General features: G+C 49.7%; 4 protein-coding genes, 1 long non-coding RNA gene and 1 pseudogene across 6 annotated transcripts in view; 2 read left to right on the top strand and 4 right to left on the bottom strand.

Moving 5' to 3' along the window:
• Nucleotides 1-781, top strand: part of LOC102983231 (uncharacterized) — an 18,737-nt gene extending 17,956 nt beyond the window's left edge. The window contains exon 6 of the long non-coding RNA XR_008615820.1: nt 657-781. This is a non-coding gene — a long non-coding RNA (uncharacterized lncRNA). The remainder of the gene's footprint in view (nt 1-656) is intronic.
• A 695-nt stretch (nt 782-1,476) lies between these two features.
• PSORS1C2 (psoriasis susceptibility 1 candidate 2) lies at nt 1,477-2,391 on the bottom strand. Its single transcript, XM_028479601.1, has one exon. The coding sequence runs from the start codon at nt 2,309-2,311 to the stop codon at nt 1,880-1,882; it is 432 nt and encodes a 143-aa protein (XP_028335402.1). The 5' UTR covers nt 2,312-2,391; the 3' UTR covers nt 1,477-1,879.
• A 2,666-nt stretch (nt 2,392-5,057) lies between these two features.
• On the bottom strand, nt 5,058-18,822 carry CCHCR1 (coiled-coil alpha-helical rod protein 1). Of its 2 annotated transcripts, none has more exons than XM_007106356.4 (18): nt 18,742-18,822; nt 17,636-17,702; nt 17,344-17,557; nt 15,279-15,582; nt 12,618-12,781; nt 12,366-12,501; nt 12,061-12,171; nt 11,698-11,847; nt 11,137-11,247; nt 10,796-10,902; nt 8,028-8,140; nt 7,815-7,860; nt 7,522-7,658; nt 7,205-7,393; nt 7,005-7,106; nt 5,801-5,952; nt 5,532-5,703; nt 5,058-5,315 (listed from the first exon to the last, which is right to left on the bottom strand). In XM_007106356.4, the coding sequence occupies exons 2-18, from the start codon at nt 17,649-17,651 to the stop codon at nt 5,206-5,208; spliced, it is 2,334 nt and encodes a 777-aa protein (XP_007106418.2). In that variant the 5' UTR covers nt 17,652-17,702; nt 18,742-18,822; the 3' UTR covers nt 5,058-5,205. The 2 variants fall into 2 exon arrangements, with proteins under 2 accessions (XP_007106418.2, XP_028335401.1); XM_028479600.2 differs by having other exon boundaries at nt 17,636-17,768; nt 18,742-18,807.
• A 345-nt stretch (nt 18,823-19,167) lies between these two features.
• TCF19 (transcription factor 19) lies at nt 19,168-22,974 on the top strand. The gene is made up of 4 exons (XM_007106353.3): nt 19,168-19,290; nt 19,713-20,276; nt 21,331-21,886; nt 22,148-22,974. The coding sequence occupies exons 2-4, from the start codon at nt 20,039-20,041 to the stop codon at nt 22,386-22,388; spliced, it is 1,035 nt and encodes a 344-aa protein (XP_007106415.1). The 5' UTR covers nt 19,168-19,290; nt 19,713-20,038; the 3' UTR covers nt 22,389-22,974.
• Nucleotides 22,975-24,304: 1,330 nt separating this feature from the next.
• POU5F1 (POU class 5 homeobox 1) lies at nt 24,305-29,692 on the bottom strand. The gene is made up of 5 exons (XM_007106357.3): nt 29,012-29,692; nt 25,823-25,943; nt 25,401-25,531; nt 24,922-25,080; nt 24,305-24,818 (listed from the first exon to the last, which is right to left on the bottom strand). The coding sequence occupies exons 1-5, from the start codon at nt 29,414-29,416 to the stop codon at nt 24,552-24,554; spliced, it is 1,083 nt and encodes a 360-aa protein (XP_007106419.1). The 5' UTR covers nt 29,417-29,692; the 3' UTR covers nt 24,305-24,551.
• A 12,079-nt stretch (nt 29,693-41,771) lies between these two features.
• Nucleotides 41,772-43,683, bottom strand: LOC102985802 (vacuolar ATPase assembly integral membrane protein VMA21-like; annotated as a pseudogene).
• Between the last annotated feature and the right edge of the window lie 22,016 nt (nt 43,684-65,699).

Raw genomic sequence — 65,699 nt, 5'->3', positions numbered from 1 at the left:
CACTGTTGTGGCCTCTCCCGTTGCAGAGCACAGGCTCCGGACGTGCAGGCCCAGCGGCCATGGCTCACGGGCCCAGCCGCTCCGCGGCATGTGGGAATCTTCCCGGACCGGGGCACGAACCCGCGTCCCCTGAATCGGCAGGTGGACTCTCAACCACTGTGCCACCAGGGAAGCCCCACATATAGGTTTTGATGGGAGTTACCATGTAAGCAAACTGGGTCCTAAAGTGGTGGATTTTAAGGTCAGGGAACCGTCATTTCTTTTAGGCCCTCTTCAACCCCACCCTGGCCAGCCACTTGATTGACATCAGGCCACTGGGATCTCTGGGCTCCTGCCCTTCCAACTTTCCTGCTCAAATACACCCTTAAAGAATTTGGGGAAACTATGTACCCCTTACACATTTTAAAGTCAACAACTAACATTTTTAATCTTCAGTTTAAATACTGCAAAGGATACACTTTCTGGGAAATTGTAAATACTTATATATTTAGAAAGTCACATCACTCTTTTAAATGTAGTGGATGGAATATAACACCATAGCCATTTCATGTTCATTAACACCCTTTTAATAAGTGAACAAGTCCATTAGCCAGTCAGCAAATTTACCTCATTTATTTTTCTTTTTAATTCCTTTTTCCATTTCATTTTCCCTATAGAGTTTGGTCCTAATGAAATATTGTTTTCACTGTATCACCTTTTTTGTATTTTAGTGTCTTTTTGGAAAGGCTTTTATTGTATATCTCTATAACAAAAATATGTACATATCAATAAATTGGAATTTATTTCCTGTGATCATAAGACTATATCAAAAACCATTATTCTGCCCTGGGTTTATAATTACAATTATTAAAAGATGCAATTGATCAAAACTACAAATATTGACAATGATTAAACAGAAAAGTAAACTACTAAAAATTAATCTCTTCATGAGATGGTAAGGGCTGATTTTTATCTTCCATTGACTTCATTTGGTAGCTCCAGGAAGAGCACCCAGGTTCAGTTCAGGGTGGGCGAGAGAGCTCGGCCTTCCTCTGTCTAGTGAGAGAAGGGTCACTTGTTAATGGAGGCATGTGGAAAAGGAGAACACAGTTCTCAGGCAGATTCATTTTAGGAAGGGACACATATGCTTCTGGAAATTGATCCCCTTAAAACGTAGTCCTGCCCACATCCCCCTGGGAGAGTTTTCATGTTCAGCCAGAGGTATGCAAACCATAAGCTATTAAAGAGAGACTTAACTTGGTTTCTCATTCTCCAAAATAGGGATCCCAGAATGGGAGAAATGTGGGTCTGAATGTCCTTGTAACTCTGATAGTTGCATTTCCAACCCTCCACTGGCTGAGTTCCACATCCCTATGCATATGCGCAAGACAGGAACTCAGATGACTTCTAGATCTCTGTAGGTCCATGGCTGTTATGAGGGCATCTGAATGTTCAAAGTCCTGCTCATTGGCAAAGACGCAGCCTAGAGTCCAAATTAGAAAACATGGTTTTTTGTTTTTCCATTTCATGGAAGCACCATGGTCTCCTGGTAGTTCCCAGCTGGCGGCCACCAGGTGGCAGCAGAGAACACAGTGCTGCCAGCCCTGCCCGGAGAGTCCCAGGGATGGGGAAGAGGCGGTGGGAGGGGAGAGGACTGGAGATGAGGTAGGGGTGTTCACTTTGGCTGTCAGAGGAAAAAGAAGGGGGTTGGCGGGGGCTAAATACCGATCTCAAGAGGGGACAGAAAATATTGAGAACAACACCTTCCGGGTTCAGAATAAAACTGAAGGAATGAGGAAAGGAATTAAGGAGTTAGGTTAAATTGGGGAGAATTCAAGGAAAATCAGAAGGGTAAAGATGGGCTTGAAGGCAGAGGCCCAGGATGCCTCTGGGGGATCCATTATCTGTACTCTTCCTGGGGTGGGTCAAGATCTGGCTCCTCCTGAGATCCGTGGCCCAGCTTAGAGGCAGGTGGCCAGGGGTTTTCTGGAGCCTGGGGTCCTGCTGGCCAGGTGTCATCAGGCCGAGGAGGTTGAGGGGGATCAGTTCTAGGGGGTACAGGAGGCCAGACTCCAGATTCAGGCAGGTCTCTGCAAGGACGACTGGGGCCTGGAGGTGGAAGGTCCTCAAAGAGAGGGGGTACCCCTGGCCAGGGGTCACCAGGGATTGGGGGGCCCTGAGGCAATGTTGGGGGGCCCTCCTCCTCTGAGGGCTCTGTGGATGAGGGAGATGGATGGTCTCCGCTGCCTGAGATGCCTGTAGAGGAGGAAGGAGAAAGATAAGAGGTTGTGAGGATCCCCCCTCTCCCCGTAGCTACGGACCCAGGGAGCATCACCTCTCTGCGATGGACCACAGCCTGAGCTGATCCCACAAACAAAACTCAAAAGTAACTCTCACACATTCACAAAATACCAAAGTGATCTTAAAATGACATGAAACTCTTTCTTGAACTATTGACTGGACCAAATTTAAACGGACAGGATCCCCTGCTCCCCCCACATAAGCTTCATCCAACCCTGGTTGGGACACCCCACTGGCAGGGCCGCTATATGTGTCTGCAGTCCCCAAACTGTCTACACCCTGGCCCCGCATGGCACCCAGACCCCATCTCTACGATGACCTCCACCCCCTTAACACGGACCTCAGCTCTGATGAATACTCGCCCCACACCTGAATGCTGATCTAAATCGCCACATGGAGCTACACCCAAACCAGCAAAACATTTATTCTGTGCTAAAATGCACCTTCCCGCATCACCTCCATCCCCTTAACTCTTCCCCTCAAGTGAATTCCCAGGATCTCCCTATCCCTATGCATCCTTCTCACCCTTGCCTCATCTTTACCGTCCCCCATCACCCCAAATCACACTCCGGGCCTCTATTCCCAGCTCACCTCCAGCAAAACAGGCAAAGGACCAGGATCCCCAGGAGCTTCCAGTTGAGCATCTTGCCTGTCTCCTGGCCCCCAAAGTCAGGGGTCTGGGTGCTTGGGAACCCCAAGAGGCTTTATAGGGGAGGAGGGGGAAGAGGAGGCCAATCTCTGGGGAGGGACCAGCCCAGTCACACAAGGAATCACATCCGAACCTAACTGGTCAAACCCACTTGGAAGGCCATGGCTGTGTAAACTCTGATGGTGGCGTCCCTCATTTTTAGTCCCCCAGCTCAGGACCCAGCCACCCAGGCTTCATCGATGACCCAGACCTTGGTCACCCCACCATTGTTTTCATGTCCTCCTTCATACACACCCTGCAGCAACCCCTAATAACAGGGACTTCTACCTCTAATCCCTCAAGGTCATTGGAAGACAAGGAATGGGAGCAAACCACGCGTGGGGAAGCAGTGTAATTACAGGGGCTGGGAGGCAGGATGCCGGGCAGGGGGTGGGCAATTGGGGGGAGGACAGGGGGTGTTCCCTTGAATAGCTGGGATACAACTAGAACGGTCTCAGCTAGTATGCCAAGCCTCCCCCACCCATCCCAGTGTGAACACTCTCCATGGGGCTCAGCCCTTCCTGGAACTTCCACTTCCCAGCATACGCCTTCTCCAGGCGTGAAGGGGGCCTCCCAAGCAGTGACATCTGAGAATTTCATCCAGGAGCCACCTGGGGTGACTGCAGGTGAAGGAGAAAGTACGAGGACATCCTGATTCCTTCTCCCCACCCCAGGGCTGGTTCCATCAGTCACACCCAGAGGCTCGGGAAGAAGTTGCCTCAGGTCCCCCTGGCATCTCAGCCTCTCTCTCCTCCCTCTGGAATCCTCCTCACTGCCCCTTGAGCCCCTCTCCCCTTGTCCTTGGTGTGAACTCTGTGCCCACCCCTTCTCTCCCCTCCTCCTTCAGTTGTCAGTCTGTCTGCTCTGAGTCCTTCAGAGATCCCCCTAGAACTTTTCCTCAGCAAGGACTCCTCTGCCTGGACAACTCATGAGCCTCTCAGAAGTAACGTGTCCAAAACAGAACTCACTTCCTCCCTGGGTTGTCCCCCACCGGGTCTGCTCCCCCGCAGTAAGGGACACCACTGTCCCTCATGGCTCACTTTTGAGGACTTCATTCCTCTCTCTCCTCATCCCGCGGCCACACTCCAAACCCATCCTCCACAGCCAGCCAACAGATCTCTTAAAAATGTAAGTCAGGGCTTCCCTGGTGGCGCAGTGGTTGAGAGTCCGCCTGCCGATGCAGGGGACACGGGTTCATGCCCTGGTCCGGGAGGATCCCGCGTGCTGCGGAGCGGCTGGGCCCGTGAGCCATGGCCCGCTGAGCCTGCGCGTCCGGAGCCTGTGCTCCGCAATGGGAGAGGCCACAACAGTGAGAGGCCCGCGTACCGCAAAAAAAAAAAAAGTCAAATCGCGGCTGTCCCCAGTTTTAAAATTACTCTGAGCACTTTCTACTGATTTAGAGTAAAATCTAAGCTCCAACAGGCCTGGTCTCTCCCTGCAGCATCCTCCCTCGGGCTCCCTCCAGCCTCCGCACCTGCCCACCCTGTGGCCGCCCTTGTGCTCCTCCCAGGGGGCTGCGCAGCCTGCGCCTCACCTCACTCAGGCCTCAGCACCACCTCCCTCCTGAGAGAGGCCTTGCCTGTCCCCCCATCTAATGCCGCCCCTCCCCACACAGCCAGTTTCTACCACATCACTGTCATTTATTTTTTCTCTTCATATTCATAGCACTTATTATTGTTTGAAATGCTCATTTGTTCATGTAAGTACTTGCCCATCGTCTGTCTCTCCCACCGGACTGTAAGTGCCATGGGAGCAGGGACCCGCCCGTCAAGCCCACCACAGTGGCCCCCGGGGCACGATGCTGCCTGGATCTGCGATTCCTGTCGGACATGTGAAATGTTTTATCTGCTTCATTCCTGGCACTGATCACCTTCCAGAGGTAGTTTTAAAACAAAAGTTGAGAATAAAAAGAAACCTGGAGCTTCTCCAAAAACTTCCTGGGCAGCCTAGGAAAGGGGTTTCGAAAAAGGAATAATCTAGAGAAAGAGCTGTGTGGGGGACCACTTCTCACATTTCCCGGACAAGAGAGGCTGCAGGGAGAAAATTTCCTTATATTCCCAGAGACAACTGTCCAAACAATGGCTCCTACTGTAGTCATCTTTATTGAGCCATGGGAGAATTAACAACATCTTGGTGGCTGGTGTCCCCGAGGGCAGCTGAATGGGAAGGAAGCTGGGCTGGACGCCCTCCCCAACCCACTCCTCCTCCATCCTCATCCTTCCGGTCCTCGCAGCTGCTCAGAGGCAGACAGAAGAAGAGGTCTGGCTGTCTCCTTCACAAATAGCTTCCTCTTTGGAAATGGCCTCACTCAGGCCCTGCAAGTCATCGAGCAGGACAGAAAGGGATCCTGGGAAAGAAGACCCCAAGGTACAGGAGGTGGACAAAAGAAGGCTGTCACAGTCACGCCACAGGATGTGAGGGTTATGAGGGAGAAGGCTCCTGGTCCAAGGTGGGCGTGAATAAGAGAGGCTGTGGGCCTCCAGGGGTCACAGAGAACAAGGCTCATGCATTGCAGAGTGCCTGGAGGAGAGATGCCTGAAGTCCCCAGCCATCTGTCCCTTACCTTTGATGGACTCCTTGGTGCATAGGGCCGCGGCCGGAGGTGCAGGCGCTGAAGACTCTGAGGGCCTGGGGCTGGACTCCACAGGGAACCCCTTACCCGATGGGGAAGGAAGAACTGCCAACAGTCGCTGCTGCTTGTAACGGGAGAGGAGACCCTCTTGCTGCAAGGTGGCCTGGGAAGGAGAGGGTTAAACGCCACCAAGCCCAGGCAGAGTCCCCTCCCCTTTCCACAGCTCTGCTCCCTGAGAAGAGCCCCTCTCGGCCTCCTACCAGCATGAGGTTCTTGTCTCTCTCCAGCTCCTTTAGGCGCTGGGTCAGCCGCTGTACCTCCTCCTTTCGGGCCTCATCCTGCAGGCGCCGCAGCTCCTGGTTCCGCTCCTTTTCCCGGGTGGCTTTGCGCTGGATCTGGCGCAGCGAGACAACTACGGGAAAGCCAGGCCACAGAGGGGACGGGTGTTGGGCAGCCTAGAGGCCATGAGGCACCGTGAAAACAAGCCTGGAAGGATGGGCAGGAACACTGGGTCCCTGGCTCTGTGACTCAGGTGAGCCACTGACACTTTGTGGCTTTCAGTCTCCCGTACAGAGGGGAGTCTGATGCTCTAGGATCCTATGAATCTGCAAACCCAAAGTACCTCCCCCATCGCTGAAGCTACCCAGAGTCCTGCAGGGGAAATCTGAATGGGGACTGGATATCAGATTTTGTGCAATTCATGTTCATTTTCTTAAAGTGTGACAATGGTATTGAGGTTACAGAGGAAAATATCCTATTTGTGGGAGATGCAGCTGAAGAGTCAGGATGTTTGCAACTTACTTTCAATAATTCCCCCCAAAATGTTTATATATCAATATGTGTATATATACGGATAGATAGGAAATGTGACCAAAGGTTATTAACTGCTGCCTCTAACCAGAGAAGGTATATGAGTATCCCTTACATGATTCTTTTAACTTGGCTAAGTGTTTGAAATTTTTCCCAATAAAAAGTTGGGGGTAGGGCTTCCCTGGTGGCGCCGTGGTTGAGAGTCTGCCTGCCGATGCAGGGGACATGAGTTCGTGCCCCAGTCCGGGAAGATCCCACATGCCACGGAGCGGCTGGGCCCGTGAGCCATGGCCGCTGAGGCTGCGCGTCCGGAGCCTGTGCTCCGCAACGGGAGAGGCCACAACAGTGAGGGGCCCGCGTACCGCAAAAAAAAAAAAAAAAACTTGGGGGTAATCGTTGGTATGAGATGTTAGACTGCCTTTGCAGAGGGGGATGACTGGGAGGGGCTGCAGGGGATCCAGGGCTGGTCAAGTGCTGTTGCTTGATCTGCGTGCTGGCTATATAGGGGTGTTTACCACCTGAGAATTCATCTTCCTTGTTAACTTCATGACTCGCACACTTCAAAAAAGCTTTAAAAATGAAGTTTTTAAAATAACCTCATGCCTCAACACTTCCTTCTTCCTGAAAACCCACGTCCACCCCAGCCAATCTCACCGGCCTTGGTGTGTTCCCTGCGAGCCTCGTTCAGTCTCCTTTCTGACTCTGAGAGCTGCTCCCGCAGTCGAGTCTCCACTTCGGCCACCTTCTCCTGCAGAGCTGGGGTGGAGGCGCACGTCGGGTGTCAGGGGAGCCTTGGTTCATGGTTCCCACCCCCGCCCCCCACCACGGGTCTGCCCATGCCCCCTCCTGCACACCTTGCCCGTAGATCTCCTGCTGCTGGGTCAGCTCCTGCCGGAGACTAGCAGCCTCCGCCGTGCTCTCCTGCTGGCCCTGGCGAGCCGCCTCCAGCTGCAGCCCCAAGCTGGCCAGGGACTCCTGGGTGCGCTGCAGCTCGTGCTCCAGCTGCTGGGCCACTCCGCTCAGCTTCTGCCGCTCCGCCTCCCCTGGGAAGATGTGGTGCCCACTCGGGCTTCTCCATCCCCTAGACCCCAGCTCTTCCCTCTTCCTCTTCATCCCCCAGACTCAGACTCTGGCCCCGGCTCAAGCTCGGTGACTTGAGGACCAGGTGTACCTTGCTCTCGGGCCCGGCCCACCTCCTGCTGGATGATGTGGGCGCTCAGCTGCAGTTCTGCATCCAGACGGTTCCGTTCCTCCCGCAGCTGCTCCAACTCCAGGCTCATATCCATGGCCGGTGGGGGTCGGGGGCAGCTGAGACAGGGAAGGGAAACAGAGATGGGGGGAATCACCCAGCTGCCTGACCCCTAAGCCCCCATCCTTCCTCCATCCTCGCTTTTTTGGGTCCCAGCAACCAACACCTTAAAGCCCCACTCCTGCCCCTGATCCTCAAAGTGGCCCAAACTTCACCTCTCCTGGCGCAGCTGAGCAAGGGCCAGTTTTCGAGCCATCAGGCCTGGGGAAGAAAAGGCAGAGAGCCAACAGAGAGGTGAGCTTTGTGGAGGAGAAGAGGGAAAACGGGAGATGCCCGGAATGGTAAGGAGGCAGGAGGGTGGGTGTAGGATGAGAGAGCTGGTGGGGCAGTGGGAAGGGCAGGATGCATCTGGCAGTTGCCCTACCCACCCTGAATGGTGTGGACCTTGCGGACGGCATAGCTGACTCGGCTGCTGAGGCCGGGCAGCCGGGCTGCGGCCCGCTTCACCTCCGCCACGGTGCTCTGGAGCCAGGTCTGAAAGCTGGAGAAGACACAAAGTCATGACCCTTCAACCCCATCTTATTTCCAAAAGGACTTGATCCCCTCTATCCTGTATTGCTATGTATGTGGGGAAAGCAGGGAAGGGGAAATCAGAGCAAGGGCAAGAGAAGCTGAAGCCAAGAGTAGGGGCCCCAACTCTGTGCCCTGCCAGTCGTGAAAGAAAACTGAGAGCTTAAGCCCCTTAGTGATTGTCAAATAAAAATGATGCAGTTGCTCAGAAGAAAAGCATAGCTAGGGACTTCCCTGGTGGTCCAGTGGTTAAGTCTCTGTACTTCCACTGCAGGGGGTGTGGGTTTGATCCCTGGTCGGGGAACTAAGATCCCGCATGCTGCGTGGCCCAGACAAAAAAAAAAAAAAGGCGCTGCTATTTCTGGTCCCAAAATCTACATAAGCTTCTCATTTGCGTCCTTGCAATCAGTGTCTTTAAAAACAACCCGAGGGTAAAAACAATAATCAGGTTCATGGGGTCGAACCTTATCTGGACTCAGATACCATCACAAAGTAAAGGGTTCAGTAATATTGATTCTATGGGGGCTAAAACAAGTGCCCTAAAGCAGGCTTATCTCTAGCTTTTAGACTTTTGCACCTCAGGCCTCCAGGTGCGTCTCCAGGTTTGGGGAGTCTCCTGCCGCCATATGCCACGTTTGGGGTGTATGAACTTATGTGCATTCTTCTATGGAACAAAGCCCATAGCTTCCATCAGTTTGCCCCAAGAAGGCATTAAATGATTGTACATCTTTTCAAGCAATGTGCTAATAAGCTTATTTCTCACGATCTGCTTTTTGATCACTATTATGTATCAGAGATCAAAGTTATCCTATCTAACAAGTCCCTGATACCAACAAAGGCCGGGTCCACATGCTTTATCAGCTGGCTGTGCCCAAAGCAGGATCAACGTGGCTCATGGAAGTTGAGAAGTCTAAACGGGTCCCCTGGGAGGAGGGCCTAGGCAGCACCCAGGGGGAAAACAAGCAGACGACAAAGGCTGAAGGCTGTATCCCTAGCAGCACAGCAGAGATCACTTTTATCTGACAATTGTTTGAGCGGGTGCTTCCAACACCTACTGTGGCTCTTATGAAATCCTTTTCCTGACAGGATCTCCAAGCCACCAAGAGACTAACAAACCTGGCAACAATCCGAGCTTGGGTTGTTTTTGGCCACGTGGACTTTTTGGCAATAAATCATTAGCAAGGACCATTTCAGTAATGTCCTGGTATCAAAGTAAAACCCCGTCCACAGTGTATCTTTCTGTCTTCCTGGAGGTAGGAGGCACATGCAATGGATTAAATCTGGGCAGTAGTTCATCATAACTTGTATCTCTAATGCCATGCACGCTTGAAATTTTTCATGAAATTTTTTTTTTGGTTAAATTAGTCCTCAAGGTACAAATCCAACAGAAAGGGACGGTAGGCAAGGACCCACCCTGCATCACAATTTTTCTAAGCCAAAACTGTTACGTGATCCATCTAGAAGAGCCTCATGGTAAAAGTGAACATTTACAGAATGCAGACAATAAGCCAGGCACTGTGCTGAGAGCTCTCCTCAGACCACCTCCGTGTCCCCATGTCCAAAGCCGAGGAGGGATTGTTACCTGTGCAAAGAAACCTGTGCTTCTCCTTAGAGGTCTTTCTAAAGGTTATCTAACAATAGCTGTGAAGGAAACACCTAGGAAGTTGGTATGAGAGACAGGCTTGCAATTGATTAAAAAGGAAACTGGCAGGGACGGGGAAGGGTAAGCTGGGGCGAAGTGAGAGAGTGGCATGGACTTATATATACTATCAAATGTAAAATAGATAGCTAGTGGGAAGCAGCCGCATAGCACAGGGAGATAAGCTTGGTGCTTTGTGACCACATAGAGGGGTGGGATAGGAAGGGTGGGAAGGAGACGCAAGAGGGAAGAGATATGGGGAGATATATGTATATGTATAGCTGATTCACTGTGTTATATAGCAGAAACTAACACACCATTGTAAAGCAATTATACTCCAAAAAAGATGTTAAAAAAATAATCAAATAAATAAATAAATGGGGGGGGAACTGCAATAAAGCGAGTCACACGAATTTTCTGGGTTCCCAGTGCATATAAAAGTTATGTATATGCTATACTGTAGTCCACTAAGTGTGCAATACCATTACGTCTGAAAAAACAACTAAACATTTTAAAACAGCATTAATTTTAAAACAATGCTGTTGGAAAAAAAATGGCACCAATAGACTTGCTCGACACAGAGTTGCCACAAAAAAAAAAAAGAAAGAAAGAAAGAAAGAGAGAAAGGAGGGAAGGAAGAAAGATCAAGTGTCCACATTCCTCATCCTCGAACAGTTGAATGGAGACCCTCCTAGGTGCGCTATTTAGCTCAAGCCGTTACTAACTGCAAAAGGAAGTTAGTAATACCTCATCTCCAGCCAAACACGCAGTGGGTGGGAGTCATAACAAGTGACCCTGCTGTCAATGTGGAGGGGGGTTGCCCCAGGAAAAAACAAACAAAGATTTTACAGGGCTACATACCTCCAGCCCTGCATCCTCCACACGGCCAGCTTTCTAGCCCTTCTTGCCTGAGGCTCTTAAACTCCAAGATGCCCAGGAAGCTGTCAAAGCAGAAATGCTACTCCACCCACCCTCCATCCCAGATACCTGCTGACAGCATTGGCCACAAGCTTCAGCTGCTCTTCCGCTGTGGCTGTCTGCTGCTGCTCCCGGCGCCGGGCCTCCTGAGTGCGGCTCAGCTCCGTCTGCAGGGCCTAGGAAGGATATGGTAAAGAAAATGGTCCCCTCAGGACTTCCCTGGCGGTCCAGTGGTTGGCAGTCCAGTGGTTAAGACTGCTCGCTTCCACTGCAGGGGACACGGGTTTGATCCCTGGTTCGGGGAACTAAGATCCTGCATGCCACATGGTACAGCCAAAACAAACCAAAAGTGTCCCCCTCCCTGGGGTTTCCCTGCCCTCCCTCAGCCTCTGCCCATCTCAGACACTGACCTTGGCACCCATCTGCTCTACCTCCACCTCTGCAGCTTTGTCCTGCAGGGAGCGCTGCAGGATGGCCTGCTCCTGGCACTGGGTTTCGACTCTTTCCTGGAGCTCTGCCACCTGGGGGAGGAGAGGAGGCAGGTCTAGAGCCAGAGCTGTAGGGGAGGCGCTGGGAAGGAAGGGGCAGATGCAGGAGTCTCTGAAAGAAGGCCACACATGGAGACAGTAAGCCCGGGTTCCTAAGAATGGAGTCTGGGTCCAGGTTTCCTTCCAGAAGCACGTTCCCCGTGCCCACACCTTAAGGAACTACCCTGTGACCGACCCACCAGGACCCGTGGCCAGCCTCTGCCCATGCCACCCACCCATCCTTGGACACTGTCACTTTCTGGGAGAGGCCAGCCCACCTCACAGAATGTAAGCCTCATGAGAGCAGGTCCTTGTCAGCCTTTGCTCAGGGCTGTGCTGCCAGCATGTGGGAACCACCCAAGTATTTGGTGAATAAATGCCACCCCTCCTGTAAGGAGCAGAGAGCTGGGGGAGAGCATGGGGAGAAAGAGGGTGCCAGGCGACCTGTCCCTTCAGCTGCTCCATGCATTCTCTGTGCTCCAGCTCCTGGGCCTTCAGCTGCACCATAAGGGCAAACACCTTCTCCCGCCAGCGCTTCAGTAGCGACTGGCACTTCTTGGTGAACTCGGGCTCCAGGCAGTCTGAAGGCTGAACCTGAGGGTGGAGGAAGTGGGGAGAGTGTGGGCTCCTGGGGGAGCAGAGGAAGGAGGTGGGTTTTATTTCTTCTGTCCTGCCCAGGCATCAGGAGCCACAGCAAGAAGTGGTGTTCAGGGGAAGAAAGACGCGGGCAGGTTCTAGGAGCGGCACACCAACCCCTCCCACGCACAGGGGGCACCCGGGGGCGAGGGGCCTGGGCCAGGGGCCTACCCTCCGGGCCAGCTCCTCCTCCTGCATGCAGAGGATGTGCGTGAGGCTCTGCACGCGCACCTGCAGCAGCTCCGCGGTGGTGTGCAGGCCGGCCTGGTCCTCCCGCAGGTGCTTCGGGCGGGGTCGGGGGAGAGAGAGAAAGGACAGCTACCTCTTGCGGGTCTCCCAGTGGCCCTCAGGAGGCAGCCAGTCTGTGTGCTCCTTGACAGCACTGCCTTCTCTCCCGGGGACTGTGCTCTTCTCCAGGGCCCCCTCGCCCAGGACCTGAGCCCTCATGTCCCACCCCATGCCCAGCACTCTCTCACCTGCACTGTTTCTAGAAGCTCCTGTCGCTCTGATTCCCACATCTGACTGTGGACCTCGGGAGGGACCTGCTCCCCCACGTACCTCCTTAGGTTCTCAACCAAGGTCACCTGAGCCTCCAAATCCTCTTGGGTCTTCCTAGGGTTGGGGTGGGAGCAGGGTAGCCATCGGGGGGCACCCTGGAGACCCAGCCCACCCACCAACCCACCGAATGCCAGACCGACTGCCCTTCGGTCGCCCACCCGCCCACTCACCTCAGCTGCTTCCGCAGCAGCTCAGCCTCCCTCTGGGCCGCAGCCAGCTCCTCGGCTTCTCCTGACCTCCTGGCTTCCAGACTACTCAGAGACTTCTGCAGGCCCCCAGCTTCGCTAGTCAAACTGGAAAGAGCCTCCCGGTGAGCCTGTGTCAGGGAGGAGAGCTATGGAGAGAAGGGAGGGCTCAGCAGGGGCCAGCTCGCCCACACCTGGGCTTTCCAAATCCGCCCTCTGCTTTGGCCCTGCCCTTCACTCCCACTTTCTGTGACCTTGGACAAGCACCCAAGAAATCACCCAACTGTGCACAGCAAAACAGAGACCATCCTTGGTGACTCACTCCCCATCACCCTCCAATCCACCAGCAGTTCCTGTCAGGTCTCCCACCAAAACATTGTCACTTCTCTCCATATCCAGTGCCACCAATCTGAGGTAACCCACCCTCATCTCTGGCCTGGACAATGGCAACCATCTCCTGACCGGTCTTAGAAGCCTCCAGTGGCTTACCACAGCGTTCAGAGCGGCTTCTTCCCTGGGCCTGTGAAACCTGTCGCGCCTTGGCCTCTGCCTGCTTCTCTGAGCTCTGTCCTGTTTCTCCCCCTGCCCGCTCTGCGCCAGCCACAGTGCTCTCCCACCGTCCCCCCAACAAGTCTGCTCTTTCCCACCTCAGAGTCTACCTGGAGGCTTGGCTTCCCCCAGCTCATCAGATCCCGGTGATGCCGCCTCGTGGGGAAGGCCTCCCCGGACCGCTACTCCCTACCCAGCACCTGCGCTGTCCTATCACCTGTTCGTGCCCTTCCCGCACTTCTCATCATTATGAAATGATCCTGCTTCTGCACGTGCTTACTGTCTGCTTCCCCGCATCCAGAAGGAAGCCCTAGGAAGGCAGGGAGCTTGTCCTTTTCTCACAGCACCACCGACAGTGGTTAAGGGTGTCAGATACACTGAAGGAGTCATGGTTCGGCCAGTGAAGGAGGGGAAGTAGCTGCCCTCACTTCCAGTCTGCCCGCCTCTAGCCCTATCTCTACACCATAGTTACTGTGAGCTTTTTGGACACGAATCACAAAACTGGTCCTTTTACACATAAAATATAAATCTGATCTTGTCATTTCCCTGTTAAAACCTTTCAGCGGTTACCCATTGCTCTTAAGGTAAAGTATAAATTTGAACAGGCCCAAGGCCTCACACTCCACCCCAACACCCAGAGCCCCTCTCATCGCCTGCACTCAGGCCCCTCTGGCCCCCTCCCGTTCACATCTACTTGCAGCCAAGTGTCACACCAGCCCCCATCACCTCCCCACATGCCTGCCCACTAGCCAACTCCTATTTTTTTATTTTAATTAATTAATGTATTTATTTATTTATAGCTGCATTGGGTCTTCGTTGCCGTGTGCGGGCCCCCTCCAGCTGTGGTCAGTGGGGGCCACTCCTCGCCACCGTGCACGGGCCTCTCATTGTGGTGGCCCCTCCCACTGCAGAGCATGGGCTCTAGGCGCGTGGTCCTCAGCAGTTGTGGCACGCGGGCTCCAGAGAGCAGGCTCAGTAGCTGTGGCGCACGGGCCCAGCTGCTCCGCAGCATGTGGGATCCTCTCAGACCAGGGCTCGAACCCTTGTCCCCTGCACTGGCAGACGGACTCCCAACCACTGTGGCACCAGGGAAGCCTGCCCACTCCTATTTAACACAAATGTCAACTTCTTATCATTAAGCATCTTTCATGAATCTAAAGGCTCTTTATATTTTTCTTTGAACCATCTCCTCTGTCCATTTTCTGCCTGGACTGCTGTCTTTCTCTTCTTGATTTCTAGGCACACTTTATATAGTAGGGATATTAGCTTTTTCTTGTGATATGACCTGGAAATATTCTTCTATAGTTTATCACTTACCCTTTAATTTTATTTTTATTTTGTCATTCCTAAGTTTGGTATTATAAAGTCAATATATCAATCTTTTCTTTAATGGCTCTGGATTTTGATTCACAGGTAGAAAGGCTTCCCCATTCCCAGGTTATAAAAGAATTCATCCATATTTTCTTCCAATATCTTTATGGTTTCATTTCCTAACATGTCGACTGGTTAGGGTGGCCTTCCCTAACCCCCAGACCAGTCAGGGCTCCTTCGTCCTTCTCCTTCATGGCTCTTTTCCCAATTGCAGTTAATTAATTAGAATTAAATTAAGCATTGAATGTGTGTATCCCCTACTAGGCTGTCAGCTCCACCCACAAGGGCAGAGAGGTGGCTGATTTGCTCACCCCAGTGTCCCGGCTCTTGTCTCAGGGATGGCAAAGAGTAAGCACATATAAATGCTTGCTGACTGAATAATCGCCCCTTCCCAGTCCACCTTAGGACCCCACTCCCACCTCCCTCACTCTCCCTCCCACAGTGTTCCCAGATGAAGTGGGTACCTAGAGTAAAGTAGAAAGACAAACTACTTCCTACTGGAAGAGGAAGGAGGGCTTCAAGTGGCGGGAGGTCTCCTGAGTCCAGGCGGAAAAGGGCAATCTGAATAAGACCAACACATCCAAGTTCTCCCTCTTTCCAGGTCACCTGTTTCTTTCACCTTCAGCAAACATCTCATCACCCTTTTCTGCAATGCCTGCTCTTTGCTGGGGAGCTCCTGCCCAGCTCACCACTGTGCAGCTGAACACTTACTAGGCCCACATTCACCTGCTCTTGGTGCAGCCTCTGAACCTCCTCCAGCTCCCGTTGGCTCCCTTCTTCCAGGTTCTTCCGGACAACCTCAGCCCCGGCCAGGGCAGCACGCAGGCCCTCGGCCTCAGCGCGGCCAGCCTTCTCTGCCCGTGCCAGTGCCTCCAGCTCCATGGCCTGGGCCTCCAGCCTCATCTTCTGCTGCAGCGAGGTCTCCCGCAGCACCCGGACCTCCTCCTCGAGCCGCCGCAGCTCTCGCAGCTGCCTAGAGATCAGCTCAGCCTGCTGGCTCAGGGCCTGCGACCCCGCCAGCTCCAAGGACCTTCAAAGACAGGTTAACATAAGTGAGACCTGTCTCTGGTGCTGGGAGGGTGGCCAAGGCATAAATGGAGACAGGAGAAGGAGGAGAGGATCCCTATGCTCCCATATGGGGAGATGGCAGGGGATGAAGCTGGGCCATGGGGATCTCTGCATTTCCGTCACCATCATCACTGACAACAGCCCTACTAAGCATATCTGGGCCCACAGGACCTAAAGGCTAGCTGAGTTCATGGAACATGACCTCTCTCGAGGACAGTATACAGGCAGATGTGTTAAACATCAGATGTGCACATCATTAGGCCGCACATTCTAAACTGGAGAAGCTGGAAGGACACTCAGAGATTTCTGAATTCTGATTTAAGGGCAAGGAAAAGTTTGATGGAGGTGAAAAGAGAGGTCATGGCAACGAGTATCAATATGGTAAGGCCAGGCACTAGTTCAAATCATTTATTGAGTGTTAGCTACACCACATGAGAAGACTGAGAGTGCAGTACCTCAATAAATTACATAGTCCCAACCATTGGAAAGCAGTCTACTGGCATCACATAAAGTTGAAACCAGCTTATAACATGGCTCTTGACACAGCTCCCTCACTGAGGCCCAGAACCACAGCATTTTTTTTTTTAATTTAATTTTTTTTGGCCGCACCATGCAGCATGCAGGATCTTAGCTCCCTGACCAGGAACTGAACCTGTGCCCTTGGCAGTGAAAGCAGAGTCCTAACCACTGGACCGCCAGGGAATTCCCCAGCACCTTTTTTAAGTGGCAGAGATCTGTAGCCTAGAGAAATGAGGTGACTGGCCAAAGGACCCCTAGCTGGTGGCCAAATTAGTCACAAAGAGTCTCTGTCTCCTGACACTCACTCCAATGCTGCCCTTTCATCATTATGCTCCTTTCCCTTTGATGGGGTCCAAGGTAGACTCACCTGCAATCCACTCAAGAACAAAATGGCAGGATGATGTTCCAGTACATTTGGGAAAAGACACACATGAAACAACAAGAATAAGAATTTTCACAGACAACAAACTGACAGATGGCATGGTCAGCTCTATCAGAATGAATCTACACTACCACAGCACACGGTCTGTACTCCCAGCCCGTACTTCTTCAGCCTGCCTTATACTACGCTTAATACAATCAGCTGCGAGTCAACCTATCTCTTCCTTTAGGATTTAAAATTCTTTGATAGGGGCTTCCCTAGTGGCGCAGTGGTTAAGAATCCGCCTGCTAAGGCAGGGGACACGGGTTCGAGCCCTGCTCCAGGAAGATCCCACATGCCGCGGAGCAACTAAGCCCGTGTGCCACAACTACTGAGCCTGTGGTCTAGAGCCCATGAGCCACAACTACTGAGCCCACGCACCTACAGCCTGTGCTCCGCAACAAGAGAAGCCACTGCAATGAGAAGCCCACACACCACAATGAAGAGTAGCCCCCGCTCACCGCAACTAGAGAAAGCCTGTGCGCAGCAACAAAGGCCAACGCAGCCAAAAATAAAATAAATAAATAGATAAATTCATTTAAAAAAATTATCAAAAATAAAATAAAATTCCTTGATATCAGGATCTCTCTTATTCATTTTTGTTATCCTTGTCCCTAGCATCTAGCACACTGCTATTATTTATACATTGTAGGCAACAACAACTGCTTATATAAAAATGAATAAATCATGGAACTAAGGGCTGAAATAGGGTAAGGAATCTATTTCAGGGAAGAAGGGCCACTGGCAAGCAAGCCCAAGAAAACAGCAACATTAGATCTGTACCTGCCTCTCCACCCTGGCTCCTGCCCTTTGCCAGAAACTTCCTGTTCCCACATGGTCACTTGAGGTCTCTGGTTATCTGGCCGCCTCTCTAAGACATCTTGATGGGCTGGGAGCTGAACCAGGGGAATGTCTGAGACCCACGTGGGAGCCATTCTTGGCAGAGTTGGAAGGGGCCGAACTTGGAAGTGGGATGGGGGTATCAGCCCAGTGGAACCTGAAGAATCATAAGGACAAAGATGGTCAGTTTCCCAGGGAGACATAATCACCAGCCCCCTTGCCAGGTCCCACTGACCTGAAGGTCGAAACATTTCCACATTATTTGAAGTCTCTAGGGTCTGTGTCCAGCCATCTATGCTCCCCTGGACAACAGGAGAAACAAGGACACTCCAATTCAATTTTCAGGCCACCTTCCAAAGAGACAGCCCCTACAATAACAAAGTCATAATCCTTAAATAACAGCCAGGTCCATCTGACTCTTAGCTCCTCTTATCCAACTTCCCAAAAGAAGTAGGAAATACCCGAAGATCACTTGCTTGTCTCAATCTGGTTCCTGATAGGACTGTGGTAACAGCCATGAGATGGAGAGAATTTACTGAGACAGGCTGAGAGAGGCTCTGGTTTTACTCATACTTTTAGAATTCTGGGCAGTGCCTTTACCCTCCTCCTTAAGTTTCTACAGTCTCTGCCTTTCCTGGATGGAGGTGAGAAAGGAGGTATGCAGTGCAGAGGCTGTGAGCCCAATCTCGAGTTCTCTCCATGGCTCACCAAGGCCTTGCGGAAGCCCATCCAGACACCACCAAGCCATGACTCCTGGGTCCTTCCCTATCAAAGCGCTGGCCCAATGCCTGGCCCCAGATGAATGTGGCCACATGTAGGGCAGGACGCCTACCCAGGACCCCCGGGGAATCCAGGCAGCCTAGACCCCCTTGGCAGAAAAGCCAGCTTCCTGACGTCGCATCCAAACCCTTCCAGCAACCTTCCTCTCAGTTTCTCTCTATTGTCTCCTCAGCGTCCATTCCTGTTGCCCACCCACCTCTCCAGAGTCCTAGAGCAGAGAGAGGGGTCTTTAAGATCTCCCCACCCTCTAACCCAAATTCATCTATTTTTCCCCCAATCTGGGATTCCTATCCCTCCCTACATCCTAATTTGCTTTTATCCTGAAGAAATTATTCTGGCCCCTCACTCTCTCATCTCCCAATAGCCTGCTCTCCCTCCCTCCTCTCCCCCAGATATGAGTCTTCGCCCTGCTGGACGCTGAGCTCTAAGGCTGTTTGACCACCTCACTTGTTCCTTTACCCTGCCCTTGCACCCCTCCACCCTATGGATCCCTGAACCCACCCCCGTACCCCCTCTCTGCCCCTTCCCGCCCCCAACCGACTCTTCCCGAACGCCCCTTACCCGGCGCGAGAGACCCCCTCAGCCCTTTGGCCACACCCCCTACACCTAGCTCCCGGGCGCGGCCTCGGCCCCTGACCGCGCCTGCGCAAAGCGGGCAGGTTGGCGGGACGCTCTAAAGCCTACAGGGCTACCACCCCGGAAGGAGGAGAAGAGGTGCACGCAGGCGCAGTAGTGTCTAAAGCCTGGCCCAATTAAGGCGTTGGTGGCACCTCCGCGCCCTGGCAGCTCCGCCCAACTCCGGGAACCCGGGAAAACTTGTGAACTAATCAGAAAAAGCGGAAGGCGGGAGATCGGGGACCCTCCCAGCTCGTCGCCCAATGGAAAGAAGGAGGGCAAACGAGATGGCCAATCAGAAACGGCACGGGGGCGGGCTCGCTCGGCGGGAGGTTCGGACCCGGGAATTCCGAAGGCGGGGTCGGCGCTGCCCGCGCGCGGAGGCCGCGCCCCTCCTGGCCCTGGTTTCCTCGCTGTCAAACAGCCGCAGGAGCACCAACCCCGGCCGAGCTGGCACTGCCTGGAGAGGGGACCATTCCGAGACTACACCGCGCGGTAGATACGAGCCTGGGCTGGGGCGGGGAGGGAAAAGGCTGGGTTTGGCTTGCATCATCCCGGGAGCCCTTTCTTCTGTCTTTATCCCACCCGGAGAAGTCGGTAAGCAAGGGTTTAGATCCACTTTGCTGGAGAACCTTAGAGACCCGTTTGCACTGCCTTTTGAGGGGTGACAGTGGATACACTTCCCACTGGGGTTCAAGCCAACTAGTTATGAGTGAGGGATTGGCCAGAAGAGTGAGGCGTGGGCTAGCAGGAGGGTTACTCTATTCGGATCAGCAGGTTTTACAGGAAGAAGCTTCTCTTCTCCAAATTACAGAGGTGACAAGTTAATATCACACAGAAGCAGCCCCTACCCTCACCGCCACACCTACAGTTCGAATTTCCCTAGAAGCTGCCTAATGTATTGTTGCCTTGCACAGATTGAAGGCTCCTGGAATATTTAGCAGCCTGAGGATTCGATTCAGCTTCGTGCCACAAGACGCCTTCATTTTTGCACTACACTGGGACCTTCACCAAATTGTTCAGTTGCAAAGCTGCTGACAGCCAATTTTGCATCGCGTCCTAGGCTCCTTGCACTCTGAATTTGCCCTACTCAGGGAGTGTGCTCAAAGTTGAAATTGCACAAAGGACACCTCAAGTTTGCATCAGACAGAAACTGAACTTAGGCCAGATGTGCATGGCCCAGGGAGTGGGAAAGGTGATGGATTCCTAAAGTGGAAGAGGTGGTGTGGAGGGGGCACCACCCATGCTGCCTTGCTTCCAGCTGCTGCGCATAGGGGGCGGCAAGGGTGGCGATCTCTACACCTTCCACCCCCCAAGTGGGGCTGGCTGCACCTACCGCTTGGGCTGCAGGGCCGACCTCTGTGATGTGGCCCTGCGGCCCCAGCAGGAGCCCGGCTTCATCTCTGGAGTCCATGCGGAGCTGCACGCTGAACGCCGGGGTGACGACTGGAGGGTCAGCCTGGAGAACCATAGCAGCCAAGGTGAGGAGTGAGCAGAGCAGCCTTATGCCTGGGCAGTTGCAGTTCTGGGCTGGAATGACCAAGAGTCTCCACAGGGAGTCTGCCTGCCTCCCAAACTCCCCATCAGGTTGGATGGAGGGTTGTCATCCAGACCTGTCTTCCCACCAGAAATGTGCAGTGTCAGATCTTTGTGGGGCTGACCCTGTTTAGCTCTTAGAGGGGCTGGGAGATAGATCCAGGGCCTGGAGTATCACAGTGGGGTTGTTCTGGGGCCACTGGGGGACAAGCTCAGACTTGACTAAGTTTCCAGATTTGTTTAAGCACCTTGTCCTTGGTTTAGGGCAGTTATATGTTGAATTATGTCTTAATGATCTGGACATGTGTCTTACTCCCTGACTTGGAGGCAGTTAAGTCAGCCTCTGAAGGCCTGGGTTCCCATCTCAGTTCTGCTACTGGCACCTGGCAGTATCACTCAGGCCTGTCACTTCACCTTTTTAGATCTTAGTTTCCTCTTAGGTAGAATGTAAATCTTTGTAAGGTCTGTTGTGGGGAGTGCTGTGGAGATTGGATATAGTGGCCAACATTCATTTAGTGCTTACCATTATGAGACAAGAACATTTTAAGGGCATTAAATGTAGGCGAGCACAAATACCCCAATTTACAGACAAGGAAAATGAGGAATAAAGAAGCTAACTTGTCCAGGGTCACATGGCTGGTAAGTGGTGGAGCTTGGATTTGAACCCAGACAATCTGAGCTATGCTGATTAGTACTGAGTTGGAACTGAGTGAAAGTGGGCATCTCTGAGAAGTGGACCTCAGTGAATTGAGGGAAGGAGTTCATTCCCTCCATGTGCCCTGGGGGAGGGCATAAGAAAAACAAACTCATTCCCAACTCACAAGGAGTTTCATATCTGATGTCACCTGCTGAGAGATTTAGAATGTGAGAATTTGATGACAGGTGTCTTGTTCTTCCTCATGTTCCCCAGAAAACCAGACAGGACCAGATTTCTCCACTTCTGACCTGTCATTTGTTTTTGTCGTTCTCTGTATTTGTCTGGTGCCCCACAATCAACAGGGACTTTGGTCAATAATGTCCGACTCCCAAGGGGTCACAGGCTGGAGTTGAGTGATGGTGACCTTCTGACCTTTGGCCCTGAAGGGCCCCCAGAAACCAGCCCCTCAGAGTTCTACTTGTTTCAGCAAGTCCGAGTCAAACCTCAAGATTTTGCTGCCATTACTACCCCACGGTCTAGGGGAGAAGAGGGAACCGGGGTTGGTTTCCGGCCCATGCTGCCCTCCCAGGGGGCTCCACAGCGCCCCCTCAGCACCCTCTCCCCTGCCCCCAAAGCCACGCTGATCCTCAACTCCATTGGCAGCCTCAGCAAGCTCCACTCCCAGCCCCTCACCTTCTCACGGAGTGGGGGTAGGCCACAGAGCCTGCCTGTTCCCACTCCAGCTGGGGAAGTGGGGACCACCCCTTCTGTCCCACCCCCAAGAAACCGGAGGAAATCAGCTCACCGCGTGTTGGCAGAACTGGATGATGAGAGAGAGGCTCCCAAGAGCCCCCCACCAGTCCTTATGGAGCCCAGGAAGAAACTCCGTGTAGAGAAAACCCCACTGACACCCAGTGGGTAAGTGGAGAGAACTTTGTCTCGTTATTTCACTACCTTTTGATTCTTTTAGAGCCCTAGGCTGGGAGGTAGCTCTCTGCTTGGGGGATGGGGATGGGAGATGGAACAGAGGTTGAAATGACAAGACCTGCGTTAGTTCTTCTAACCAGATTCACCTTTAGTCTAGTGAATCTATATAGGTTCACTCTGCAGTTATCCAGGGTAAAGTTCTAGGCTTCTGCAGGTTTCCAGTGACCCTGGTTTTTGTGTCACTTTCTTCAGAAATCGACGTGGGCGTCCTCGGAAACACCCAGTGAGCAACCCCAGGGCTCCCCCTGCAGTTGGGGGCGGGGAGCACTGTGCAGCCCCTTGTTGCTGCCTACCCCAAGAAGAGACAGTAGCCTGGGTTCAGTGTGATGGTTGTGACATCTGGTTCCATGTGGCCTGTGTTGGTTGCAGCATCCAGGCTGCCAGGGAGGCCGACTTCCAGTGCCCAGGCTGTCGTGTAGGCATCCAGACCTAAGGCCCACCACCAAAGCACCAGAAGACAGAGCTGGCACCTTCAGGACATGGGTGGACACTGGGGTGCCAATGGGTCCTAAGAGATGCCCTCTTCTTCCCTTGCCTCTCTAGGAGGGAATGACTACAGGGGAAGGGTCCATTCCTATGGATTATCAATTCAAGGCCTGAAGCAGGCCCTCATGGCCAAGGTAACAGAAGAGATGGCTTCCTGCCAAAGATATTGCTGCCTCCAGGAAGTTGCCAGTGAGCTGGAAATTCCCACTTGTCACAAGCTGTAGGTCCTTGTTGTCATGGACACTAGAATGTCTGGTCAAGAGAACCCATCAATTGCAGGGGTCATACCTGGGAAGTTATAAGCCCCAGGCATGAACAAGCAAGTTCTAAATGTTCTTGATGGCATCACCTAAGGCATCTCTGGGAAAACCTAGGGCACAGCCCCCAAACTTCCTTATACTGTGGACAGTCCTGCCACTGATCACCATGACTGTGACCTGACTTTTCAGAGCTTTGCTTCCATTTCCAAATAAAGAATGAGCAGCTTCATATACTCCAAGGTACTTACTCTTTTTGTGGGTCTGATACTCCTTGCTTTCCAATTCTTGAGAGAATGGAGTGGTAAAGTCTGGAAAACTAATTCAGATTCTTAGGGGAGGAGATGAGCAGACAAGGTAGAGAAATACAAACCTGCTCGCTGAAAAGGTGCAAATATATGAGGTAAGCTGGAGGTGGGAAGACAGGAAAAAAGTAATCCAAGTAATTACAGTTTCTAGTTTAAAAGAAAACAGATCCGGGATTTCCCTGGTTATCCAGTGGGTAAGACTCCGAGCTCCCAATGCAGGGCGGCCCAGGTTCGATCCCTGGTTGGGGAACTAGATCCCACATACATGCCACAACTAAAGATCCCGCATGCCGCAACTAAGAGTCCGCATGCCGCAACTAAGAGCCCACATGCGCCACAACTAATAGATCCCACGTGCCGCAACTAAGACCTGGCGCAGCCAAAATAAATATTTATAAAACAACAACAAACAACAGATCCACTGCCATTAAAATAAGGTACTTGGGATTTGGTAAAGTTCATGAGGGTGGCAGAACTTTTACAAGGTTCACCAGTACTACCAAGAAGAGAAAACCTGAGACACCAGCTACAACAGAGGGCGACCTGGTCCAGTGTATCAATCTAACCCACGTATGCTACACTGATTCTCTTCTGAGAGTCGTATGCCAAGCCAAGATACCGTCAAAGTAGCATTTCTGTAGTTCTTATTAGGAAAGCCCTATCTTGACCTATCCTATTGTACCTGCATATCCATCCCCTTCCTCCTCTACTTAGACTTACCAACCCAAGTTTCTTACACATTGAGGAAAGGCTCCAGAGCAAGGGCCCTAATTAGGAAGTGGCAGAGGCAGGACTAAAATGTGGGAGTTTTGGTGAGTCACAGACAGGGTAGGCAAAAACCTTAAGTGGAAACCAAATGGACCCAGGTATCAAGAAAGCACAAAGTAGAGTTTCTGGTTGGGGTGATATGCAGAAGAAACGAGTACCTAAAAGACTTGATTTCTTAGCACAAAGCCTCTGAGGACTTCCAGAGGAGAGTGGGGAAAAGCAAAAAGCCAGCTCCTAACAGGGAATGGGCTATGTAATAACTGCATCTTTGGGCAAAAATAAGGTGTTCACCTCCAATTTCCCCAGGTCACAGGCTCCTAAGAACTAGCTCACACCTAAAAGAGCCCTCTACATATAAACTTGGGATCCAATCCCACATCTCTCTCTGACATTGTGACTCTGGGCAGTTTAAACGGCATCCTTGGTCTCAGGGTCATTTGGGTGGGAGAGCTATTAATATCCACTATTAACTATCCCCATCCACTCTTCAGTAACTAGAGAATAAACCAAAGACAAAAGTATCCACCTACTAGGTCCCAGGCTTCTTTATTTAAGAACAAAGTGTTGAGTGATGTGGGGATTAAAATCAAGAGCATCATTGAACTTCACCTTCCCTCCAACCAGTTCCCCCAAACTCCCTGCCCCCACACCCTTTGTGTTCCCAATTCCTTTCTTAGTGAATGAAGAACTTAATCCCAAAGCCCTGGTACGAACCCCAGTGTTCTCTCCCTAGCTGTCCCCCTTCCTCTGCCCCCATTCCTGGGAAGGGCAGACACCTCAGTTTGAATGCATGGGGGAGCCCAGAGTGGTGACAGACACCGAGGGAAAGGCCTCACCCTCAGGAAATGGGACTGAGGAGTACAGCGTAGTGAAATGAGGACCCCCATAGCCTGGGGTACCAAAATGGGGCCCTGGCGCCAGAGGAAAGGATACTGGTCCCCCTGAGAAAGGAGACCCAGCAGCCTCAAAATCCTCTCGTTGCGAATAGTCACTGCTTGATCGTTTGCCCTTCTGGCGACGGTTGCAGAACCACACTCGGACCACCTGGGAGTGGAAGACGGGAGAGGGACATTCGATCATAAGCTCTGGGAGGTGTGACTGGGGAGGAGGAGATGGAGCACACAGGGACGCGGACAGGGGCACTCACATCCTTCTCAAGCCCGAGCTGCTGAGCGATGTGGCTGATCTGCTGCAGCGTGGGCTTTGGGCACTGCAGGAACATGCTCTCCAGGTTGCCTCTCACTCGGTTCTCAATACTTGTCCGCTTTCTCTTCCGGGCCTGCATGAGGGTCTCTGCCTTGCATATCTGGGCAGGTGGGGAGGAGATGACAAGGAAGGAAGTGGGAGGGCAAGCCTCGAACCTGCTGAGCAACAGCATCATGAGGTCAATGACTCGAGAGCCAGCTGCTCAGGAGCAGTGACTGGCACCAGGGCCACAAGAAAGATCCTGGAAGGTTGGGTTTAGACCAGTGGCCCTGGACCTTCTCCCAGCAGAACTGAGGAATTGCACTCCATCCCATTGAGGACCACTGCCTCCAAGAGGGAGAGCTGCCAGCCACGGATGGAAGCAGTGGAAATCCGGCTGAGACCAGGCGGGTCCCTATGCATCCCCCCTCCCACCCTCACCTCCTGCAGATTCTCGTTGTTGTCAGCTTCCTCCACCCACTTCTGCAGCAGGGGCCGCAGCTTACACATGTTCTTGAAACTGAGCTGCAAAGCCTCAAAACGGCAGATGGTCGTTTGGCTGAACACCTTCCCTGGGGAGGTGGGTTGAAAGAAGCAAGGTGAGGCAGCAGGCAGGGCCCTTTCGACCCCAAGACGCAGGGCCCTTTCGACCCCAAGACCCAGGGCTTGCCACCTCTTCCTGCCCTCCCAAGATCCCACACAAGTACGGTATCTCTTTCCCCTCTACCCTCACCCCTAAAGGGTAGAAACACCCTTCTCTCACTCCCTTGGTGGGGAGGAAAGGCCCAAATTCAGCGATGTTCCTTCCAGGGGAGATGTGGTCCCTGTGTTCTGTGGGTCAGAACATGCTAGGCAAGACTCACCAAAGAGAACCCCCAGGGTGAGCCCCACATCGGCCTGGGTATATCCCAAGGTGATCCTCTTCTGCTTTAGGAGCTTGGCAAATTGTTCGAGGTCTTTCTGAAGAGCTTTGATGTCCTGGGACTCCTCGGGGTTCAGCCAAGTCACTATCTTTAACAGGATCTCTGAGTTCTAGGAGTTCTGGCTTCTCTTTCAGTCCCAAGCATCACAGCAAATTGTTCGAGGTCTTTCTGAAGAGCTTTGATGTCCTGGGACTGCATTTTAAAAGGCAGAGGACATGTAAGAACATAAACATACCAGTTACCCACCCCACCCCCGCTTCCATTTGGGCCCCGAGGAATAAATAGTCTATGGGAGTATCTCTGCTTCCAGGCTGCCCACCTAACAAGTAGAAATAAACTATATACAAATGTCATTTACCCCAGAAAGTGACACATCCATCAGATGCAGAACATCATTCGATAATAGAAAGAAAAGCCCAGGCCTCAATGAGAACACCTGTCAGGTTATGAAGGGGGCTCCTGCCCTTTAGTTCTTTAACACTCACAAAAGCTTTTTGACTCTAGTATTACCTCAGTTTGAGGAACTTTTGAGTGTAGAGGTACAGAGCACCATGTCTCTGGTTCTCTTTCCAAATATACCCTCTCCAGCTTACTTTGAGGGTCCCACAAACTATGACAAGGCATGCACATTCACAAACACAAACACACTACAGAACAGTCCTCATACGAGGTATGAATAACATGCTTTGTATATAGTTAGTGCTCAGTTTTTAAAAATCTGATTATCCCTTATTTTTAACTGTATCTTTTTGCAATATAAAAGCATCCTCATTGACTAATTAAACATATTTATTGAGCACCTTCTGCAAACCAGTGGCTACACAAAGTAGACCAAAAACCCTGGCCCCAGGGACTTCCCTGGTGGTCCAGCTGTTGAGACTCCACACTCCCAGTGCAGGGGGCCCGGGTTCCATTCCTGGTCAGGAACCTAGATCCCACATGCCACAACTAAAAGCCTGCATGCCGCAACTAAAAGACTCCACGTGCCACAACTAAGACCTGGCGGCGCAGCCAAATAGATAGATAAAATTTTTTTTTAATTTAAAAAAAGAAAGAAAGAAACCTAGCCCCCCAAGGGGCTTTCACTGTGATGAAATAATTATTATCCAGTATGTTAGAAGTGCTATGGAAAAAAGTAAAGCAGAGTAGGGAATTATGGGGAAGGTGACAATTTTAAATAAGACAGAGGTGATGTCTGAGCAAAAGGAAGGAGCAAAGTGGAAAGGCCCTGAGGTGTGTGGGCCCTGGTAGTAGCAAGGCTAGCATGGCCGGAGCAGGGTGAGAGGACTGAGGAAAGGGAAGAAGAGGAGCTGATGAGGTCAGAGAGGTGAGCAGAGCAGATCCTGGAGCTGCTGCCGTAACTTTGGTTTACTCAGAGAAATGGAAAGCCGCTGAAGGGTTTTGTGCAGTGAAATGATCTGACTCTCACATTTTAAAATGTTCACTCCAGTTGATGTATTGACCATAGACTAGAGGCAACTGCAGCAATCCCAGCATAATGATGGTGGCTGGGACCAGGATGGCTCTAAGTAATTGATTCAGGATGTATATCCAAGGTAAAGATAGCAGCGTGTCCAAAGGACTGGGTGTAAGGATGTGAAAGGAATGAGGATGACTGGTTTGGGCCTTAAGCTACTGGAAGATGGACAGGGTGGGGCAGTGCAGGGAGCCATCCCAGCAGGAGACAGAAAATGCGGTGCTCATGTCTAGAAGATATTTGAGTCTTGAGGGTGGATGAGAGGTGGAGGAAAGGTAGACAGAGCAGAGGTTGATGGATGGAGCCCTGAAGCTCTCCAATGAAGGCCAGTGGCCAGAAGATGGAGAAGAGCAGCCAGGCCTCTGTGCAGTCCTGGAAACCTAACAGAAGTATTTCAAGGGTCATCAATCACATCAAACTCAAATAAGGTAACTTCCATTCCCAACATCTGCTCAACCGATGTCGCAAACCTATAAACGTCAGCTGTTCCCATCTCGGCTTTTCCAAATCATATTTTGGGGATTTGAAATAAGGTAAACCCCAGTTCAAATCCTAGCTTTACCATTTAGCAGTTAAGACCCGTGAAATAGGCTAATAATACCTCCCTAGGAGATTTTGTGCTGGTTAATGAGATAATGATGTAGAAACTGAGCCCACAGCCAGGCATTTAGGAAATGGACCACAATTGGCAGCCATTATCATTCAAGGCTCAGCCGTCGCCTCGAGCAAAGAGTCTAGGGCTACTCGGTCAGCTGCAACCAATCACACCTCCTTCGAAGAGGTCTAAAGGTTTAGTACTTGATCTCTAATTGCTTGCACTTGTCTCTTCCTCGGACTAGAAGATATATCCTTAATAGTCCCCAGCAGGGCTAGATGCGGAAGTCTTCAATTCCCTCAGCAAACCCTACATTTGGGGAATGGCCTGGAGATGACTTCTTCCCCTTTTCTCCCGCTGTTCACTACTTATGGAATTACGGCTGAAATTGGCGTTTCCAGCTCTCTACAAGGGGGTGTAAGGGTGTGCGCTCTGCCTGACGGTGACTCACTGGGCCCAAGGCAGAGGTCAAGGGAAGACAAGCCCTAAACTTGATGGAGGGTAAACCCAAACTCCACACATCCATGCAGCTCCAAACAGGAGCTTCTATCAGAAACCAGTCACACCCTGGACTTTCAGGAACAATAACCCTGGGATAAGCACTGTTTTCACCCTCAGGCCACACTTAACCCTAAGGCGGAGATCCTGGATCTGACCAAGCTCAAATTTTCAAGAAGGGATCCGGGTAGAAGAAGGGGCTCCAACCCCAAGCTGGGTCTGGTGCTGGGCTGGTAATGAGTGACCCGACCCAGGTCAGACCTAGGAAGTGGAAGGACCTACTTGACAAGGGCCGAGGGGGGAAGCAAGGCCAACTTCCGACTGCCCCAGGCCGCCCTGCCCTCACCTGCGGTTCTCTCTAAATTCCAGCCCCTAGTTCCCACCTGGCCCCTGCTCAGGACGGCCTGCAGTCGCCACACACGCGTCCCGGGGCGCCGCCCTCGCCCGCTCCCCTCCTGGGTCAGCGACCCGGGCAGCTGCAGGCGACCACCTCCCCTCGCGTGGCCGCCCCCGGCCGGCGCGGTCGCCCCCCGCCGCCCGCCCCCAGCAGCTCACTCGCCTCCTCGGGGTTCGGCTCCAGCTTCTCCTTGTCCACCTTCTCGGCGCCAGCGGGGGCGGCGCAGGGCTCCGGGGAGGCCCCCTCGGATTTGCTCTCCACCCCGGCTCCCGCCTCGCCCTCGGGCTGAGGGGTCTCCAGGCCGCCTTGGGGCACCAGCCCCACTCCAACCTGAGGTGCACAGTAGGCCATCCCTCCGCACAAGTCATAGGGCGGGGGGCACGCGGGAAGACCCCACACCTCGGCGCCGGGCCCAACCCCCGGCCCGATCCCTGACCCACCGGGAGGCCCTTGGAAGCTCATCCAGGTCCGAGGATCAACCCAGCCCGGCTCTGGCCCTCCCGGCCCATCGCCTCCACCGCCCGGCGGGGGCGAGAAGGCGAAGTCGGAAGCCAGGTGTCCCGCCATGGGGAAGGAAGGCGCCCCAAGCCGGGGGCCTAGGAAAACGAGGGCTCTCCAAGGGACGGCTCGACACCTCTCTCCCTCCCCAATCCCACCCACTAGCCTTGACCTCTGGCCCCGCCCCCTGGATGGGTGGGGGAGGGGACGGTGGGGGTGGGAGAAACTGAGGCGGAGGGTGTTTGCCGGCTGGTGGCGGTGGTGTCTGGAAGCCGACAGCCAGGCAGCTTCAGCCGGGCGCCTCTCCAGGCCCCAGATCCCGAGGCTCTTGGTGCAGGTCCCCCATGCGGGCCTTCACTCCCAACTCCCAGCAGGCCGCCCGGCCCTCCCGACGCTCCGCACACACCAGAGCTGCCTGGGATCTCCTCCACACCTCCTGCCCGTTCTTCAGGAGCCCGGCTGCTGGACCCCTCTCCAAACACCCTGGCACCGTCCCTTCACCCGAGCCCAGCCACCCTCTCAGCTCCTCAAACATTAATTGTTTATGTGTCAAGTCCTGATGGGGCTACCCCTCAATTCCTTAACAGCCCCCCTCCCCGTTGTCCTCCTGCACCCCCAATCCAGGAACCTAGGTGTTCCATTTAGACTACTGGCCAGATTCAGTTACCCCAAAGCTGCCATGCCCGGCAGCCATCTGCCCAACCTGCTAAGTTCCACCCCATCACCAGGGGCAGACTGCCAGACAGGCTTCCATTCCATCCCCGGCTTTCCCGGCCTCAGAGCCCCCTCACCTACCAGAGTCAGGGATGGAACCCCTACTTTCCCTTCTAGGGGCCAGGCTCTGGACTGACTGGTCCTGAGTCTCCCAACCTTTGTCCAGACAGAAGAATCGGACGCCCCCTCATGGGTCCCCCACTGTGGGTCATGCACATCAAGTTCCTTGCCCCCCTCTTCAGAGACCCACATTATCTAGTCCGTAGTTGACTGTTCTCCCTCCCCCACCTCCCAGCCCAGGCCTCCGGCCCTAGGCCCTGGGTGGGGAAAGCCCAGGAGGGAGGGGGGAAGAAAAAAATATCTGACTTCAGGTTCAAAGAGGCTTGGGAGGGACGGGGGGGGGGGGGGGGGGGGGCGGGCAATGGCCTTGGCTGGGCAATCCTGGTCCCCCGAGGGGGGGGGGGGGGGCCGGACAATGGCCTTGGCTGGACAATCCTGGTCCCCAGAGGGGGCAACTCTAACCCTAAACAAGTGCTCAACCCTTGAATGGGCCTGGATGGCTCCCCTGGGGACAGCTTCCTGCCCCCCAACCCCCCAGCCCCAATCCCCTCACATGGAATCCCCCTCAGAGCAGCTAAAAGAGCTCCACAATAACCCCCCCATCCCCTCAAAGACTGAGCCTCAGACAGGGACCCCCACTGGGACCTAGGTCTCCTGTCCCCCTCTAGAGGACTCAGGCGTCCAGCCTCATCATCTACCCCTCCCCCAGCCCCCCCAGGCCTTTGTGTATGGGGGCTGGTGAAAAGATGAGGAGGGGGTGGAGAGCGACTTGGGGGGGTGTGCAGGAAGCTTGCCCTAAAGCTCTCCCACAGGGTCTATTTTTCTGGGCCTGTCCTGAGGGCTCACACTGCAGGCATAGTGCTTGATTCTGTTTGCAAGAGAATAGCTTTCAGACTGCCTGTCTGCTTAGGATGAGGTTTGTCTGTCTGCTCCCCAAACTTGCCCTAAATGAAGGCCCCGGGGTGAATTGGGGGGCCTCTGGAAAGGCTGTAGACCAGAACTCCCTACAGCTTGGAAGGCCAGAATCCTGAGCCTGGGACATGGACCTCTGTCGACTCAGACATCTCTTCATCTCAGCCCCGTCTGAGGTTGTTTGCTCAGCATCTGCCTTCTGAGGGGCTTGGGGGTCCTGTTGGGGGTCCTCTTGACTGTGGCCAGCCGTCTTCAACTTGGTGGTATCTGGAAGTCCTTTGAGCCTGTTTTTTGGGGTTTTGTTTTTTTTCTCCTCTGAATCTATATCACACAGCCCCTGCTCCAGCCCATCTCTAAGTACTTTTTGGGCAACTAATTGTATGCATGCATTTCAATACTTCCCATAGGTCTGTTGGAATATCTACAGGGCAGCGAAACTGGAGCTGTATTCACCGCTAAACCACTAACTGCCCAAAAGGCAGATAGATTAAGGGGCCCGGTGGGGGTGGAGAGGTGTGCTTTGGACCAGGAGGGGCCCCTCCCCAGCCATCTCCCCAACCCCCAGGACAGAGCCATCACAGCCCCTTTGTCATGCATCTATCTGCTGTCTGCCAAGAAGACGGCCTCCCGGAGGAGGGGGAGGGGCGACCTGGGAAATCTCCTACAGCAGTGCTTCTTGGCTCGCCGCCCTCTAGGCTCCCAGAAACCCCTTCCCCCATGTGATCCAGAGAGCCCCTGTACCCCTGTCTTCCCAGCGGCCCCTAAAACACCTTTCCCTTTTCCCCCCACTCAACAACACCCTCTGTTTTTTAGATTTCAATCAGTAGTTGCTCTAGGTGGTATGTTTCTGGCCTGGGAAAGAGTCCCATTCCAGAGGGAGAGACTGGAGGGGAGGGTGCCTGGCTGCCTGGCTGGCTTGTAGCCAGAGATCTGAGCCAGATCAGTCAGGTGTTGCCTGGAGCCTGACCCAGAACCTTAATGGAAAGTTAAGTTTGTCTGCAGTCCTAGCCAGCCCCTGCCCAGGCCAGCTCTGTGCAGGCCCAGAGGAGACTGGAAGCAGGGTTGAGTCATCAGACCTGGCTCCTCCACTCTCCTGGGTCTTAGGGAGTCACTAAACAACTTCAAGTCCCTGAAACCAATTTAGGACTGGGCTCACAAACTCTCTGCATACACCTTTATTATAGTGCAATGTCAAGGTCCTACACAAAGACAAACGCAAGTATCTGGTTGTAGAGCATGACCCAGGGAGGGCAGGTGAGGGCCACCACTCCCTGCCAGGTGTGGCTGGTCTGGCATGGTTGCTAAGAGGTGCGATGGTGGCCTTGCTGCGGTCGGCCCAGCCATCCCCTCACTGTCCTGTTGGGAGAACCAGCTGAAATGGCTCATGGGGATCAACGGAGACTTGCTCTAGGCCAGGGTAGCAAACCCCTTATTTTGACTTCTGGCTGCTGTCAATCTGAAGGCAGAAGAAAGGGAAAGAATGGAAGGCTGAGGAGAGAAGGATTCAGGCTTTGCCCACTTTGGGAGAATATCTCCCTTAATCTCAATTTGCACATTTTCCACTGCTCACCGTAAACCACACCCCTTCTTCTCAACAACTGACCCTATGATCTCTCCTGCAAGGTCTGCAAACTGAAATCTTCTCTTCCCAAATCCAGGTACTGTTACCTCAAATCTAGGAGTCAGCTCTCTGCTTGTAGTCTGTAGGGAGATAGAGAGGTGAAAGCAAGAGGGAGGGGAAGCCAGGTGAAGAGGTCAGGAATAAACCAAGGGTCTGCAGACCAGGGTCCTGGGCCCTGGCTCTGACACCCCAACGGACGGTGCCTCGCTTTCTGTGCCTTGGTTTCCTCATCTAATAAAGAGGAATTGAACCAAATGAGCCCTAAATTTCCTTCCAGCTCAGACATAAAAGTGCTGCCCCTCTCCCGTACACCCTCCTCTCTATCCTCCCCACTTAGTTGTCACGGGACTAGCAATCTCTCTCTGCACGCCTGTGAAGAGAAATTGGGGTTGGAGGGGTGGGAGAGGAGGGACTCAGCAAGATGCTGGCACAGGCTTTCCCGTCCCGCACCCCCATCTCCCAGCAGCCTTCCTGGGAAATCTAGCAGAGTTTCCCCTCGAGTTTGATCAAGATTTGTTTGATGAGTTTGGGAGGCCAGTTTTGATTTGGTTTTGGTGTTTGGGAACTTATAAGAAACATACTTCAGGAAGTAAAACTCTGTGTGTGTGTATGTGTGTACAAAGGCTAGAGAGGAAACGGAAATCCTAACCTACTCCTTCTTTTCATATTTTTCATATTCCCTCCTCAGTTGCTTTTCTCTAAATCGCTGCTCTTGGACCTCAGCCTCCCAGAGAGAGGGAAACCAGATGAGCCTTAAGGTCGCTTCCAAAAAGAAAAAGAAAGCAAAACCTACCTGTCGGGACTTCCCCGGTCGTCCAGTGGGTAAGACTCTGCGCTCCCAATGCAGGGGGCCTGAGTTCGAGCCCTGGTCGGGGAACTAGATCCCACATGCATGCCGCAACTAAAAAAAGAAAAAGAAAGACAGTTCTAAAATTCTGAGCATACCTGCTGCCCTGCCCTTCTGCCACTTCTTCCAGAGGAAGGTGCCTACGGCTCCCACAGTGACCACTCCAGAGGCCAGGAGCCCAAAGAAGATCCACACAGGGGTGGGTGTGTGTTGCTTAGAACCAGGAGGCTCTGAAAGGTTTGGGCATGTGAAGCACTGACAGACCAGCCTGGCTCCCCCACCCTTTCCCTGGGCTACCCTGTCTGCTCATCTGAGGTCCTGCAGAGACCCAGGATTGGACTGGGATGCCACTAGACAGGAAACCTCTGCTGTGTCAAAGGGCATCTCAGTGGTCTGCTGGCTATAAGCAGTCCCATCCCACTGGGATCAGATGGCTTGAGGTCCCAAAGACCCAGGGTTCAGGGACAGCTGGACACCAGAGGACAGAAGCCACGGGCCCTGCATGTTGGGATGGGCTCTCTTCTAGGGGGCTTTGTAGAGAGGCACACGCACTGAGGGAGCCAGTGGGACAGGGAGGAGTGGTGGCAAAGGAGACCTAGAGACTCCTAAATCAGGGGGGACTTGCCACCTCTGGTCTTGCCACACTGCCATGCATCCTCCACAGCAGGGCCTGGGCTGCCACCCGGGCACCACTCACACCACACTCCATGGTGACTGTCGGTCACGCCCCGCCCTGAGTACCCTGGGGTGCTAAGCCCTGGGCCAGAACTTGAACACCAAGTAGAGAATGGATTGAGCAAATATGTGTGAGAGAAGGCAAGCCCAGTGGCTAGGCTGGTCAGCAATAGAACTGTGCTCATGAAGGACAAAGATAATGCACGGACTTCTCTGGTGGTCCAGTGGTTAAGACTCCGCACTTCAAATACAGGGGGCACGGGTTCGATCCCTGGTCTGGGAAGATCCCACATGCCACGTGGTGCGGCCAAACAAACAAACAAAAAACTGTGCTCACGAAGGACACATTTAATGCAATAGACGTCTGCTCCTTCATCCCTCCCTGCCATGCCCTCGGCCCCTTCACCTTCCCCACTGCTCAGTCCCCACCTATCATTCCTATCATAGGCTGCAGGCTGGGGCCCCACCCCAGCTTCCAGGTATTTCCTGAAATGGTAGAGGCAGCTCTTGGTCAAGAAGGATTACCCTTTTCACTTCTCTCCATCTGTAGTTCTGTTTTTTTCTAGCTTGCTTTTGCTGGAATTGAAAGATTCAAGTGTACTGAGAAGGGAGTCCTGGCCATCAGATTTGTATTGCCAGTGTCCCCAGGTGCTCTGATTCCCAAGCAAGTCGTGTGACTCTGAAATGCCGAAGTCCCAGAACTCCAAAGGAGAACAAAACATTAGTTTTCTCTACCTCCACTCCCACCACTTCCCAAAATGCCTGGAATTCCCTTCCTCGACTGATAAACCTTCACTCATTCTCCAAGACATATCTTCCCGGTCATGCACATCCCCACCAAAGTCATGCTGCCCCCCACCCTTCATGCCCTGCAGCAAGTGGCTCCCTCCTTTGCTCCCATCATGCCCTGCTCATGCCACAGTCATGGTACTGACCACACTGAGCCCTCCTGAAGGCAGGGACCCATGCCCCGTGCCCAGCATCATGGGGTTTTGTTTGTTTATTTGTTTTTGGCCGCACCTTGACCATGCAGGACTTCCCTGACCAGGGATAGAACCCATGCAGTGGAAGTGCAGAGTCTTAACCGCTGGACCACCAGGGAAGCCACCACAGTATTATATTAGTTTCAAGTGTACTACATGGTGATTTGATATTTGCATACATTATGAAATGATCATCACGAAAAGTAGTATCCATCTGTCTCCAAACGTGTTACTACTGGGGACTTCCCTGGTGGTCCGGTGGGTAAGACTCCGCGCTCCCAGCGCAGGGGGCCCAGGTTCGACCCCTGGTCGGGGAACTAGATCCCGCATGCATGACACAACTAAGAGTTCACATGCCACAGCTAAGAAGTCCACATACCACAGCTATGAATGAGCCCGCATGCCTCAACAAAGATCCCCCGTGCCGTAACTAAGACCCAGCACAGCCTAAATAAATAAATAAATATTTTTTTTAAAAATGTTACTTCCATGTTATTAACCATATTAACCGTATGCCTTACACAGCAACATGTTTAAATCCCAGATCTAAATGCCACTACTAGATATATTGTCCATAGCAAATGTAACTGGACCTCTCTAAGCCTCAATTTCCTCATCTGGGAGTTGGAGATAACAATAGTGATCAAATGATATAATGCATGCCAGTGTTAATGTCATACCTGCCAATAAGAATTCAAGAAATTCAAGAACTAGTAGCTGCTATTTATTTTTAAATATTTATTTATTTATTTGGCCACTCTGGGTCTTAGTGGTGGCACGCAGGATATTCTATTGTCATGGTGGCATGCAGATCTTTTTTAGTTGCGCATGCAGGGTCTTTTACTTGTGGCATGTGGGATCTAGTTCCCTGATGAGGGATCGAACCTGGGCCCCCTGCATTGGGAGCTCCGAGTCTTAGCCATTGGACCACCAGGGAAGTCCCAGTAGCTGCTATTGTAATGTTTATTATTGGTAAAGCACCATGAACAGCATTTACTAGACCCTCAGATATTGCTAGATGGAAAAAAAAAAAATGATGTTGGTTAGAAATATACTTTCCTTGGGACCCTGACCAGGTCTCCAGGGTTCCTATAACTACTGGTGGAGATGGGGAGGTGGCTATGTCAGAAAGGCCATTTATTTCCCAGACCCTGGATTTGAAAAAGTTGGATACAATTTTTTTTTTTTCACCTGAAGGGAAGGCCTGGGGTTCTTGAGACAATGGAGAACTCTCTAGCCCTGTTCCCTGACTGGAGAAAGGCAGGAGTCTTATACTTAAGTCCTACCCTTTCCAATACCCAATACTCAATATCCAATCTTTTGGGCACCATCAGGTGCACACTAGGGTCTGGAGTCAGTGATGGAATCCCCCAGGAGGAGGAGGCAGCATCAGTGAAGGGTGCTGTATCCAGAGTGGGCAGCAGGGTGCCTGGCTTCGAGTTTAATAAATATTAGTTTAACAATAATGAATGAACAACTCCATATCTTTAGGACTGCTTTGAGCTCTTCCCTTCACTCCGCATCACGTCGGCTCTGATTCTTCTGCTCCATGATGCTTCCTAGTTGATGACAAGGTACTGACTGGGCTTTGGCCTTCATTTTGAGAATCAGCTTTTCCCAAACCCCTAGGTCCCTGGCTTCAGACCAGGATGCCTGGAACTCTGCCCACCTGCCCTCCTTGCAGCACCATTAGAAAGACTGGTCATCCAAGAGCTTGAGAATTCATAAAGGGCTTGCTCAGGGCTGGGCTGGGAAGGAGTGATGAAGCCGTAGTGCAGAGAATAGGTTTCTGAGGGGAAAAGAAATGGTGGGAATGGGTTATCTCTAGTGGGCACTTTTTTGGGGAGATGATTCCACAACTATCCTGTAAGAAGGTGAGGAGGTAGGACTATCACTAGGACAGCAAAAGAGTGAGTAAGGGGCATGGGGAGTGAACAATGGGAAGGGAAACTCTTGCTGCCCTGCAGGATCTCATCCAGGCTCATAGTTTTAGATAGTAATGACTCCACTGTCCAAATCCTTGCATTTCACATCAGTGTACCCAACCACCTATTGGCCATCTTGACAGAATGTCCTACATCACCTTAAATTCAACATATCTAAACTAAGGATACCCTCTTAGCCCCCACCAGGGAACAATCTGGCCCTCATCCTACATTCCCGGTAGGTGGCATCACCATCCGACCTATCTGCTTGCTTAAGTCAGAACTAGGTTGTAGTGTGGGAAATTAACTTATGTCACAGTGGCCTCCTGGTACAGTACCATGAAGCTATCCAGAGGTCGTGGAACAAAAAGGCTCACAGACCAAACTAAGATGCTTGAACCACGTGGTTTATTAAATAAAGGTAAAACACAACATGAGGAGCAAGGGAAAGCGATGAGGGGAGGTTAACACATTTAAGATCAGGTTCAAATTGGGTGGAAGGCTCTTGCAGCCTGAATTCTGGGTTATGCATACTGATAGCCTCAGATGTCTCATATGTTTTAGGGCTCATGAGTATTTAGTGCCTACTTTGGTCCCTCCCTCCCTGGCTCTAGAGTGCAGACTCACTAGCGTGGTGCATGGGCTTTGTTGCTCTGCGGCATGTGGGATCTTCCCGGACCAGGGCTTGAACCTGTGTCCCCTGCATTGGCAGGCGGATTCTTAACCCCCGCGCCACCAGGGAAGTCCTCTTTTTCTTTTTCTTTTTTTTTTTGGCCCCATGGCATGTGGGATCTTAGTTCCCCAGCGATTGAACCCATGGCCTCTGCACTGGAAGCACAGAGTCTTCACCACTAGACCTCCAGGGAAGTCCCCCTCCCTCTCTTTCTACCTCAGTTCACACAAATACGTGTTCTACTGATACACACTTATCGACGTCTAACGTGTCTCACAGATTCCCAATGTGCTTACCTTTATAAATTCCATCTGTCTCATTTGTCTTCTTGTCTTCTATAGCAGAACTGGCTATTCCCAAATAGGCAGGTGTGCTTTACATGGGCGCTTATACTGGATTGCTGCCTACCTCAACACCTTCCAGTTTCAAACTATTACCAAGCTCTGCCCATTTTTAACTTCCCATTTCTCAAATCTGGACATTCCTCTCTATCCTCATCAAACCAACCCATAGCATTGCTTGCTTGGTTTATAGCCAGAGTCTTTCCAATTGGACTCTTTCCCTCCCATCTTAACCATTTAAAATCTGTCCTCCTTGATATAATCAGGGTAATCAATCTGGAAATATGTGTCTGACTGCATAGCTCTCTGCTGCTCCTTCAAGGATTCCCTTTCGTTCTCAGGATGACTTCCAAGCTCCTTAGCAGACTAAACAAGGCCCCTCAAAGGCTTACTTCACCCTCATCTCCCACCACTCCCTGCCTTCACCCTACACTCTTGGACCAGGAATGCTTGAGCATCTCTACTCCTGCTGTTGTTCCATGTCCCAGTGTCTTCCTGAGACTGTTCACTCTCAAGGGAAGACTCGCCACCCCTTCTGCTCCATACACCAGTGGCATTAAAGCCTTACCCTGGCCTCAAACCGTCTGCCACTCTACTGCACCCCTTTATTTCAGAGATGACCTCTGACTCTTACTCAGAGAATGGTGGGCTAATCCACAATGCACACACACACATCCTGCACACTCATCTATAGGCTGTACTGCCCTCACGGGGCCATCCCTTTTCTTCTTCAAAGTTTCTTCCTTGGCCTCCCTTTGACCCCCTGGTTATTCCCTTCTATCTAGCAGGGGAATAGAGAGGTAGGAGGTTTGAGGACAGTGCTCCTCAAGCTTGCCAGAGCTTAAGAATCACCTGGGCTGTTTGTTTCCTAGGCCTTTCCTCTCTGGAGCCTGACTCAGGAGGTTTGGGTGGGACCCAATAATCTATTTTTAACAAGCACCTCATTGGTGATTCTTATGAGATATAATGCCTTGGTTTTAAGTCTCTGAGCTTTACTTTTCTCATGTATAAAATGAGGAAATAGTGCCTATCTTAGAGGACTAGAGGTAATACCTCTCCCCCTAAAAAAAAAAAAAGAAAAGAAAAGAAAAGAAAACTGGTAGGTATTTTAAAACACATTGCTAGTCAGACATAACTCCTGTTATCATTGGCTCATTTTCCAGAAATTTCTCCCTTTAGACTCACTCCTTCTCTTCCCAAAATAGGCTCCGAGAATAAATTGTCCTTCTCTACTCCTTAGCCCCTCACTTTTTTCCTCTAATTTTTTTTATTGAAGTATAGTTGACTTATAATATTATATTAGTTTCAGGTGTACAACATAGTGATTCAATATTTTTATAGAATATATTCCATTTAAAGTTGTTATAAAATATTGGCTATATTCCCTGTGCTGTACAGTACATCCTTATATCCTCCTTTTTTTTAGCCCTTGCTGCATGGTACCTGGGATCTTAGTTCCCCACCAGGGATCGAACTTCTGCCCCCTGCATAGGAGCATGGAGTCTTAACCACTGGACCACCAGGGAAGTCCCTATATTATTTATTTTATACCTAGTAGTTTGTACCTCTTAATCCCCTGCCCCTATCCTGCCCCTCCCTCTACTCCTCTCCCCATTGGTAACCACTAGTTTGTCCTCTGTATCTATGAGTCTCTTTCTGTTTTCTGTTGTTATAGTCATTCGTTTGTTTTATTTTTCAGATTCCACATATAAGTAAAAACATACAGTATTTGTCTTTCTTTGTCTGGTTTATTTCATTAAGCATAGTACCCTCCAGGTCCATCCATATTGTTGCAAATGGCAAAATTTCATTCTTTTTATGGCTGAATAATATTCCATTGTAGATATACATCACATCTTCTTTATCCGTTCATCTGTTGATGGATACTTAGATTACTTCCATATCTTGGTTATTATAAATAATGCTGCTATGAACATTGGGGCACATATATCTTTTCAAATTAGTGTTTTTGTTTTCTTTGGATATATACCCAGGAGTGGAATTGCTGGATCATATGGTTGTTCTATTTTTACTTTCTTTAGGAACCTCTACACTGTTTTCCACAGTAGCTGTACCAATTTACATTCCTACCAATGGTGCACAAGGGTTGCCTTTTCTCCACATCCTCACCAATAAAATTTATTGTTTGTTGTCTTATTGATGATAGCCATTCTGACAGTGTGAGGTGATAACTCATTGTGGTTTTGTTTGCATTTCCCTGATGATTAATGACATTGAGCATGTTCTCATGTGCCTATTAGACATCTGTATGTCTTCTTTGGAAAAATGACTATTCGTGTCTTCTGTCCATTTTTAAAATCAGGATGTTTGGTGTTTTGGATATTGAGTTATATGAGCTGTTTATATCTTTTGGATATCAACCCCTTATGAGACATATCATTTGCAAATATCTTCTCCCATCCAGGACGTTGTCTTTTTGTTTTGTTGATAATTTTCTTCGCTGTGCAAAAGCTTTTAAGTTTGATTATGTCTCATTTGTTTAGTTCTGCTTTTGTTTCCCTTGCCTAAGGAGACAGATCCAAAAGAATATTGCTAAGACTTATGTCAAAGTGTGTACTGCATATATTTTCTCCTAGAAGATTTATGGTTTCCAGTCTTACATTTAGGTCTTTAATCCATTTTAAGTTTATTTTTGTATAAGGTGTGAGAAAATGTTCTAATTTCATTCCTTTACATGTAGCTGTCCAGTTGTCCCAACATAACTTACTGGAGAGACTGTCTTTTCCCCACTGTATATTTTTGCCTCCTTTGTCATAGATTAATTAACCACCGTATGTGCATGGGTTTATTTCAGGACTCTCCGTTCTGTTCCATTGATCTATATGTCTGTTTCTGTGCCAGTACCATACTGTTTTGATTACTGTAGCTTTGTACTATAGTCTGAAGTTAGGGACGATGGTACCTCTGGCTTTGTTCTTTTTTCTCAATATTATTTTGGCTATTTGGGGTCTTTTGCAGTTCCATACAAATTTTAGGATTATTTGTTCCAGTTCTGTGAAAAATATCATGGATATTTTCATAGAGATTGCATTAAATCTGTAGATTGCTTCGGGTCATTTGGACATTTTAACAATATTAATGCTTCCAATCTATGAACACAGGATATCTTTCCGTTTACTTCTATTGTCTTCAATTTCGTTCATTAATGTCTTAGAGTTTTCAGAGTATAAGTCTTTCACCTCCTTGGTTAAGTTTATTCCTAATTATTTTATTCTTTTTGATGCGCTTGTAAACGGGATTGTTTTCTTGCTTTCTCTTTCTGAGAGTTCATTCCCACTCATGTTTAATTAACAAAATATTTTACTTGATTGCTTTTTTCTGATAATAAAGTAACATCAACTATCTCAGAATAACACCACAAAGAAAGCAAAAGGCCCTCCAACACCTTTCCTCCCAACATAACCACTGTCATCAGCTCGGTGAATGCTCTAAAAGGTTACTTTTCATGAACCTGCTTTTTTAAACAAAAAATTAGATTCTACTCTTATGTAACTTCTTTATTTTCTTTTTTTTCCCAGCCAGTTTCTTTATTTTTCTTTTTTCTTTTTTTGATTTTAACATGTTCTTGCAACTTTACTGAAATCATGAATATCCCAGAGTCATTTACCATTTTAAAAAATCAATTTAATGCTATCAAAAGGTGATATTCACATTAATCCTGTTTGTCTTCACGTCACTGTCATGAGCCTTCATTCCAGGTGCCGTAAACAAAGAGGGCCAGCACCACGTGGGCGGCGACCACTGCAACAATAACAGCATAAATATAGCTGTCCCTATTGGACATCCCAAAGGCACCTTCAAAAACATAGTATTTATCGTGAAATATAACCCAGCAGGTACAGTGATCTTTAAAGCTGTGAGGAACAGGAGCATCTCCAGAGTGAATGCTAATGAACTCTCATTTCTGAAGCCGGGTGGCTGCAGTGTGTTCAGTGACGCTTTATCAAGGCGCTCCGTGCCCGCAGCAGGTGCTCAGAAGCGGGCTGGCCTCAGTGGCTGTGCTCAGTCGGCTTGGGCGACAGGTCAGTCCAGGCGGGCTGCACTGGAAGTGCCTGCGAGCTCAGACTGACCGGCCTACTATCCACTTCCTAATTGCAAAATCCACCAACACTTTTCAGCCCTTATCTGATGTGGTCTCTCAGCCGCCTGTGACCCTGGATGTCACTTCCTCCTGTCACTCTCCTGTTTGGGAGCTGACTCCTCTCCCCTGCCTCCCAGACTGGCTCCAGTACCCCAGCCGTGACTATTGGGTTTTCTGAGTCACTTCCTCGAGCCCTACCCTCTGCTCGTTCTCCAGGTGTTGCCTGGAAACACCCACTCACCTCTGGACTTCTCTCATTACCCTCCTAGCTCCCATCATCTGTCCTCCACACAGCTGCTTTTTCAACACAAGTCTGATCATTTTACTGCCCTGCCTGAGATTCCTTCAATGAGACCTTCCCCAATGCCTTCAAAAATAGTCCATTTCTCCACCTGGCTCCTCTGAGAAACGAACCTGACCAGGATTTGGAATCAGAAAAATCTGGATTGACATTTCTCACTCAACAACATACCAGCAGTGTAAATTTAGGGAAGCTGTGTAACTTCTAAGTCTCTCTCTCTCTCATCGGTAACACAGGAAAGCAAGACTAAGGAATATGGCTGAGAGTCAAGAGTTTAATGTTAGTAAATACCCAGAATGCAAGGGCAGAGAGGAGCGCTCTAAAAATCGATATGCTCTGATTCAGCCTATGCTTTCCTACCCTCAGTCAGATTTTCAGATCTCCCTGTGATTCCCAGAAGGCCACTCTAGCTGCCCAGTTGCCTGGAGTGCCCTTTTCCCCCTCTGGTTTGTCTGCCCAAGACCCTGTCTATCTTCCAACATTATTGAATTTCAGCCACTTCCTCTCAAGCCTTTCTGCACCTCTGAATGTAGAATTCACATCCTCCTTTGGAAAGTCCCTGACATTCTACTGTGATAGCATCTTTAATATTTTATTGCACTAATCTGCTCACTCAATTGTGTTTTTTTTCTTTTTTCTTAAACCAAACTGACACCCTTTAGACGAGATTTTATTCATCTTTTCATCCCTCGAACCAAGCACAAAATAGTTCATCAGTAGTGGGGGGTTGCCAATACCAATTCGTTATAAAACTCATTTCCCCCTCTGCTCAGTTCCTGCCATGATGTAGGACTAAGTGTAGGGATTAAGTTTCAGGCTGAAGTGTGGTGGCAGAGGATTTGGAGTAATGTTACTTATGGCCTTACCTTCTCTCAGCTTTGGCAACCTTGTCTCCCCAGGCCTCTGTTGCCGGGCTGCAGGAAGCGCTCACAAAGGGCTTCACAGAGGCCACGGTTTGGGGGAGGGTGTGCTTGGGGTGAAGCGGAGAGGGTGGACACAGGTGAGTGGCCCCAGAACTCAGCGCCCCCGTGAGGCACGGTCAGGCCTTGGGGCGGTGGGGGCGGGGCACCTGGCCTCGGTTTCCCCAGGGGGCAAGCCTCTCGCTTCAGGGTTGGGGATCGGGCATGGAGGGGGTATGTGCAGCAGCACCAGCAGGAACCGGCCAGGGCCCGGCTCGCTCATCTAGCCCTGAGGCAGGGCGAGCCCCACTGCCCGACCCGGCTCCCCGTGGCGAATCCCAGGGAGGCTCCCACTGGGCCATAGCTGCTTGAGAGACGGGACTTTTCCTTTTCCTTGAATCCCTTTGGATTAAATCTAGTCAGAGCCAGGCTTCTGCCCTACCCTGATGGACAGAGGTGCTTTGGTTCATCCTGACTGGATTAATGAATTTAAATTGTTCTTCCGGGGCTTCCCTGGTGGCGCAGTGGTTAAACATCCACCTGCCAATGCAGGGGACACGGGTTCCAGCCCTGGTACGGGAAGATCCCACATGCCGCGGAGCAACTAAGCCCGTACACCACAGCTACTGAGCCCGTGTGACACAACTACTGAAGCCTGCGTGCCTGGAGCCTGTGCTCCGCAACAAGAGAAGCCACCGCAATGAGAAGCCCCCGGCAACTAGGGAAAGCCCGCACACAGCCACGGAAGACACAACGCAGCCAATAAATAAATAAATAAAATCTATTTTTGGAAAAAAAGTTTAAAAAATAAATTGTTCTTCCTCGGTCACCATGGGATTATGACTGTTTTTATGCTACGACACCTCTTCACCAGTTAAATATTATGCTTTTAAAAATCTACTTTCAGGACTTCCCTGGTACTGCAGTGGTTAAGAATCTGCCTGCCAATGCAGGGGACACAGGTTCGATCCCTGGTCTGGGAAGATTCCCACCTGCCTCGGAGCAACTAAGCCCCTGCGCCACAACTACTGAGCCTGCGCTCTAGAGCCCGGGAGCAACGACTACTGAGCCCATGTGCCACAACTACTGAAGCCCGGGCGCTCTAGGGCCCGTGCTCCACAACAAGAGAAGCCACCACAATGAGAAGCCCGGCACCGCAACGAAGAGTAGCCCCCGCTCGCCGCAACTAGAGAAAGTCCACAGGCAGCAACAAAGACCCAATGCAGCCAAAAATAAACAAAAAATTTTTAAAAATTTAAAAATCTACTTTCATGTCTGATTTCCTAACCTCTGACTAGCCCCAACTTCCATTCTCAGTTGCTGGAGCATTTGAAGATTCATGGGTGTTTTTCTGGTTTTGTTTCAAATTTGTTTGTGGTAAAATACACACAACATAAAATATACCATTTTAACCATTTATAAGTGTACCACTCAGTGGCATTAAGTACATTCACATTGTTGTGCAACCGTCACAAACTTTTGTATGTATTCAATAAAAAATTTAAAGTATAAAAGTAATATGTGCTACTTGTTATAGGTAAATGCTCCAAAAATTTATAAACGAAAAGTTAGCAAATGTATTCTGTTTCTACCACCAAGAGGTAACCACATTAACAGTCTGCCGTGTAACCCCTCCAGATGTTTCTTTAATGACCATACAGGCAGATGTCCACATGTTTGACGGTTTTATTTTTTGCTTTTACAGGGATGGGATAACGCTGTTCATAATAGTCTGCAACTCACAGACATTCCTCTGTACATATAGATCAAACTCCTTCTTTTTAATAACTGCATAATAGTCCATGATATGGATGCATCACAATTTATCTAGTCTTTCACTGGATGGACATTTGAGTTGTTTCCAGTTCAGCACAACAAATAAAGCTACAATAAACATCCTTACATGTTCTTAACCTGCTACCTCCATAGGAGATATTCCCCACCTCGGACTGCTGGGTCAGGGGGTGGCAGGTATTTTCCTTTACATTGTCAGATTACGTTCACAAACAATGGAAGCAGTTTCCAGTCCCCACGGTTTCCATTCTCAAGAATACCCCTGCCCCTGTATCTTTATCAGCTGTAGATGTTATGGCTAATCGGTTGAGTGACCTTTCATGGGTTCGCAGACCATTTGGAATTGTAATTAAAGATTTTAATGAGGCCATTAATGAACTGCCAAGTTTATCTCTGCCTCAAAGAGACTTCGGCTTCCCTATTAATTCAGCCAGGATCAGTGCTGCTTGGTTTCTCAATAGTCAGGTTCTGAGGCTGGCTATGGCCGTGGTACCCCTGCGGAACACCACGGAATGTAGTCAAGGGCTGTGAGGGTTTGGAAGAAGGCTGGACCTAGGAGAAGTGTGGGTGGGCAGTGGTGACCAGTAGTACCCAAAAGTCCTGGGCCTATGTCCTTGGGGAGTGGTCTCTTCACCCCACCTGTCTGCCTTGTTCTGGAATGAGCTTGCTCATCTTTCAGGAAGACTGAAAGGAATTCAGTCAGAAAGACATTATTTACCTGTGTGCAGATATGAATTCCAGTAAAGAGAGTTCTGGAACCTGTCATACCCTATGTGTCAGCTGCATCCAGGTCACCTTCCCTGAAGTACCCCTGTCCTCCCTCCAAGGATGGGGATGACACCTAATTTTAACACAGAAGGAGATTATTACAATCTTCTCTAGTGCCCTCGTTCCCCCCAGACAGTAAACTCTTTGAGAGCAGGAGCTGTCTTACTCATTTTCTTATCCCCAGAGACAAGGACAGCTCCTGGCACTCAATAGGCACTCAGTTGTGAAGCGAACTGGTTGGTGTGGGAAAAGGTAAAAGGTGGAAAGGCAGAGATCCCAGGAGAAGAAGGGTCCATGAAGGGCAAAAGCAATTTCATCTTCCTTCCTCCCCAGCTCTAGCCATTGTGGAGAGGCGGAGAGGAAGGGGTGCTGGGTAAATCAGAGGGGGTGATTTCAATTCTTTGAGGAAGGCATGGGGGAGGGGTGGGAGGGATGCTCTCCACTGTTTTAGTGCAGATCCAGCTGATGCATTATCCCCAGTCTCACCACCTATTCAAATTCTTCCCCCTTCTTTGGGGTCCTGAGATGGGATAATGGAAACAGGGCAGGCTTGGAGGCTGAAGTCCTGGGTATCCATCCAGCTTTGCTCCCGGGTGATGTTGTAGACTGATTAGTAAGCTCTGGACTCTCAGGTATAGATGTCTGAAATGGAAGGTTCCTCTTCACAGGAACATTGTGAAGATTAAAGGAGAGTCTATCTAAAGTTCCTGGCAAAGAGTACATATGCTACAAAGAAGCAAGCTACATCCCCCCTCAATCCCAGCCTCTGCCCACCAAACCCTCATGCTTCCTCTGGCCACATTGATCTCTCTCTTTCATGAAATCATATGAGTCACAAAATGTTGGCTTGCAGATATGTAGGATCTGATATCATTACCCTGTGGTTGTGGCATGTTTGTTTTACTCTCTTCTCTTAGACAAGGTGTGGAGGTGCCAGATAGCAGGGGTTTTTTTTGTTTTTGTTTTTGTTTTTTATGCGGTACACGGGCCTCTCACTGTTGTGGCCTCTCCCGTTGCGGAGCACAGGCTCCGGACGCGCAGGCTCAGCAGCCATGGCTCACGGGCCCAGCCGCTCCGCGGCATGTGGGATCTTCTTCCCGGACCGGGGCACGAACCCGTGTCCCCTGCATCGGCAGGCGGACTCTCAACCACTGCGCCACCAGGGAAGCCCGATAGCAGGGGGTTTGAGCTCTTCTGCTCCTCTTCTCTCTGGCCTAGTTTGGGTGCTTGTCAGGTGTCTCATGTCATCAGTCATGAATCTGCCCTGAAAAAGCTGTTTGTGCAGCCTCTTCACTCTCTCAGGGTTTCAGCCCCATGCAGATGGTATTTGGTAGATTGAAAACAGGCTGTGGGAGGGGTCCGAAGAGCAGGCGCTCTTAATGAGCTCAGCAGATAATCATTTGATTAAATTAGTCATATCTTTATAGGGATAACAGGGCAGAATATTTGACTTTCAGACTGTTAAAACTTGAAGTGGTCCCTACCTTCAAAGAGTCTACAGTTGAAGGAAGGTAGATAAATGTTTTAAAAGACACACAATAATACCAAGTCACATTCTGAAGAAGCTAAAGAAGACACAAAAATGGAGAATTCCATTGTATTTGTATTGAATTAACCAGCCCCCTACTGATGGATTTTTGGTTGTTTCCAGTTTTTGCCTTTGCAGTGCTGTGGTAGATGTCTTCATACATCTTGCCTTCGATTATCTTATTTTTATTATTAATATTAACAATTTGGGGGAATTCCCTGGCGGTCCAGTGGTTAGGACTCCACGTGTCCACCGCCAGGGGCTGGGTTTGATCCCTGGTGAGGGAAGTAAGATCCCGCATGCCATGCAGCGTAGCCAAAAGGAAACAAAACAAAAACATTAACATTGTTTTTGTTAGAAACATTTTTAAATTGAGGTATGATGTACATATAGTGAAATGAACAGAACTTTAGTGAATCAATCGATGAAATTTAACAAAGACATGCAGCCATGTCACCCACACCCCTATCAAAATATAGAATATTCCCTTCACCCTAGAACGTTCCCTTTACTCCCTTTCATTTAGTCCCCCTTCCCCAACCAAGCATCCACTGATCTGGTGACTATCACCACAGAGTAGTTTTTTTTTTTTGGGGGGTATGTGGGCCTCTCACTGCTGTGGCCTCTCCCGTTGCGGAGCACAGGCTCCGGATGCGCAGGCTCAGCGGCCATGGGTCACGGGCCTAGCTGCTCCATGGCATGTGGGATCTTCCCAGACCGGGGCACAAACCCGTGTCCCCTGCATCGGCAGGTGGATTCTCAACCACTGCGTCACCAGGGAAGCCCCACAGAGTAGTTTTGCCTGTTTTAAAACTTGATACAAATGCACTCACAGAGTATGGTCTTCTCTGTGTCTGGCTTTTTGCCTTTGGCATAATATCTATGTGATCCATCCATGTTGTTGTTGTTGTAGTATGTATCAGTAGTTCTTCATTTAATTGCTGAGTAGTAGTCCATTGAAGATTGGGCCACAGTTTTTAGCTATTTAAGGGTATTCTCAGTTTTTGGCTACTACAAATAAAGCAACTACTAACATTCTTGTACATGGTTTCTATAGACATATATCTTGATTTCTCTCTTTTTAAAAAAAAAATATTTATTTATTTAATTTATTTATTTTTGGCTGCGTTGGGTCTTCGTTGCTGTGCGCAGGCTTTCTCTAGTTGCGGCGAGCGTGGGCTACTCTTTGTTGAGATGCACAGGCTTCTCATTGCGGTGGCTTCTCTTGTTGCGGAGCACAGGCTCTAGGCGCACAGGCTTCAGTAGCTGTGGCACGTGGGTTCAGTAGTTGTTGCTTGTGGGCTCTAGAGCACAGGCTCAGTAGTTGTGGCGCGCAGGCTTAGTTGCTCCGAGGCATATGGGATTTTCCTGGACCAGGGCTTGAACCTGTGTGCCCTGCATTGGCAGGCGGATTCTTAACCACTGCGCCACCAGGGAAGCCCTATCTTGATTTCTCTTGAGTAAATACCAAGGAATGTACATGCTGGTCATTGATTCCTTGTTGTTTTACTTTATTTGAAGATCCAAAACTAATTTCCAAAGTAATCATTTTATATTCCTATAGGCAATGGATAAGAGTTCGGGTTGTTCCACATCCTTGCCAACATTTATAGTTATTAATCTTTTTACTGTTAGCTTTTCTGATGGGTGTAATGGTTTCTAACTGTGGTTTCAAAGTTTTGACTTTGTATTTTCCCGATTGATGCTGAGAACATTTTCATATATGCATTGTCCATTCATGTATCTTCCCTTTGTAAAGTGCCTATTTAAATCTTTTACTCAGTTTTGTTGTTGTTGTTGTTTGTCTTTTTATTATCAAGTCATAGCAGTTGTTTATATACTCTGGATACAAATCCTTTGTCAGATACATGTATTGCAAACATTCTAAAAAAGGAGTTTCTTTTTTAAAAGAAAAAAATTCTTCTGGAAAGCAAAATCTCCGATTTTTCAAACATTATTGAGAATAATGGCCCAGATTGTGAGGTTCTAGCCCACAGGAACTTCACATTATTGTCTTTGTATTCAGAAAGTAGGCCAAAGTACTTAATTTCTCTGAGGGACCCAGGAGCTATTGGAGAATTCATTCTTCAGGTTGTGAAAGCTATTTCAGAAGATCCCTCTGAAGATTGTGGAAAGAACTACATAAATGTTAATTTGCTTTCCCTAAGCTTTGGATTCAAAGAATGCTCAGAATCCAGCCCTGCCTCCCAGTCCGGCTCCCCCCCACCCCCACCGCAAGAGTTTGACACCCAAGGCCGATTTGTGCCCTGGTCCTTCCTTCTTCTTTCTTTCTTGGTTCTATTCACTTCATTCTGGCTTCTGCTCCCATTCCTCAAGGAAGTCTCTTCTGGTCAAGATTATTAACATAGTACTGTTAATCCTAATGGAGATGTCTATGTCCTCATCTTTCTTTACCTCTCAGCAGCTTTCCCCATACTTGACAACTCTTTCTTTTTATTTATTTTGCTCAGTTCTTTTGGATTTACTTCACAAATTTTTTACAAAGTAGTTCTAGTTGGAAGAAAAGAATAGAGAATTATAAGAAAGCTTTATGGAGGCACAATGCAGGTTTGTAGATTTGTAATATTTTAATATCATTTGCTATATGTGGTATACATAGTAAACAGTAGAAACATATGCAGACAGTCTTCATTTTGCGTGGTTTTGATATGCATGTGTTTCAGTTAACATTTTCCTGGCCAGGATGGCGTGTGTGTGTGTGTGTGTGTGTGTGTGTGTGTGTGTGTGTGTGTGTCTTGAATTTGGTGTATGCTCTTTTTACTAAGGATTTTAAAAATCCTCATTAGGTATGTTTTAAGACTGTATAAATTGTTTCTTGCTAAATGTATAATTCTGTAGCATACTTTTTCAGTTAACATTGTATATGAGATGAATCCACGTTTATACAAAGAGTTCATTTGTTTTCATTGCTGGATAGTAGCCATGGTACGAATATACCACAATTTCTCTCTCTTTTTCCTCGTCATTGACTTTTAGTTTGTTTTTATCACAGACATGGCTGCCTGCAGTGAACATTTTTGGGTATCTCTCCTTGGTCCCTTGTGTGTCCCGCTAGGATATGTTTGTAGGAGTGGAATTATTGCACTTCTTTACTACGAGATGCCAAATTGTTCTCCGAAGTGATTGTATTAATATATATGTATACTCTGCCCACCCCCCCACGCGCCCTTGTGACATACAGTTCTAGTTTTCTTCTTACCACCCTGGCTGCTCCTTCTCAATCTCCTTTGCCACCTCCTTTTGCTGTAAATTTTGGCATGTTTAAGAGCTTTAACTGGGCTTCTTATTCTGTTCTTACTGCTTTCTTAATTGCTCTAGTTTCACCCAGTCACAGGATTTTAAATATCATCTATACACAGATGGCTCCCAAATATGTATCTCTACATATTTTCATAGTTTAAAAAATAATCGTGCCGAAATTGGTACTCAAATATATTGCAGATCGGATTGTAAATTGGTAATGTTTTTATGAAGGACAATATGGCAATCTCTGTGCAAATTTTTATTTTTTTAATTAATTATTTTTTGATTAATTTATTTATTTGGCTGCGTTGGGTCTTTGATGCTGTGCGGGGGACATATATACACTATTATGTATAAAATAGATAACTAATAAGAACATGTTGTATAAAAAAATAAATAAAATAAAATTCAAATATTCAAAAAAAGAAAAAAAGCATTGCATATCTATACAATAAAGTACCATAAGAATTTAAAAAAAAAAAAAAGGGACTTCCCTGGGGGTCCAGTGGTTAAGACTCTGAGCTCCCACTGTAGGGGGCAGGAATTTGATCCCTGGTCAGGGAACTAAGATCCCACATCCTCATGGTGAGGTTAAAAAAAAAAAAAAAAAAAAAAGGACATAGGAAGTTTTTTGTTTTTTTTTTTTAATTAATTAATACTTGGCTGCGGTGGCTTCTCTTGTTGTGGAGCACGGGCTCTAGGCACGCGGGCTTCAGTAGTTGTGGCCCACGGCCTTAGTTGCTCCGCGGCATGTGGGATCTTCCCGGACCAGGGATTGAACTCATCTCCCCTGCAGTTGCAGGCAGATTTGTAACCACTGCACCACCAGGAAAGTCCCTGCATTTACTTTCTTTACATATCTTTCAATCATTAAAAGGTAAAATAAGGGCATGATTAGTTAACAAATGCAAGTTGTTTGGTCAAGAAACTGACTGTTTTATTTTATTATTGTTTTCTTGGCCGCGTAGTGTGGCTTGCGAGATCTTAGTTCCCTGACCAGGGGTCGAAACTGGGCCCACAGCAGTGAAAGCGCCAAGTCTTAACCACTGGCCGCCAGGGAATTCCCATTTAAAAATTTTATTTTATTATTTTTATTATTATTATTACTGACCAAATCTTGATTTAAGCAGGAAAGCACAATCTACAGGGCATTTTTTTGGTGGTTGGACACAACACTTGTAGTTTCAGCAATCTCAGGACGCCCTCTAGTGTCCATGTGGGCTCAAGGTCTCAATAATTAGAAGATCAATCACTTTGGAGTTTCACCTAGGACACCTGATTGAAGCCATTTACCAACACTTCAGGGCTCTCATTATTGGCCCATTCTGTTATCCTTCAAGTTTGCCCATGCCTGTCAGACTATGTCACCCTATCTTTGGATCAGAAAGTGTGATCAGAGCCCCTCTGTCACATCGTAGGCCCAAACAGCTGAGGTATGGTGGAGGAAGGCTTGGGGGTCAATGTGCTGAGCGGTGAGGAAGGGCCTGAGGGTGTAGGAGCCAGTCTGGGGAGCTGCAGCAGCCCCAGGTGCTGAGCATAGAGCACTGCCTCTGGATCACCCTCTCTGACCTCCACGTCTGGTCCCTACCTGTCTGTCTGCCATTCCTGTGACCCCAAGGCAATCAAACACTGGATCACCGCTGTGGGAGTGGGGTTCCAGGGTCAGTCAGGGGTGGTCTGGTTTATCCGATATGGTCTCTCATAGAGATAGGGAATTGAAACAGGAAACTACAAGCCAAGAATGGCTGGGAGATTTTCCAAACCCTTTAGTTGGAACACAGAGCTCACTGAGGTTTGCTTTTGGAATCTTCTCACCTGTCTTCTCCTCTCACCAGGCATTTCCTTCCCCTCTCCAAAGCCCATCTAGTAGAACATTATCTTTCAGGACTGCCTTCCAGATCAGCCAAGCCCAAATCGCCAGATAACTTGTGTCTTGGATCCACACGCTCAACTGCAACCCTGAGGGTAAGTTCAGTGAAATTTAGATTATCCCGTTGGGATGAGTCACTTGGGGGTGTGTGTGGGGGGAGCACTTTATTGGCCTTAACATTACGAAAGTTATCTTTGCATTTGTAAATAGAAGCCTGCTTGATGTGGGAAGAGGGGAGGGAAAATATCATTTTAGTATGTGTAGCAGTCTTCAGGAGAAAAACTACAGACAGCTCCAGAAATGCCAGGACCCACACTCAGTGACAGAGTGACCCACTCATCTGTCACCCAGGTGGTGCCCAGGTGGGCTTCCCAGGAGGTCCAGTGTCATTTAAGTTTCAAGGCCAACAATTTTTGGAGAATCCAGGCCACACATTCAGTATCTCAGGGACTCAGATTCTCAAGCTGTGAAAATGAAAGAATCCATGCTACTTTCTCAGGTGTGGTGAAATTAAAATTACATAACAATCAGTAATCTATAATTGATGGTATTCTTAGTGTTGCCTTTATTGCTCAGCCAACTCCCAAACCCAAGAATGGATCAAGGATTGTGGAGGAAGAGTTCATTTCTTCCCTCTGGAGGACCATCAGTAGGGATTTCTGCCCTGTGGAGTCCAAAGGAGAGATGTTGCTTCAAGCTGAGTTGGGAAAGGAGACTTGGATTTTTTCATTAAAATTTCATTTTGCACGTTTTAATACTTCATAATAAGTACTTTAGCCTATTAAAAAAGTAAAGCTTGCTCAGTCACAGACAACATATAAAAATGTATAGAAGCAGAAAGATGGGAAACCATCTGGTATCTCCACTGGGAGGATCATGGTGAGCCCTTTGACTGGCCCTTCGTTCCCACCAGCTGCTTCTCATGTATTCGTGTGTCTGTCCATACAGGACTGCATAGCTGTAGTTAGCTGTAGTCATACATTATGAATTATTTTGAATCTTGTTTTTGAAAACATTATTATTATCAATAAGCAACTTTATATATGATATTACAAACTCTCCTTAAACACTGCTTTTACCAGCTCTATACTATTTCCAAAAAAAAAAGGATATACCTGCTCTTCTGTATCATTTTTTACCATTACAAATAAAATCTGATTAATATTCTTTTTATTTTATTTTATTTTTGGCCACACTGTGAGGCTTGTAAGGTCTTAGTTCCCTGACCAGGGATCGTACTCAGGCCACAGCAGTGAAAGCACCTAGTCTTTTTATTTATTTATTTATTTATTTATTTATTTATTTATTTATTTATTTATTTATGGCTGTGTTGGGTCTTTGTCGCTGAGCGTGGGCTTTCTCTAGTTGTGGAGAGCAGGGGCTACTCTTTGTTGCAGTGCGCAGGCTTCTTGTGGTGGCTTCTCTTGTTGCGGAGCACGGGCTCTGGCGCAAGGGCTTCAGTAGTTGTGGCTCGTGGGCTCTAGAGCTCAGGCTCAGTAGTTGTGGTACACAGGCTTAGTTGCTCCACGGCATGTGGGATCTCCCTGGACCAGAGATAGAACCCATGTCCTCTGCATTGGCAGGCAGATTCTTAACCACTGCGCCACCACAGAAGTCCCTGATTCATATTCTTATGTTTAGGGAGTTCCCTAGTGGTCTGGTGGTTAGGATTTGGAGCTCTCACTGCAGAGGCCCAGGTTCAATCCCTGGTCAGGGAACTGTGATCCTGCAAGTCACCTGGCGTGGCCAAAAATTTTAAAAAATAAAATTCTTATACCTAAATATCCTTCTATATTTTATTTTAAAATCATAGATTTGTTGAATAAAAATTACTGGGTCAAACGGCATGAACATTTTTAAGGCTTGTCATACATGTTTTCAAATTGCTTTTCAAAAGCACTATGCCAGCTTATATTCAACCCATATTTACTGAGCCTCTACTATGTACTGGGACTGTTCTACATGCTAGAGATACAAGTGGTGACAAGTAGACAAGGTTCTTGTTTTAAAGAACATATATTTCAATGATACAGATGACAAAAGCAATTATTCTGCTACCAGTGATAATTGTTCTGGAGAAAAATATGGCTGGGCTAGAAGACTGGTGGTGGCAACGGCAGGGCAAATATCTCAGAGAGTTTGCTGGACATGATGTTTCTGAGGACTTGACCTTGGGACACTGGACCTGAATGGAGGGGGGGAGCACCCATGTGAGTCTCTGGGGAGGAGGTGCACTTGCGGAGTCACAGCAGGGACAGGAGCCCTGGGACAGGACTGGGCAGTGTCAGAGGCCCATGTGAGTAGATGAGTGAGCCAGGCTGCCAGTGGTGGGCTGAGGCCAGGGTGGCCAGAAGGGCCCTGTCATGAGGGGCTTGTAGGCAGTGGTAAGGGACTAGGATTTCATTCTGCCTAAGAAAGGAAGACACTGCAGTGTTCCGTGGGATGTGGTGGTGAGGATGTGCTCTAACTCAAAATTTAAAACTTCATGTCATCTGTTACGTGGGTAACAGACAGCAGGGCATGAGAGCCAGCAGGGAGCCCACCTGGAAGGCTAGCCTGTTTACTATTGTGGGGAGGATGGTTCTAGGATGGAAGCAGTAGAGCTGTGAGAAGTGACTGGATTTAATGTAGATACATTTTAAAGATGGCGTGAGCAGTAAGTCAGTGAAGAACCACACATTTATTTACTTATCTTAATTCCACACTTGATTCCAGGTGGCTTACTGCAACAAACTCAGTGTAATATACATGAATTATTTAAAAAGCAATACAAAAATATAAATTTTTTTTTTTTCCGGTACCTGGGCCTCTCACTGTTGTGGCCTCTCCAGTTGTGGAGCACAGTCTCCCGACGCGCAGGCCCAGCAGCCATGGCTCACGGGCCCAGCCGCTCCGCGGCATGTGGGATCTTCCCGGACCGGGGCACGAACCCGTGTCCCCTGCATCGGCAGGCGGACTCTCAACCACTGCGCCACCAGGGAAGCCCAAAAATATAAATTTTAAATGTTGAGACTGGGTTCAAGTTAGAACATTACTAGGCAAGCTGGAATATCTGAAACATTTGTTGAAATGGAGTTTACTGTTTACCTAGCCATGGATTTCATTGGCTCAAAATCTCTTATGATTATTGCCTAAAAGAGCCACGGGTGCAGCCATAGCTCAGGGTCAGTCCCTTGTTTCCTGCTTCTGGTTCTATACTTAGAGTAAAGCAAATTAATTCCAAGATGTTCAAAGATTAAATTAGCATCTACAAAGTCATTGAGTCAATGTAAAAACCTCAGGAATTCAAGGAGATTATACAGTTTTTCCCAGAAATGACTTCACTGTGTGCTGCTGAAGAGATAGTGTCCTTTCTGGGGGCCCCAAGATGTAGGGGCTATCGAGCTATAGCCCTAAATAGAGTTGTTCTTTCTACCTAATAGGTCCCACAAAGCCTTACAGCCAACTTCAGTGATGTCATCTGAACTAGGATTTGGGTTTTCTGATGTTGGTTCTATTTGAGCATTTGTGTGGGCTTAAAAGTGTGATGAAGGTTTCCTTGCAATGATATTTCTTTGAGGGAATTTGACATCCACCCTTGGTGGCTCTGACTTCCCTGACCAGTCCCTGGAGGGAATGGACTGTCCTGCACCGCTTTTCAGTATCCCTTTGCGTAGGAGTGATCCGTAGAATTGGAGTCACAGGGTCCCCCCATCTCACCCTCCTCCCGAATGCAGAGTCCTTTAAGCCTTTTTTGTGGGGGAGGGGGGGTGTTTGCAGTCTGCTGATCTGTTGAGTGTCATTGTCCCATTCCCAGAAATAAAGGCACATGTGACCATAACACCAAAGTCTTGAATGTAGTGCCAAGGTGGGAAGGTTTCCTAAATTTTGACTCTCCATTTACACCAGTGGTTCCCAACTTGGGTACCCGAGATTTACACAGAGAGAGAGCTGGAGGGGGTGGTGTGGGATGTCTAGAGGCGGAGCCACAGGTGCCCTTCAGGGTTTCTCTCAGTGGCCTTTGCCTCTCTTTTTTCCTGCGGTTCAGAGAAGTTTGTACTCCAGGAGAAGTCTTTTGAAAAGGGTGAGAGATATTCAGGGATGGCTCTGGGGAGGGAAAAGGATGAGGAGTAGAGACAAAGCAGAGTGCAGCTGGGAGAGAGGTGGAGTCTGGCAGGAGAGGGGGCTGGCCTGAGGGCAGCAGGTCTGGAGCCCAGCAGTTCACTGTGTGGAGTCCTAAAGCAAGTGAGGAATGGGGAGAGTGCAGACCTTCTCTTGGCCAGAAAAATCAGAATTTGACTTTGTTTTGTTTTTGTGTTTTATCAGGATGAATTGGTAAACCAGTCAGAGTGGGAGACTAGGAGCCTACTTTTCTTTTTTTGAATTTTTGAATTTGTTTTCATTTATTTTTTATACAGCAGGTTCTTATTAGTTATCTATTTTATACTTATTAGTGTATAGATGTCAATCCCAATCTCCCAGTTCATCCCCCCACCACCACCCGCCCCACTTTCCCCCCTTGGTGTCCATACGTTTGTTCTCTACATCTGTGTCTCTATTTCTGCCCTGCAAACCGCTTTGTCAGTACCATTTTAGGAGCCTGCTTTTCAAAGGAAAAAAGTTACAGTCTCCTCCCAGTTTAAGCTCATCAGAAATCGCCAGGAGTGACCCAGGTCTCTGCACCAGCCGTGCCTCCCAGGACCGCGTTGTCCCCTCCAACGCCAACAGGAAGGGAAGCAGGGATGGGTGTGGAGGCTTTGGGTCCTCCCTACCACGATTTCTTCCTCTCCAGTTATTGTCTGAGTTTCCTGAGTTTTCTTGCCTCCCCGCCACCATCCCAACCCTTCCTTCCTTCCTTCCTTCCTTCTTTTATTTTGGCCACACCGCGCTTCTTGCAGGATCTTAGTTCCCCCACTGGGATTGAACCCGGGCCCTCGGCAGTGAGAAGTCGGAGTCCTAGCCACTGGACCGCCAGCGAATTCTCAGTTTCTCTGCGTCCTCTCCTTGAGCCACTGCCAACCCACGAGCCAGAGAGAGCATCGCCCACATGGGCTGGATGCTCTGACCGAGACACTGCCATTGCCCAGCATTCTTGAAACTTTACATCAGAAAGTCAGTGTCTTGTTCCTCAGACTCGCTCTGAAAGCCTTTATCTTTTCTCAAGAACAAATCGAGGCTCAAGGAATAAGGTTTGCCCCGACCTTTTCTCGGCTGGAGGACGCTATGGCACCACGGGTTTGGAACGTGGGTTGAGTATAAATGTGACGGGATCCCTTGTGTCGCCACTGATTTGCGCTTCTTTTTATTAGAGTCCGAGCCTCTTATAAATGTTTGTTTATATTCCGTGTACTCCACTAAAAACATCCCTTTGCAAAGCACTTTGAAAGATTCAGGGCTATGAAAATGTGAAGGATTATCCCAAAATACAGTTTCTGGTGTTGGATTTTAGTTAACATTTTGGTGTTTAAAAATCTGTAACTTATTGACTTTGGGGCTTAATGTCATGATATTTTTAAGTGGAAATATTCACTCCCTACACAATACAAATCCAAATTTACACTAAAAGAAGATTCCAACATTTCAGATAAATTTTAAGCCACGAATTATCTCACTCCCTGGAGATACCACTGTCAGAACTTTGATGAGCAATCTTCCAGGGTTTCATCTATTTAAAATATATATTTTGGGGACTCCCCTGGTGGTCCAGTGGGTAAGACTCCGAACTCCCAATGCAGGAGGCCCGGGTTCCATCCCTGGTCAGGGAACCAGATTCAACATGCCACAACTAAGAGTTCGCATGTTGCAACTAAGCCCTGGTGCAACCAAATAAATTAAAATAAATTTTTAAATAAATAAGATATATATTTTGTAAATGGTGTTAGTGGCATTATAATTCAGTACGTTCTCTAGCTTTTACAGAAGCTGAAAAGTGTGTTGGGCACATCTTTTCATAGCAATACGTTAAAATCTATCTTACTCCTTATATTGGCTGCATGGAATTATGTCACGAGGCTTTTCTTTGGGGACAGTGGAAATGTTGTACATCTTTACTGTGGTAATGGTGACATGGGCGTGTAAACTGCCAAAACTCAAACCAGCTGTGCATTTCAAATAGATGCATTATATTGTATGTAAAGTATGTCCCTTCAAAGTTCATTTTTAAAATATTATCCTCTTTGGAATTTGTACTTTGGTTAGGTAAGCAAAATAAACAAAACACCTTGTTCTTGTCGCTAAGAGCTACACCCTGCACATCTGGAGGTGAAGAGTCCTGCTGTGTGCAACTTACTCTCCAGCGGTCCGGCAATAACAGTAATAGCCGTCTATTTATGCATTCAGAGAGAAATCAAACAGCTATGGCAAACCTTGAATAAATGACAGGACTAGATAAAGAATAAAAATAAACGTTAGAAATCATAAAAGTACATCGTTAAAAATTTATTTCCCCGTAGCTTTTTTCTCCCTTTTTCTTCTCTTTTCCTTTCTTCAACCCTTTCCCCCTTCCCTTCCTCCCTCCTTTTTCCACTCTCTCCTTTAGGGTTTATCCCCTGCATATTCAAACACACGAACACACGTGACTCACCTCGGACCGGTCTGGTACCGATGCCCAAGTCGACGCTCACCCGGGCGTTTTGTAAACGATGAAGCGTTGCCCGGCTCCGCTGTTATCGTATCATTTCAGGCAGTCACCCCAGTCTTTGAAGGAAGTCACACTGGGTCTAAAGTAGTTTCCTCCTTGAACGTGGCAGAACCTCGGTGGTTTTTTTGTTTTTGTTTTTGTTTTTCTGGATCTTTGCTTTTCATTCGGGCAGACAGGACCGGATTCAAAGGCCAGTTCCGCGGCGGGCGCTCTCCTTCCAGGGGGCGACACGAGGCTGTAGGAAGTGTACTTAGATCCTAGAATCTAAGGGTGGGCCCCGCGGGGGAGGGGGCTGGAAGAAGCAGCTCCGAACTCAGAATCAATCCAGAGGCAGTTTAAAATAAGTCGGATCCCAGATCTCTCCTCAGACCTACCGACTCGGAATTTCCGCGGACCCGGGCAGGTCTGCATTTTCGCAGCCTGCAGATGTAATTGCCGGACGGTGTGAGGCCCAGAAGCCTGAATGCAGCTCACTCCTGTCCCAAGCTGCCCATAAGAGCCTTTATTCTGCTTTTATATCCACGAACAACTTTTATTTCCTTTAAACCAGAGTTAGGGGGTGGGTGATCTTCTGAGGGTGCAGCGGGGCCGCGCCTTGGGGTATGCGAGCATTCGCGCTGGCTGCTTTCGGTTTCCTTTCGGGACCCGGCAGCAGTGCGAGAGGTCTGCGCAGAGACAGACGCCAGTGTGCCGGTGAGTTCAGGGGTACAAAAGGGAGAGTGGAGGGAGAAAAAGTAGTTTATAGGGCAGAGCAGGGGAGCCTGGAGGCAGGGTGGCGTGGAGGGAAAACACTTTGTACAAAAGACTAGCTGCGACGCTTGATGGGGGAGGGGCAGCCACGCCTAAATCCGGGAGAGCACCCCAAATCTGGAGTCGTACCTCTCACGAAGAGTAGTTGGCTTTATCTCTCATTGCAGTCATCTCTAAATGCTGTGAGACAAACCTAACATATTAGTATTAGTATTAAAAGTCTTTTTTGGGGGGAGAGGGGGTGTGACTCGAATGAGACCGTTTGCTGGAGCTGCCACACCTAGCAAGTCTTTGAAGGAGGATGGTCATGGAGGAAAGGGCTTGTCAGGAGAGCTGGGTTCCATTTGCCTCTCTATATTTTCACTACCCTTGTGACCTTTCGCAATGAAAGAATCTCTCTGAGATGGGACAGGACCCAATCCCTTACCTGCTAAATAAATTATGATGGTCAAAGTAATTAGTTAATTAAAATGTGAAATCTAAGAAATTGTGAAAACTTTCTGAGGCCTGACATTTCCATCCACAGGAAAAGTATTGGATAAGGGTCTTAGTAGAATGGTTACTAATGAGAGGCAGAGTAAAACTTTTAAAAAAGCATTTGCAGGGAGACAAACATGAAATGAACACAGTTCCTGATCCTGAAGTGGCCCATTGTCTAACGTGGGGAGTATAAAATGGTCAGATGGGGTTCAAGGCAGGGCACACTTGGTTCCATCAGGGAAGTTCCAACCAGGGCTAGACCAGTGATTCTAAAACTTGCCTACATATTTGGAATCGCTGAGGGGGCTTTAAAAGATACAAAGGCCTAGGTTCAACCCAAGGGATACTGATTCTGTTGGTTTTGGCCATGGTCCAGACATATGGATAGTAAAAACTCCCTACGTGGTTCTATAAGCAATCAAATTTGAGGACCATGGCATAGGTATTCCAAAGACCAAGAGATGTGTGTTGGGGATAAGGCACAGCTTTCAGTAGAAGGAGGCTTTTTTCAGGATGGCATTATTATTATCATAGTATTATTGAAATATAGTTCATGCATGACATAATTCACCCTTTTAAAGCATACAGTTAGATAGTTTTTAGTATAATCCCAAGGTTGTACCACCCTTACCACCAGCTAATTGGGATGATCTTTTAGGATGTGCGGTTCTGATGGGCTGGAAGGCAGAGGAGAGTAATCCACAGGAGGGCAATGTGTAAGCAGTGGCATCCTGATGGGACAGGGCAAGGAAATGGGGGGAGCCCACTTTTACTGCAGCCCAGGGGAGATGTCACCAGAGAAGCGGAAGATGATGCCAGACAGCTGGTTGTGGCAGCTGCAGGCTTTGATGGTGGAGTAGAGACCTTATGTGTTAATTCTGCAGATGGGGCAGCTGTGGATGGCTGGGGCCTTATGGTTATAACTGGCGACAGGCAGGTGTTTAGGAAGCCTTTGCAGTTCTCTAGGCTGAGGTAGATGAAAGCCTGGACTAAGGTAGCTGCAGTGGGACCGGAAAGGGGTTGGAGGAGCTGACTGTGAGCCCATGAGAGGCAGGGGAAAGGGGATCAGAAGGGACCAAGCTGGTGATGCTTAAAGAGAACTTGGGGAGGGAGAGAGGCTGGTGTGCGGGGAGAGGGGTAGAGTTTGCCTGTACATCTGGTTGGATTTGAGGGGCAGATGGGCCCAGAGGCACACATGTCCTGAGGCAGGTTGGAAAGGGAGTCTGGAGAGGTTGGTGTTGGGGTAGATCACGGGGAGCCACCTCACTGGGCCTGAATCAAGAGGCTGCCTTGGGAGAGTGTGGATACCTATAGGCTGAGGCCACAGGAAAAGAGACGTGGCTCGGTCTTGGAGTCAGTGGGAGCAGAAGGAGATTATAATGGTGGAAACATCTAGAAGAGTTTGAACTCTGAGTCCTTCATCTGGGGAAGTGGCTTCTGAGAGGCAGAGCTGCTGAAATCTGCAAATCTGGTCTCAGCGGACTGTTGCCAGTACCTCTGCTGTGCAAGGTGGAGGGAAGAAGGGGTTATGGGAGAGAAGTTGTGCCTGAAGGAAGAAGCCCCGAAAGGCCGGAAACGTGGGGTGTCTCTGAAGCAGCCTTGTGAGACCTTCCCTGCCATGGGCGGGGAGTCTTCTTTGCAGGGGAGGGAGGCGGTGATCTGGGCCCTTCGGTGGGGGCGGGGCGGCCTAACTCTCTGCTGCTCAGAGACTGTCCCTTCAGCATTTGTCTGCGCTCACCCTCCGTCTCACCTTCCTGGGGATCCTAAATCGAAGGCTTTTCTAGCCTCCTGGCTTTTCTAGGTGGCGGAGGCGGCCGGATGGCGGTCCCCGCTCGGGGGAGGGAGGACAGGGACCGGGAAGGGGCGGGGACGGGGAGGGGGCGGGGCGGGGCCAAATTTTTAAACCTCAGTGCGGGCAGTCTCCGCTGCCAGTGCGCCGCCGCCGCCCGGCTTAACGCATCCTGCTCGGCTGCTGTCCCGGAGCCTCTGGGAGGTTGACAAGGTCTGGGCCATGGCGCTGCTCCTCGTCCTGCCGTTTCTAGCCGGCGCTGCCCTTTCTGTGCTCCCGGCTACCGCCGTTGGTGAGTGGCGTTCACTAAGGTCCTCAGCCGGGAGCCTGGGGCGGTTTCAGGGTCCGGGGGGGGGATTCGGTGAGCGTCGCGGGGACCGTCTCACTTGCGGTGCAGCGGGGTGGGGAGTGGGGGCGGGGGAGTGGGGGGAGTGGGGGGCGGGGTGAGGTCGGGGAGGGTCGGGAGCGGCTCGCGGCCTGTGGCCACCACAGCACGTTCCCGCTTTTCAGTCTCTTTCCAACTCCCACCCTCTGCTCCCCCTGCTGCACCCGCCCTCCCTGCTTTCCTCTTCCTCACACATCCCCGTCCTCTGACTGCCCTGGGTGGGAAGGCTGCCCCCAAGACCAGGTTGCTCCCGTCAGAGGCGTTCAAGGGCTCTTGGAGGTCCGACGCTCAGGCGGCCACTTCCCACCGGTGTGTGGGGCGCCCTCCCTGAGCCCTGTCCTCTCCTGTTCTCAGCTCTGCCCTCTTCCCGTTTCTGGCCTCGGGAATCAGGGGGCTTCCAGGCAGGCAGCGCTCAAGGGCCCCAGTCCTTGGAGTTGGGGGTCTCTTTCTAGTGACCAGGAGCTCTAGGAAGGGCCCAAGGGCCCTGAACCACACTTGCTACTGCTGTGGGCACCGTGGCCGATCCTGACTTTCACTGAGGGAAGCGACAAAAAATGTTTTCACATATTCAGATACAGGGAAGTCATTCTGGCTTACACATGAACTAAGTTGAATTTTGCACTAAGTAAATTGCCTCTTTGTGGCCTGCCAGACATATATTGTACGTCTGCTTTAATTATTAAAGGAAAGGGCACATTGACCAGAAGTAAAGAATGTCCATGTTAGGGACTTCCCTGGTGGCACAGTGGTTAAGAATCCACCTACCAATGCAAGGGACACAGGTTCAAGCCCTGGTCCAGGAGGATCCGACATGCCGTGGAGCAACTAAACTCATGCGCCACAACTAGTGAACCTGCACTCTAGAGCCCGCGAGCCACACTGCTGAGGCCTGTGTGCCTAGAGCTTGTGCTCTGAAACGGGAGAAGCCACCACAATGAGAAGCCCGTGCACTGCAATGAAGAGTAGCCCCCGCATGCCGCAACTAGAGGAAAGCCCGCGTGCAGCAACAAAGACCCAATGCAGACAGATAGGTAGATAAATAAATAAAAAGAATGTCCATGTTAAAACTAAAGACTAAATGCCCCTCTTTCTGGGACTCCAACGCTGGTTCACCTTTGATGATAAGACTCCCTTCCCAGGGGCCAAGGCCATACTGTATGTGCTGTATGTGTACATGCTGGTCTGTTTTTGTTTGTTTGTTTGTTTGTTTGTTTTTAAACCTTGGAGAAATGTAGCCCTGACTTGCTTAATGTTCTTTGTTCTGACAAGATATACAACTGCGCTAAAGGGGAATTCCCTGGCGGTCCAGTGCTTAGGACTCGGCACTTTCACGGCCTTGGGCCCAGATTCCATCTCTGGTCCCGGAACTAAGATTTTGGCCCGGCGAGGCCAGAAGAAAAACAAAACAAAACACGACGACAACAAAAAAATCCCACAAGTGTGCTGAAAACCCTGCTTCTCCAGAGCAGTTTCTCAGAGTTATCTAGGAAGCTGGCTTCTGGACTAGTCCTTAATTTGGCTCAAATAAAACTCTCTATTCTTATTATAGATTGTTTATTGATTATTTTCACTGACAGAAGTTAGAGTGTGACAGCTTTGGAGCCAAGGGATTGTTCCTGTGATTTCTGTGGTCTGCACGCCGCACCTCGCCCCTCCCCCGCCAATGTTTACTCTAATCTTCTGCTGTGCCCGTGTTCCCACCGCTGATTCTCTCCTTGCCTTCTCCCCTGCCATCACTTGTGCCCCTTCAGGATTTGTCCTGCCCCTCCCTGCTGTCCCCTCCCCTCTGTGGTTCTCTGATCCCTTGCTACGGCATCCTCACCCTCACCCCCTTTCCCACCACCGGGCCCTCTCCTCCTCTCATGGCTCTTTTAAAAAATTTATTTTATTTTATTTTTTATTTTGGCCATGCCCCGTGGCTTGCAGGATCTCAGTTCCCCGACCATGGATTGAACCTGAGCCTTCACAGTGAAAGCGCCAAATTTTAACCACTAGACCACCAGCAGACTCCTCCCTCATGGGTGTTTTACCTGCAAGGATAAGACACCTGCATGGCTCCTACCTCCCCCCAGCTTTCACTAACCTTACATTTCTGGGGAACTTTTGCCCAGTGTGAATTCGCTCCATCCCCATTACCCTATTTCATCACCAGGGGGAGCTCTGGTGCTAATGATAACTGGGTCTTTATTTTTTTTTGCAGGCCCAGCGGCCATGGCTCACGGGCCTAGCCGCTCTGCGGCATGTGGGATCCTCCCGGACCGGGGCACGAACCTGTGTCCCCCGCATCGGCAGGTCCAGCCACCTCCCCACCTGGGGCCTCACCATGCTTCTTGCACTCTGGGCCCAGACCCACCGCTTCACCTCCACCAGGGGTACTGGCCCACCTTCCACTCTCTTAGGGCCACAGCCCAGCCCCTCAGGCCCCTCTGCCTCGTGCCTCACCCTCCCTTGAGCCCACCTTGTCCATGATGAGCCTGCCCCACGGGCAGCAGCCCTCCCTCTCCATCTCACCTGACCCACCTCTGACCAGGGATCCCTCTGATCCTGGGCCTGACACTGCCTCTCCCTCCCCTCTGACTTCACCTCCCCTCACCCTGGTCTTCCTGCCTCTCCCTTGTCCCCTGCAGGCCAGCCTCTCCCCTTGGCCTCCTGCCTGGACCCTTAGGGAGCCGGTGCCTCCCTGTCCTGGCACTTGTCCTGCATGTTTGCCCATCTCCACCCCTCCCTCCACTCCTCAATTCCCCTCTCCTTTCCTTCTCTTTTTCTTTTCTCCCCTGTGTTGGAAAAACTCTCATTGTGGTCCCTTGTACACGTGCATGTTCTGCATCCTCAAGACCTGGAGCAGGTCAGGACAGCAGAACTTGTCTGGTAAACGTTTGATGTGCACTTGTTTCCAGAAAGCTGTTTCATCTGCGGTTCCCCTTCCCCAGGATCACACAGTCTTCATTACAACCTCACGGTGCTGTCCCGGGATGGATCTGTGCAGTGCAGCTTTTTCGCTGGGGGGTTCATACTTGGATAGAATATACAGAAACCAAGATTTCACCCCACC

The sequence above is a fragment of the Physeter macrocephalus genome, chromosome 18, assembly GCF_002837175.3.
Source record: "Physeter macrocephalus isolate SW-GA chromosome 18, ASM283717v5, whole genome shotgun sequence".
Taxonomy (NCBI): domain Eukaryota; kingdom Metazoa; phylum Chordata; class Mammalia; order Artiodactyla; family Physeteridae; genus Physeter; species Physeter macrocephalus.
The sequence above is the reverse complement of the archived record's forward strand: the minus strand, read 5'-3'. Positions and strand labels throughout refer to the sequence as shown.

Excerpts from the sequence above, each read along its gene's own strand:
- PSORS1C2 (XM_028479601.1), bottom strand. The coding sequence starts at position 2,311 with ATGCTCCCTGGGTCCGTAGCTACGGGGAGAGGGGGGATCCTCACAACC.
- POU5F1 (XM_007106357.3), bottom strand. The coding sequence starts at position 29,416 with ATGGCGGGACACCTGGCTTCCGACTTCGCCTTCTCGCCCCCGCCGGGC. Across the intron at positions 25,944-29,011 it reads TGGAGCCGAACCCCGAGGAG|TCCCAGGACATCAAAGCTCT; the intron begins GCGAGTGAGCTG and ends AACCCCGAGGAG. Across the intron at positions 25,081-25,400 it reads ACAACGAGAATCTGCAGGAG|ATATGCAAGGCAGAGACCCT; the intron begins GTGAGGGTGGGA and ends CCACCTGCCCAG.
- CCHCR1 (XM_007106356.4), bottom strand. Across the intron at positions 7,394-7,521 it reads GGGCCGGGCCCGAGAGCAAG|GGGAGGCGGAGCGGCAGAAG; the intron begins GTACACCTGGTC and ends ACATCTTCCCAG. Across the intron at positions 7,107-7,204 it reads GCAGGAGATCTACGGGCAAG|CTCTGCAGGAGAAGGTGGCC; the intron begins GTGTGCAGGAGG and ends CCTCCACCCCAG.
- TCF19 (XM_007106353.3), top strand. The coding sequence starts at position 20,039 with ATGCTGCCTTGCTTCCAGCTGCTGCGCATAGGGGGCGGCAAGGGTGGC. Across the intron at positions 20,277-21,330 it reads GGAGAACCATAGCAGCCAAG|GGACTTTGGTCAATAATGTC; the intron begins GTGAGGAGTGAG and ends CACAATCAACAG. Across the intron at positions 21,887-22,147 it reads ACCCCACTGACACCCAGTGG|AAATCGACGTGGGCGTCCTC; the intron begins GTAAGTGGAGAG and ends CACTTTCTTCAG.